The following is a 71409-nucleotide window of genomic DNA, read 5'->3' on the forward strand; positions in this document are numbered from 1 at the left end:
AAAAAAGAAATTGGCTACAATAAATTATAATAGAAGCAAAATAAAAAAGAGATGATGAATTTTATTATTGAAGTAGAGGATGAAGAGATTTTAAACGAAGATATTACAAGAACATTCGCAAAGAAGAACTAAAGATTGGAAGATGTTTTAATATCCAAAAGACTTTGCACATAAAAATTGAAGGATCAACATATGAGAAGAAAGAAATAATTAGTATTGTCACATTGAAAATCAAGACGAAGGAGAAAGAAGAAGTTTTTGTCAAATTTAATTTAAGAGAGTGTTAGAAATTAAACTAAACTTATTAATTGTCAATAACCAAATTGAAAGGATTCAAGTTGAATTAAAATTCTTAGAGATTGCTAGAATGTTCATGAATAACAAAGTTATTTATTCAATTTGATAACCAATGATGAAGAATCGAAATTTTATGAAAGAATGGATAAAAGTTGATCAAATTGCTAGAAGATTTTAAAAGTTTTATCAATTACGTATACACAAAAGATAATCAAAATTTGTTGTTAGAATTTATCACAATTATGTCATCATATGTTGGCATGCTTATCATGTAGTAAAATAAACTGTCAATTTGTTGTGTTAGAATCTTATACAGATATAGTTGTTGTTGTTAGGAATGACTTAGTAATTAAGATAATTAGCATATTCGAGTATATAAATAGGCATCATATATAATGATATCATTCAAGTGAAGTTTATAAATTAATATAGATTTAGATTGAGAGTCTTTATTTTTTATTTATTAGAAGAGTTAATAGAGAGTAGAGATATATATTATTATTATTGTAATTTTATTTATCTTTTTAGTATATTATTATGTTATTGTTGAGAGAAAATTATATATAAAAATTATATTGTATTATTATTAGGATGTTCATGCGAATAAACAATCTTAAATAAATTAAATTATAGATGTTCATACTTTTATAGAAAAAGTAAAGAAGAGAAAGTGAAAGAGAATAAGAAGAAAGAAGAGAAAAGTAGAAAAAGAAAAAAGAAGAAAAAAACAGTGAAAATATTTTTTTTTAGAGAAAAAAAGAAAATGATTGTCAATAATATTATTTATATATTTATTTAAAAGTAGTACTTAGTAGTTAAAAAATTTTTTTGATATAAAACTATTGCACACATTTACTGACTCATGCTGCAAAATAAAAATGAAAATTTTATGGTGTTTTTTTTTTTTTTCAGTTGAGGAGAGAGGAGATGGTTGTCATGAGCTTCTGTTGCTTGATTGAAGTATAAGGTTGGTGGTTGTAATGCTAAAACTGCAAATAAAATAAAGCTCTTGTGGACTTGTGGTGTATTTTTTTCTCCTTTGTAGTGTTTAGTTTTTTTCTTTTTTATGGGTGGTATTGTTATGGTTTGGTTATAAAAAAATACATCAAGAATAATATTTTGTTTATTAAAATATTTTTTGTTAAAAAAAGAATTTATAATTATTTAAAAAAAAGGTATCTCACAATTTTACAGTATATTTCGAATGATTTTAAAAACAAAATAGATAAAGAATTATTTCTATTTGTATATGTTAAGATTCTATGTAATCGAATTTCAGACTCATCTTTTAATTTTAAGTCAACATAAAAATTATTTGATTTTTTTTAGATTTAAATTTAATGTTTTTTTTGTCATCTGTAAGGGTGTATTTGGTTGGTGTCTATGTAAACTAAATATAAGGACATTGTGGTACATGTCTATCATTTATTTGTTAAGACACAATATTTTGATAGAAATGGGAGTATATAGAAGCACATAAAATATATGTATCTAGTATATCTCTTCAAAATTATAACACTAAGACATAACTAATGAGACGCATATTTTTTCAATTTTGTCCCTAATCACTTTAAAAAAAATTCCAGCTTTGTCCCCCATTTAACCCTATTCCTCATAAATCCCCTTTCCACCTCTCCTTCCTTCTAACCCTCCTCTTGTCCTCTTTTCTTCTAGCACATTTTTTCGTCCGCTATTGACACTGCTATTCCTCTTTCCTCCGGCGGAGGTTCCTCTCTCTCTCTCTCTCTCTCTCTCTTCCCTTTTGCTTCTCTTTCGCTTCCATGCCCACCTCTCTTCTTCTTAGCATCGTCTACCGCCGTCGTGGTTCTCATATCTCCACTGCCTTCACCTTGCTGCATGCACGTTGTCTCTCTTCTTTTCCATGTCGCTCACTGTCATTGTGTTTCTTCGACTTTCGCTAGCATAAGTTTTTCTGATATTTGTGTAATATGGTAAAAAGCAATGGTACGGTAGTGATGATAATAGTAATAGTAATGATTGATGAATTAGTAATTATAATGTAGAAGGTAAAATTAACATTTAATTTATACTAATGTGTCTTGTGCATTATTACTAAATACACTCTAATATTTGTGTATTTGTATGTTTATATTTCTTTATGTATTTGTGTCTTATGTCTATGTATCTAAAGAACATTAATTAAACACAATTAAAGAGTATGTTTGGTTTACGTTTTTTTTTTTATTTAATATTTTTTATTTTCTAAATTTTGTGAAAAAAATAAAAAAATAAAATAAAAATATAAAACAAAATTTTATCATTTTTAATATTTTTAGTATTTCTTTCACAAAATTTAGAAAATAAAAAATATTAAAAATAAAAACAGAAAATAAAAACGTAAATTAAATGCTTTTCAAAAAAATAAAATAAAATAAAGGTCTTTCATACAAAAGATAAAAGAGAAAGCAAATCGAGGTGTGGAGGTTTAAAAAATTGGGCCTTGTCTATTTTGTTGAAGTTGCGGCGCTCAAGACTGACTCAGCCCAAGAGCATATGATACTCAACATTCCATATTAATGGGATTTTACTAGTCTCTAACACATTTCTACCAGCAGTGACCAAAAACAATTCTACCAGCTTATTGACCCAAAAAATAAAAATAAAAGGTTATATCCTTAATTAAATGAAATAAAATTATGGAAAAAAATCGTTTCATTACAAATTTGATATATACATATAGTTACATATTTACATATGTTTCTGTGTGAATAAATATCTCCGAGATATAGCTCGTTCTGTTGGTGCTCGAACTTGCTTTTCTTGGAGTGGTAGTGAGGAACGTCGTCTCCTTGTGAGGACGGCGGCGTTGGGCACCTGCAAAGGGATTCCAACGCTCAAATAAGTAGGAGTATGAGTGTATTTAGAGTAGAATTGAATGAATTGCATACCTGTGACTGAGTGAGTCATTAGTATATATTATTTTTTGAAGTGGTTATTCGTATCCTTGTTGCTGGTTTTACGGAGTCTTTTGTTAGTGCTCCGATATTTGAAATTCTAGTGGTTTAGTTGGAGAGATTTTCGAGGGTTATCTCTTTTAATAGTTTTCGATTCCGAGCTTTGCTGGGTTAAGCCGGTTTTGGTGGTAACGGATCATAGCCCCCAAGCTAAACTTGTTTTGAGGAACCAAGCTATAACAGGTTGAGTTTCAGAGGTATAGCTCGGAATCGAAAATAGTCAAAGCCCCCAAGCTCAACTTGGTTATTGCGAATTTTGAAAAATAGGGGGAGGTTGATGGGTTTTTGGCGGTTAATGTGGATACGAAAAGTTTTTCAAGGAGAGAGAAAGTGTTTTGAAAAGAAACTCGTAGTTAATGCGTCTGGGAAAATGGAGCGGTTATCATCAGAGTTTGTTTGATTTGTGACGTGATTTTTTATCAACGGCTGTGTTTTGTTTGAAATTTTGTTAGTGGTTTGCTGAAGGTATGTGAAGTGGGTTAGTGGGTGGGGTTTTGTATTGTTGGTTTATCGTATCCGTGCATGTGTTCTTCGATTATTTCTGAAGATGGACAGGAAAGGTTAGTGGCTTCTTTGATTTTAGTTGTTTTACTATGCTCTGTGTTTCTGTATTTGTCGCGGTGATGGAGAAAGGAAAAGGATTGTCGAAGAAGAGTGTTAGGGGTCGAAATGTTGAAAAGGTAGATAAGGATGGTGACAAGATAGTGGAAGAGGTTTTTGTCTGGGATCCTCATGATCCCTTTTCCTGGGTTGCTGATTCGGTTAAGAAATGGGCATACGTTTTTAATGACGAACGTAGTGTGTCCCAGTTGGGTTCTCCTTCCTCGTGGGTTAGGGTAGGGTCGGGTATTAGTATTAAATTTTTGGTTTGTTCTGCTAATGATCGTGTTTATCATCGTGGGGGATAGCTTTGAGTTCTTTTTCATGTACAATTATGTATTTGTAGAATTGGGCGTTAGGTTTCCGTTTTTAGAATTTCAATGTGGAGTTTTGATGCAATTGAAATGTACTCCTTCGCAGTTGCACCTGAATTCCTGGGCATTTGGTAGGGTGTTTGAGGTGTTGATGGATTGCCTTGAAGTGGAGCCGTCACTTGAGGTGTTTTTTGCCTTGTTTAAATGTAAAGGTGTTAAAAGGGGGTGTTGGTTAAACTTGGTTAGTGTTCCTGGACGTGCTATTTTTAGCCTATATAAGTCTTCTTATAAGGGCTTTAAATCAATGTTTATAAAGATTAATATTGCTGAAAATAATTTTTCTTGGTATGTTGATGAGTGTCTATTAGAGAAGTTTCCACTATTTTGGGTTTCGAGGCCTAGGCAAATTCTAGGAATGGAAACGATGGAGTATGTGAATGAGATGGTTGTTGAGTTTTTAGTGAATCACATATCCTCCTCTGATTTGTTATCTATTGTTGAAATTCTTGATTTGGAATCTGATAAGGACGTGCTGTCAAGGTATATAGGTATTAGTTTGATGTTTACTCTTTTTATTTGTTCTGTTGTTGTAGTATTTGATTCATGGCTTTACTGTTGCAGTCGAGAAAGCTCCCAAGGTAACGTTTAACAGTATGCGAACTTTTTTCGTAGTAAGAATATTGAGAGGTAGGGTTCAAGTAGCCGTACCGTGGCAAAAAAGGGGGGGGGGAGGTTAATCAGCACTCCCCAATGAAAAAGGTTAATTATAAGTGCAAGAGTGGTGAAGGTAAGAAGGAGAAGGTTGTGAATGTTGCCGATGATAAGATTGGTTCGAAAGATATTGATTTGGAGTAAGTGAAGAAATTTATAGAGAACCAAAAGGTGCTGCATGGGTATAAGGGTGATGAGGACTTGACATCATTGTGGAGTGAACATTTTCCATTGACTATGGTGGCTGATGAGTATGGTCAGAGTCCTTCAGATATTAAGCTATTCATGATGTTGGGGATGCTAGCGTGTTCCAGTATTTGCAGGTATTTTACATTTGATGTATTTGACATTTTGTTGATAGTCTTGGCTTTGGTTTGTGTGTTTGATTTGGGTTGTTGTATGACCAGGTGATGGGAGCTCGGTTGATGTGTATTGGCCGAACTCAGGAACTGGTCATCAAACCGCTCTAGTCACTGTTTTACTGGTTTATTGGGCTAACCGGTTTAACTGGTGGTTCAACTGGAAAAATCGTTTTAGAATAAAATAATATATAAATTATAAATAAACATCCTAAAATAACTTCCAAATTTAAAACACTACACAAAAAATTATCAATCAAAAAGGATTTCAGATTAGCCAGATTAACTTTGTGATAAAGTACCAGAAATTTATTGGATTTCAAACTAATAACATATATTTTTTCATCTTTACAGATGATATTAAATTCCGTATACATATACTATATATGGGTTTATTTTTTATTTTTTGGACCGAGTATTAGAAGCATTAATTATCACACATTGCACTCTTTCCCGCTACTGTTTATTGAGCTTAGCCAATAGCACTTTCAAGTTTCAATTCATCTACCAATTAGCAGTGATTTTCTAATAACAAAGTAAGAAACCAATTAGTTGTTTTTGGTCTTTCATCATGTATGTAAGTATGTTAATTAACAGGGACAAAGCAAGGTTCTGAATAACAAAATTGTTAGCACAAAAATTAATAAAGATTAATAAAGATAAACATAAGACTGATTATAATGAACAAGTAATAGTTTCACAATTTTAACATGGCCTGAAGTGATCTTAGTGGATGATCATGAACAAACTCTGCTAAAAAACAGGATGAAAAACCAAAAAGAAAGGAAAACTTGGAAGTTGGAATGCTAGAACACTGTAATTGCTATTTAGAAAATCAATATAGTAACAATGTTATTGAGTTTGCACATATATGTTCAAGACTCATCCCAAGACTCCTTTTTAACAAAACTAATCTCAATTGATATACCAGATATATATTTCCGATAACTAACAGAACTTAATTTTACTAAGTGATTTCACTATCTTGTGTACCCTTTGTCAAGTATAAATTAACTAATTTAGTTAATACACAGCTCCAAATACAGCAAGTAATGCTTCATACACTCCTCAATAACAGTGAACTATGCTTCATAAACAACTCAAATTGTCAAAATCAGATTTCAAGAAATACATAATTTATCAAGCATGGCAAAGCTAAGTTCTCAAACAAAATTTTAATTGAACACAGAATCACAACATAACAGAGCATAAAATACAGCAGAGTATATCACAACAGCATTGAGCAAAGCTAATCAATAATCAATTAAACATTCAATAATTAATCAATAATTCAATAATCAATATAATATCTGAACAAAAAATAAAAACAAAAATAAAAACAAGCATTAGCAGTGAGTAGAGAAGCCATTGCCTTCTTCGATCTGAGCAGTCTGGGCAGAGTATGAAGAAAAGTGGTTGAGCACGATGGACGACGGTGACCAGGTGACAAGCACGATGACGGACGGCGGTAGAAGCGTGGCTGAGCAGAGGTAGACCAGACGCCGGACGCGGAGAATAAGGAAGAAGCTGTGATTGGTGAATGAGGAGAGGAGTTGGAGACTTGGATCACGACGACGACGACCAGACAAGGACAGAAGCTCCTGAGCGCGACGGACGGCGGCGGAAGCTATTGTAAGCTAGGGTTTCTTTTTGGGGGAAGATAGCTTCGTTTAAGAGAGTGAGAGTTGAGAGGAGTTGGAGTGAACAGAGGTTGGAGAGCTCAAGAACGACGATGGCGCGACGAACGGCGGCAGTGTCTCCATCCTTGCAGCAGCGGTGGAGGCTACTGCTAGGGTTTTGTTTTTTGTTTGAGAGTGAGTTTGAGAGGAGGAGAAGACTGAACGCCGAATGCTTTCCTTTGTTGTTTTTATCTGAAACCCAAAACGGCACCGTTTCAACAAAACCGGCCGGGTTCTGGTTCGGTCTGACCGGCTGATTCTCGACTGGTTCAACAGTTTTTAGGCGGTTTTTAAATTAGCGGTTTTATAAGTTAAACCAAATCGTAAGGAGTCCCAGTTTACGGTTCAACCAGTCGAACCGGTCGGTTCAGTTCAGTTTTCAGAACCTTGGCTATGAGTGCTTCATATTCTACTTGGTTATTACTTGCAAGGAAAGTAAATTTTAGGGATTGATCTAAAGCTGTCCCATGTTCATCCTTAAGCAAGATTCCTGCTCTAGATCCCTTACTGTTTAAAGCTCCATCGACGTATAGTGTCCATTTGTTATCTATGGAACTGGATTCTTCTATGGTGAGTTCTGCAATGAAGTCGGCTAGCACTTGAGATTTTATGGCTCCTCGGGATTGGTACTGAATATCATATTCAGATAGCTCGATCGACCATTTAATTAGCCTTCCTATCAGCTCAGGTTTTGTCAGAATTTGCCGTAGGGGCTGTTGACTATGGTATGGCTTTGGAAGTAGTGCCGCAACCATCTGGCCGTTGTTACCAAGCCCAAGGCGAGTTTTTCTAGTTTTAGGTATCTGATTTCAGCATTCTAGAGGGACTTGCTAACAAAGTATACGGGGTGTTGTTGTTTTCTTGTCTCTGTTACCAAGACAGAACTAATAGCATGATTAGTAACAGATAAATAGAGGTATAGTGGTTTACCTACTTCTGGTGTTTGAAGTATTGGTGGTTCTGATAGTATAGTCTTAAGCTCAGCGAAGGCTGCTTCACATTTCTCGGTCCATTCGAATTTTTCTTGTTTTCTTAGAGTCTTGAAGAAATGATGTGATCGGTGAGATATGTAGGGTAAATCTGGCCAATGCTGCTAGCCGACCAGTTAATTGTTGAACCTCTTTGATCGTTTTTGGGCTTCTCATATTTAGAATCGCTTGGCATTTTTTAGGATTGGTTTCAATACCTCGGCAGGTGAGCATGAAACCGAGGAATTTCCCCCCTTGTACTCCAAAGGCGCATTTCTCAGGGTTGAGTTTCATGTTGTACATTCGAAATTGTTGAAATATTTCCTTTAAGTCTTTGATGTGATTTGCTACATGCAGTGTCTTTGCCACCATGTCGTCAACATAGACTTCTATGTTCCGGCCAATTTGGTTTGCAAAAATTTTATCCATTAGTCTTTGATATGTTGCAGCTGCATTTTTAAATCCGAACGGCATAACCTTATAATAGAAATTTTTATTGTCAGTAATAAAAGCAGTCTTATCTTGGTCATCCGAATACATTAGTATTTGGTTGTACCCAGAATAGGCATCCATAAAACTTAAACATTGAAAACCGGAGGAACTGTCAACTAGTTTATCAATGCATGAGAGGGGGTCTGTGTCCTTCGGACAGGCCTTATTAAGGTCTGTGTAGTCCACACACATCCTCCACTTACCGTTATTCTTTCTTACCATTACCACATTGGCTAACCAAGTGGAGTATCTGAGTTCTCTGATGTAGCCAGCATTGATGAGCTTTTGGGTTTCCTCTAGGGAAGCTGCCCTTTTATCTGCGCTGAGATGTCTTTTCTTCTGGGCTATAGGTTGGATCGATGGATTGATTGTCAACTTGTGATAGATGACGTTGGGATCTATCCCTGACATATCTGTTGGAGTCCACGCAAATAGATCAACATTTTGTCTTAATAGCTCGGCCAGTTGTTCTCGTTTTTCATTTTTCAGCGCATTGTCGAGGTACGCATATTTGCCTTCCTTGGTTGCTAGTTGAACTTTCGTGAGGTCGTCTATTGGCATCGGTCATTCTTGATGGTTGGTCCGAGGATCTAAGTCAGCCAACGGAGGTAATTGTTCCGAGTTGTATACTGCTTGAACATACTGTTGCTCGGGCTGTTTTGAGTATTCGTTCTTTAGGCTGGCGTTATAGCATTGCTTGGCTTCTCTCTGGTCTCTATGAATTGTTACGACTTTGTTATCTTACGAGAGAAACTTGACACACAAATGCACAGTAGAAATGATAGCATTGAATTCATTTAAGGAAGGTCTACCAAGAATTATATTGTAAGGACTTCTGCAATCAACAACCAGATGTTGTATGTCTACAGTTTTATAGTCAAGATAGTTTCCAAGTGTTGTTTGTAACCAGATATAACCTCGGATAGGAACTTGCTCACCTGCAAAACCTACCAGTTCCCTGGATGATAGTTGGATGGCTTTGTCACTTAACTTTATTTTCTGAAATGTTGAGTAGAATAGCACGTCTACGCTACTCCCTGGATCCATCAGGACTTTCTTAACCAGTGGCTCTTCGACCTGTGCAGAGATGACTACAGGGTTGTCGAGGTTGCAGTCGGTTGCCTTATAGTCCTTGGGGAGAAACGAGATCTCCGGTTTGTCTGGGTTGATGGGTTGGGGCGAGGCTGATCCCGTCACTGTCATCATAGCTCGGTAGGATCTTTTTCTAGCCGAGTTTGTGCATCCTCCTCCTATAAAACCACCATAAATATAATTTATTACTCGACGGGGAGGATTAACATCTTCGTCTACCTTTTTCCTTTTATCTCAGGGATTATCGGTTGTTTTTTAATGTTGGCCGAGGTCTTCTGGATTCCGCTTTCTTCTTCGAGTATCAATGTATTTGTCTAGTAGGTCTTGTCGAGCCATTTTTTCAAGAAGATCTTTTACTATAACGCAGTCATCCGTCGTATGTCCATATTTCTAATGGAAGGTGCAGTATTTGGACTTGTCTACGTATTGCTGGTCTTGGTATGTGCCCGCTTTCTTCTTCGGCATAGGATTGGATCGTGTTCTTTGTTTATAAACATCATCATAGAACTTTGTGACATGGATGTTTGGATCACCTATTCCTACATAGGGTTTTAGAGTCGTCGGTAGGGTGAAGTTTTTGGGCATCTCAAAGCTCATAATCTCCTTTGTGAAAGGGTTGGTTCTTTTGATGGTTGTTTTCGAGGGATTGGGTATAGTATGCTTTGCCTCTGATGTGTGTTCATCATTGTCGTCTTTGTTTTCAGCATTCTTGTGCTCCCCTCCTTCGCTTTGACTGTTCTGCTTCTGACGTAAGAGTTCGGCCATTTTTAGATTCTCTGCCCTGAGGGCTTCATTGATGGCCAAGAGCTCGACCGAATTAGGATTTGAAGGGGCGTGGCTGTGAGCGTCTGCCATTTGTCGAGACCTGCAAGAAAAAGAAAAGAGGAGAGCACAGAAGGTATAAAGAGTTGTGTGGTTAGAAAATTCCGGCCCCACGGTGGTCGCCAAATGTTCCTGTGTGAATAAATATCTCTGAGGTATAGCTCGTTCTGTTGGTGCTCGAACTTGCTTTCCTTGGAGTGGTAGTGAGGAACGTTGTCTCCTTGTGAGGGCGGCGGCGTTGGACACCTGCAAAGGGACTCCAATACTCAAGTAAGTAAAAGTATGAGTGTATTCAGAATAGAATGGAATGAATTGCGTATCTGTGACTGAGTGAATCATTAGTATATATTATTCTGAAGTGGTTATTCGTATCCTTGTTGTTGGTTTTACAGAATCTTTTGTTAGTGCTCCGAAATTTGAAATTCGAGTGGTTTAGTTGGAAAGATTTTCGGGAGTTATCTCTTTTAATGGTTTTCGATTCCAAATTTTTTTGGATTAGGCCGATTTTGGTGGTAACGGATCAACATATAATTTATTTATGGAAATATTAACTTTTTTTTTTTCTCGATAATGAAAAAAATATGAATTCTTTTATATACTAAATTATCTAAATATATAAATTATATCTATATGTGCATTATTTTTTTTATTTTATTTAGGCTAAGAAAGTTGCCCTTGAGTTTTTATGCGTATATTTTGTTCTTTTTCTTTACACGAAAAAATAATAAATTTTTTTGTTTATTTATGTTTAATAATTTCTCAAATCAGTAAGTATGTAATTCATATAATTGTATTTAACCATATTAGGTGTATTAAAATCAACAGTAAAAATTAGCCATTCAAATAAAATACATATTAGAATATAAAATATATGTTAAAAATTAGTTAAATTATATATATACAAATATATAATAATTAATTTTGATAGTTAATTTTAGTGTGTAAATAATATTTTTATTTTAATTTTATTTACATAATACATTTTTAACCGTGTATAATAATACAGTACTATCTTCAAAAGAAAGAAGTTACTAATTTGATTGTAACTTATACGCGTCTTTAGCCATGTAAAGGACACACCTATATCCGGAAAGCATTTCAATATTTCATTACATAGCTGTTAATGCTTGTCTCTTAGCTTGTCTTCGCAAGTAATATACTCACTTAAACGATTAAGGAAAATCAAGGAAATCGTACGTCTCAAATGGAACAGTCGCCAAATTAAAGCGAAGATATTCATGTTAAGATATGATTTTAGCTAATTTTACAATAAGCGCCGAAGCCCCAACAATGCATTCAGACGTAAACGTATAGCGCGGGATAAAGGTCAAGGCGTTGGAGTTGTATTATCTTGTACTATTTAAAGACAACTAAGTGTTTAATTTATACTTAATATTTAAGAATAAAAAAATTAGTAGCTTAAATATTTTTTTTATAAATAGTTTTTATTTGTTCATCAACAATAATAGGGCATAGCTAGTATGAGAAAAGGTAGTTGTTAAAAACAAATCTTTATAATAAGCATGATTGCTACTGATCAAAATTTTAGAAGAAAAACTTCACTTCAAAAGAAACATTTGTGTGCTCCTAAAATAATATACTCAACATGTACTTTTAAAATGTTTATAATTATTTATTTTTATTTATAGTATTTGAAACATATAAATAAAATAAAATAAGTAATGCTAAATACAATATAAGAACATAGAAGTATTTCAACGCTAAGGAAACTATAGGTCTAACCGACTAACTTATTCGAAACTGCAAAACAATTTTCCCATTTGATAAACTAATATTATTGAAAAAGTATAAGAAGTTAATGGAGTACTTATATAATATGTATAATAAAGATTTTTAGAGATATTTAATTCAGTAGAATATCATATATTTATTATTTTTAGTACTTTGATAATTATTTTAAATAGTATAGATATATTGTGTTTAAAAAATTAGTAATATTTTATTCTAAATATTTATTTTTTAATTTATATTAAACTAAATAAATAATTTATTGTATACATAAATACATTCTACAAATATTCTATTAACTCCGCAAGATTCAATATTATATTTTCATAATCATGAATATCATTAGTAGTTAGTACTATGATAGAGGGCAGATATGTCATTTAACAATTCCGCGTTAACAGAGACAGATTGCATCAGTTGCACAAAAATACACAGGACTATCAAGTGAATAAAGACAGTACGTAACAGCAACAGCACCAGATGCAAAGAATAAATAGCGTAAACGTCACTGAACATGACCAATGACACTCAACACCAACAAGATTCAACGAAGAAACATTCCAACTCCCGAATTACTCTCTCTCTCCATCTCTTTTTATTTCTTTGCCAAGGCACAGTTACACAGAAAGATGGACAATGGCGGCAATGCCAATAAGAGCAGCTACGACGACATAAACGGCAAGATAATGCTGATATCAATCATCATTGTCTCCCTCGTTCTCACCATAATGATATGCTTCCACATCTACGCCCGCTTGTATCTCCGACACTCTCGCCAACTCCGCCGCAATAATCATAGCATCCGCCGGAACGCGCACCACCACCCTCACTTCGTATTCTACGTGAACCCCGCCGTCATGTTGGCCTCCCGCGGCCTCGATGCCTCCGTGATTGCCTCCCTTCCCGTCTTCACCTTCTCCCGCAAGACCCACCCTCACACCGTCGACTGTCCCGTTTGCCTCTCGGAGTTCGAGGAAGGGGAAACGGGTCGGGTCTTGCCCACGTGCAACCACACCTTCCACACTGAATGCATCGATATGTGGTTCCACTCCCACTCCACCTGCCCACTTTGCAGGGCACCCGTGGAGACTCCGAAACGACCCGATTTGGTTATAACTGTGGGCCATTCTGAACCAGGTTCGAGTTTTCAAGGTGATGGACTGAACCAAACCGGACCCGTGGTTTCTCCTAGTTTGGTCCCAAAGGATTCTTCGTCGATTGTGAATGTGAGCGTTGAGGTGCCCGCAAGAAACGAAGATTATGGTTGTCAGTCGCCGTCGTCTTCATCGTCGTTTCGGTCACCGGTGGGTCGCATGAAGAGGATTCTGAGCAGAGAGCAAAAAGCGAGCACAGTTGGGTGCAGCTCCACGGCAGAGGAAGGTGTACGATCGGAGACTCAGTAAGTTGGTGAGGTGACGTGGCGTTATTGGAATCTAGGTGGTAGATTCATATCCAAAACGATAACACGCTAGAATCGTAGATACTAGTATTATACTACCGTACTACCAATGTATTTTTTCATTTCATATATATTCTTTTTATTATTTTTACATTATTTTCTCATTGTATCATAATTCATAAGAGCGAAATTCCTATTTTCTCATTGTATCATAAGAGCAACATTAGGAATTTTGTATTGAGAAAGTTTAGGATCAATATTTTTATTAAAAGTTAGTCAATATTTAATTATAAAAAAATAAATAATTTTATATTATTATTAAATATTATTTTATATTATTAAAAATATTGATAACAATTAATTGATAATTAAATATCACAAATTCTTTTGATGTTTAGTACTCCTCTTTTGTATTTACTGACCGTTTGGTACTCCTCTTTTGTATTTACCGAGTTAGGGATAGAACAGCATATTCATTCTTTAGTTTTCTTCATTAAAAGTACATGATATTCAGCAGTATGTATACTATTTCATTTAATTTTGTTATATTAAAAATTGTCTTTGTTTTAAATTATTACTACTGGTTAGTATATTTTTTTATTTCAATCTGGTACGTGAAGAACTTATCCATTATAAATATGAATTTTATTTAAAAATTTATTGTTAACGAAATTTAAATTTTTAATACTTACTTAAATAGATTAATGAGATTAATCCAAGTATGTTTATTAGTTGATATATTGATAAATCTGTTCAATTAATTAAGCTCTCAAAATACTATGGGCTAATGTGCTACACCATAAGATTTTACATTAAAATATTATTTTATTACCTCTTTAAATAGAGATTAATAATATTATTTTAATTTTTTATAATATTATTTTTTACATATTTTTTATATTATATTTTGTATAAATTTATAAAAAAAATTGTATTATTAAAATAGGAATTGGATTATTATCTTTTCTTTAAATAATTGACCAAAATAAAACAATAAATAATATGCTTTTTATTTTTAATATTGGAATTTTAGTAGTATTTTTTAATAATGTGAAAATTTAGTGTGTTTTTTATTTGTATAGATATCACAAATTTAAGGGTCAGATTTATAGTTTTTAATTTTTGCTTTTTAAAAATACAAAATTAAAGGGTCTGATTTATATCGTAGTATTAAAAATTTTCTTAAACATACTAATCGGACCCTCTGATTTGTTTGAGAACGAAAAAAATTTATCTCATCACAAATCGAACGCTTTGATTATTTGTTCATTATGAAATTTTAGTCCTTCCATTTTTTAAATTCGAGAGTCCGATTTATTATTTAAAATTAAAAAAATTAAATCTATATAAAAAAACAAACCAATTAATCATAACACTGAATCACACATAATTTTTTTATTTTAAAAAAATTAACCTAAATAATACTCTTTATGAAAAGTAATTGTATCACAACAAGAAGTTACTTGGTTCAATAAGAGAAATATTAAAAGATTAATATTGTTCATTAATATTAGTTAATATTTTAAATTAATACTTTAATTTTATATTACTAAAAATTTAAAATTTAAAATTTAATATTTAGAATATAAATTAAATATTAATAAAAAATAATAAATTTTTTTAATCGTATAGTATTGCTCTTTCAATAATGATTATTAATGTATAAAATATTGAAAATTGGTTAAGGTCCCTAATCATATTGGATATACTTAGTTCTCACCAATAATATTTGGCTCATAATTTGAAAATCATAAATTTTTTTAGCTTTATTAATGTATTAGTTTTTATTTTGTATTTTTAATTATTACTAAAATAAATAAATAAATAATTTTTTATATAATAAAAAGGTAATTATAAATATTACATATGTAAAATTATGAATATTAAACTAAATAAAATAATTTTATGTTATTATTTTCATAAGAATACTCAGAAGTCCTAATTTGTAGATAAATTCTTTTGTCTCTGATTCGGCTCTCTATTTTTTCCATTACTGCCACTATTCTTATTTTCTTTTACTAGAAAATTAATCGTAACTAAAAGGTTTATCAATTCAATTTTCAAATCCTTAACAAAAAATCAGTTAATTGATAATTAAAGAAACAAAGTGAAATGTTATTAAATGAATCTATATAGTGCAGTTTTTTAAAACATTAATTTTAAAAGGGAAAGTACGAGGAGTCAATGGAATATTTACACAATATGTACAATGGAAGTTTAGAGAGTATTAGAGATATAATCATAGTGTTACCTTTTCTCATTAGCTGAAGCTTTTGGGATGAGTGGTATCATGCATGGTATTAAAGCGCTAGATTCGAAAAGTTAAGAGTTTGAGTCTTGGTGAACTCTAAAATCAATTTAAGTTTTTGGGAAGATGTTTATTATCGCTAGCTAGTACTCGGATGATTATTCTAGATAGTATGAGAGATGTTTATTTTGTAACTCAATAGCTCATTGTACACATTATACAAATAATCCATTGTCTCTCTAGCGAAATTCATTTCAAAAAGTTGAACCGAAAGTTTATGCTCTAATGAATGTTATTACGACTTCAATTAGATTTGACCTTTTCTCTGATTTGCTTGGCTAGGTCAAGAAAATATATAAAAACTTTGACAATCATCTTTGTCGATCTGTCTCATACTCACATGCATGCACTTGTTTCCAGAAAAATATCCAATCATCATTTTGTGCTTTATACACGGTTTCTACTATTTTAAACTTTACAACTTGCAATAGCACACAAGACATAATATCTTTAGAACTTCATGAATCATTCCACTACCAATTTAACGTAACAATAGGATAGGTCTGGACTTATGACTGTGACCCGATGGCTAGGAGTAAGAAAATGGTGGGTGATTTAATTTAATAAAATTGGACACACAGCGCATGAGGTATCTATCACGCCAATAAACCAAGAAGCACGCAGTATGTGTTATGTATAATATATACATATATCAACGTGTATATTAAAATTAGGTATTAAAATTAATTATTAAATATAAAATATATGTTAGAATATAAATATATATTAAAAATAAATTAAAATATATATATATATATATATATATATATATATAAAGTATTGGAGATCAAGAAATCATCAGCTAAGTTATAATAATTTTAATTAATAATTATTAATTTTAAAATTTTAAATTAAAATTTAAATATTTAACCGCATTAAACATATTTCAATTTAAACAATAAAGATTAGGCAAATAAGGCAACAAAAACTTCTCCTAAACGTCTCTATCTCTCTCTGATTACGAGATCTCCACATCGCAGTTTTCGAAGTGCCCCAACTCCCGTTGCACAAACCGCCCACATCGCCGCCTCTACAGTGCGCCATACTCGCACCTATGCCGCTTGCATGTGGCATCCTCGCCACTTGTATTCCCAGGCCAAGCCCGCGTTTGCGCCGCCGCAACCTCCACTCCGACGATCTTTTGGGGAGTGCCAGTGTCTTCCACAATGAATTTCTGTCACGGTAATGCGTGCTTTGTATACGCAGTTTTCTCCTCCACAAGATCACCGAAGTGCGCTCTTTCTATCTCGTTTTCACTTTTTCAATATGATCAAAGACACCTCCATTAAAAAATATATGTATAAGAAAACATATGTAGGAGACACATTCACAAAGATATTTTCATTAGACACAATCATAAAAAATACACGGGCCAATTAAAAAAACACTTCTATTAAAAGTCCGGTGCAACGTGTGTGAAGGCCAAACAGCGGCGACGGTGACCTCTGTGTGGGGCGGCAATGGTGGCGTTGAACACGACTAGGGGTGTTCGCAGTGCGGTTTGGTTCGGTTTTTTAAGGAAAAGCCATTCGATCCGATTGTTTAATTAAGCTGCGGTTCGGTTTGGTTCGGTTTTTTTTTCAAGGTCATCCGAACCAAACCAAACCAATTAAAATCGGTTTGGTTTGGTTCGGTTTGTTCGGTTTTTTCAATCAAATAAAAAAAATTTCTACCATACTATTATGCAATGTCATAAGATTGAAATCAACAAGCCAAAATATACAATAGCTAACAAAGTCTTGATCTAATGAAATATAACGACAATAGAATTCAAATACGACAATTAAAGAAGTTTAATAGCTCAACAGTCAACACAACTGAAAATAAAAATAAATTGTCATTAAACTGATAGCAATTAGCAAAGTTATGGTGTCTTCTCCAACAAAATAGCTAAAACTTCATAATGCAAACCAACCTGAAATAATAATAAAAAAAAGAATTACATAATAAGAACAACAAGAACAACAACAATAATAATTATAATAATAATAATAATAATAATATAAGGAGAACAATTCATACCATAAAACTTGACAAGATGTACTTTAATCAGACTTAACACCAGAATCTTCTTCATTGGGATCACGAGTGGGTGCAACTTCTACAAAATATATAAAACAAGAAACAATCATAACAAATAATATATATTAATAAAAACTAGATTAAAATAAAGAAAATTATAAGTAGAAACTTAACCATACCTAATTCTAACTTCTCCAATTCCTCGATGAGTTCCTCAAGGACAAGTTTTGGAGAGTTTCGGAGCCAATTTTGGGTACAAATTAATGCTTCAGCTGTCATCGGAGTTAGAGAACTCCTATAATTATTCAACACCCTTCCTCCAGTACTAAATGCCGATTCTGAAGCAACTGTGAAAACTGGCATGGCTAAGACGTCTCTTGCAATCCCCCCAAGAATTGAAAATTTAGTGGAATTCACTTTCCACCAATTTAGAATGTCAAATTGCACGCCATTCTTCTCTAATGCCTCCATAAGATATAACTCCACCTCATTCTTGTTAACACTCTCATTGAATTGCATTTCCTTCTCAAATTCCATAGCAAAAGAAGTTTCATGTGCCTCAAGCTCTTGTGTGCTAATTTCAGGAGGATCTTGCCGAGTAGACCTTTGATAGTTACCACCAAACAGCCTGTAGCTATCAAACACCTTGAAAAGCGTCTCCTTCACCTTTGAAGTTAAAAATTCAGCATCTTCTTTGTCATACAACTTTTCAAAACTCCACTTAATCAATTGAAACTTATACCTAGGATCAAGAACAACTGCAATGAAAATCATCATGTTTGTATTCTTTATATTTCTCCAATACTTATCATACTTGGACTTCATTTTCTCAGCCATGCTTGAAAGTACCGTATCTAAGCTTCCCATCCAATGCTTAAGTGTAGACAATATTTTACAAAAGTCATTAAAGTGTTGAGAAGATGTCACAAACGTTGAACCAGAAACTTTGTTAGTAACCTCATAAAATATTTTTAAAAACTTGACAAAATGCCTTGCATTCTCCCAATCCTCAGACCTAGGAATCCCACCAGCCATCATAGCAAACTCAAAATCTCTCTCCCCCAAACGTTTAAATGCCTTTTGAAACTTCAAAGCACTTTCAAGCATTAAAAAGGTAGAGTTCCACCTGGTAGGAACATCTAAATGGACAATGCCTTTTTTCAGAATTCTAGCTTCCTTAATCATAGTTTTAAACCTCTCAGTACGACCAGGTGATGCACGCACATGCCGAACCGCATTTCTAATCTTTAAAATTGACTCATGCATTTCTCTCAACCCATCATTCACAACAAGATTTAAAATATGAGCACAACATCTAACATGTAAAAACTCTCCCCTTAATGGATGTGAGTTCCAATCCTCCATTCTATTTTTCAAGTAAGAAAGTGCAACATCATTTGAACTAGCATTATCAACAGTGATAGAAAAAACCCAGGATATCCCCCAGCTCAACAAACATCTCTCAATCTTCCTACCAATTGTTTCTCCCTTGTGATTCTTGATAGCACAAAAATTCAAGATTCTTTTTTGCAACTTCCAATTAGCATCAATGTAATGAGCAGTAAGGCAAAGATAGTTTAAGTTTTGCACAGATGACCAACAATCAGTTGTCAAACAAACATTTTGATTTGGTTGAGAGAAAACAGACTTCAACTTAATTTTTTCATTCAAATAAAGCTTCCAACAATCCCTAGCAATTGTGAGCCTTCCAGGAATTGGAAACTTGGGTTGCAAACAACTCGTATAATAACGAAAACCCTCCCCCTCAACATGCGAAAAAGGCAATTCATCCACAATAATCATTCTAGCAAGTGCTTGTCTACAACGATCAACATCAAATGACACGGCAGAAAGTGAACTACCTATCCCTTTCCTATCATCTTTTACCACATCTTGAAAACAAAGAATCTTTTGGGTAGGATCTAATGCCTCCTTCGGAAATTTTTTGCATTGCGACAACAAGTGATTTTTCATGTTACTAGTGCCATTTTTATGTGTATCACATGCATAACTAGCCCCACACCAATTACATTTAGCTCTAGGATACTGTGGATTACTAGTTTCATCTTTAGTAAAGTGATTCCATGTCCAAGACCTAGGTCTAGAAGGTTTTCTCTTACCTTCGTCGGTCTCAGTTTCAGCAGAGTCATCAACGGGAGCTTCTTCAACAGCCCGCCTTTTCCCTCGGCCTCTACTAGTAAGCTTCCTTGTGTTTCGTTGAGGAGCTGGCACAGGAGGCAAAGCAGTCGAAGATCTGATGCTTGTTGATTCATTCGGAATAGGAACTGGAGGCAATCCAGTGTCGCCCATATTCTCACTTGAACTGACGTCAAACTACATAAACAAGCAATAACCATTAACCAACAATGAACAAGCAATAAACCATTATACCAACAAATTGAACTTGGCAATAAACAGCAATAAACCACACAATAAACAAGCAATGAACCAGCCCTAAACCAGCAATAAACCAAACAGAATTGACACTTGATAATGTGAACAAGCAATGAACAAATTAAACCAGCAAGGCAGCAATAAACACTAAACAGAATTTACAAATTGAACTTGGCAATGAACATATTGAACTTGATAAATTAAACACTAAACAGAACAAAACTTGATAATCTCAAATTAAACCAGCAATGAACCAAACAAGCAATGAACAAGCAATAAACCATTATACCACCAAATTGAACTTGGCAATAAACAGCAATAAATCAAACAATAAACAAGCAATGAACCAGCCCTAAACCAGCTATAAACCAAACAGAATTGGCACTTGATAATGTGAACAAGCAATGAACAAATTAAACCAGCAAGGCAGCAATAAACACTAAACAGAATTTGCAAATTGAACTTGGTAAATTAAACACTAAACAGAACAAAACTTGATAATCTCAAATTAAACCAGCAATGAACCAAACAAGCAATGAACAAGCAATAAACCTTTATACCAACAAATTGAACTTGGCAATAAACAGCTATAAACCAACCAATAAACAAGCAATGAAGCAGCCCTAAACCAGCTATAAACCAAACAGAATTGGCACTTGATAATGTGAACAAGCAATGAACAAATTAAACCAGCAAGGCAGCAATAAACACTAAACAGAATTTGCAAATTGAACTTGGCAATGAACAGATTGAACTTGGCAAATTAAACACTAAACAGAACAAAACTTGATAATCTCAAATTAAACCAGCAATGAACCAAACAAGCAATGAACAAGCAATAAACCTTTATACCAACAAATTGAACTTGGCAATAAACAGCAATAAACCAAACAATAAACAAGCAAGGAACCAGAAACTGAAAGCCTCTATTTTAGAAGCCAAATTCAAAACTTTGATCCTATAAATGGTAAACATTACTTATAAACTATTTTTCAGGTTAAATTATGTTAATGATTAATTGATTATATTAAAATTGAACTAGATCCCTAACAAGCACCAAGCAGCAATACCAAGCAGCAATACTTATAAACTATTTTTCAGGTTAAAATTAAAACTGAACATTGAACAATAACCATTAACCAGCAAGCACCAAGCAGCAATACCAACAACAAGGCAAGAATGCATCAGTAAAGTTTACCTGAATAGATGGCTCGGGCTCCATATGCACTTGAATCGGTGGCTGGGTGGGAGGCTTTCTGGGTGGAGGCGGCGAGGTCGGAGGTGGTGAGGTGACCCTGCAGAACCCAGAAACGCTGCTGGGTGGAGGCTTTTTGGGTGGAGGCGGTGACGTCGGAGGTGGTGAGGTCGGAGGTCCTGTGGGTGGGTGGGTGACTGGGTCTTCGTCTTCGTGTTCGCGGTGGGTGGGTGACTGCTACCTTCGACTTCGAGTATCAAGGACAAGGAGTGAAGAAGGTGGGTGACTGCTGGCCGTTTGGGTGCGTGGGTGCGTGGGTGGTGGCTCCGATCTGGGGTTTGGGCGGCGGGGTTAGGTTTCCATGGGGGGAGCCGGGGAGGGGAGGGACTCGCGCAGCTGTAAGTGTAACGCGTTTGAGGGTGGGTGGGGGTATGGGGGTGGGGTTGGGGTAGTTTTAATTTTAGGGTTTTTTGAAGAACCGGTTCGGTTAGGGTTTTGGTGGCAAGAATCGAAAACCGAATCGAAAACCGAACCGTAGAAAAATCGCAAAACATCACTTTTTTCGATTTTCTCGGTTTTCGGTTATTTCGGTTTTCGATTTTTTCGGTTCGGTCCATCGGTTTAGTTCGGTCCGGATCGGTTTTGAACACCCCTAAGCACGACGGTGGTTAAAAAAAGTAGAAAAAGTGGTACAATATAATTTTAAATTATGATGAATTTGAGTAATTGAGATGTGTTTTTTGTTGTTTGATAGGCTTTAAAATTCAGTCTTTTTTTGTTGTTTGATGGGCTTTAAAATTCAGTCCAACAAGAATTGACAGGAATTGACAGAATCTTTTTTGGTTACTTAGCAGAATTGTTATGTATAAATATATTAATAGTTAATTTTAATATAGTTAAGTTTAATGTACAAACAATATTTATATATATTTTTTTCTCTTATGGTAGATTCACTACAAGAAAAATACCCATTCAGCCACACTTTTTTTAAGCTACATTTGAAAAGCGTAGCCTATTCTATGAATAGGCTACGCTTTTCTCCATGTTGCCTTTTTATAAGAGAAAAGGATACACAACTGTGGCATCATTTAAAAAGTGTAGCCTTAGGTATTTTAGAAATCACTTATAAAGCGTAGCCATAGGTTGATATCTATAGGTTCACTTTTCGTATCAAAGAGGACGCTTTTAAAGGGTAGCCTATTTATTAAGTTTTGGGTGCATTTTAAAAGTGATGCCTAATGTATCTAGAGCCAAAAATTTGCCACTGAGTGAATTTTTTCCCTCTTAATTTTTTCCTGGCGTAAGGACGCACACTCAGCTCACACTTGGTGAAAATTTTCCTTCCAAGAGAAGAAAACTCTTTCACCTTTCACCTTTCACCTTTCAAAGAAGAAAACCAAGAGTGACCGGTGTTTTCACTACTTCTTCTGTTTGCAGTGGTCTCGAATGAAGGGTTATTTTCTTCTTCCTTACGTTTGCTTTCCTCAGTGAAGGGTTCAGAGAAGAAAACCCTCAGCTCAAACTCAGCTCACACTCAGAGAAGAAAACCATCAGCTCACACTCAGCTCGTCATCACCCTTTCACCTTTCAGAGAAGAAAACCCTCCAAGAGTCACCATTCACCGCGCGAAGAAAACCCTTTCAGAAAACCCTTCTGCATCCCGCGAATCGAAAACCCTCACCATCGCGAAGATCGAACCCCAGTCACCACTCACCGCCACACACCACTCACCACTAACCACTAACCGTCGCTCCTCTTCGCCCTCCTGCACTGATCGTTGCGCGCCGCCCACACCGTCGTCGATCTCTGCGCTTCTCGTCGTCCTCTCTGTGCTCACGTCGTCGATTAGGTATGTATTAATTTTCATTTGATTCTGAAATTTAGGGGGTTTAGGGTTCCGATTTTAGTAACCGGTTTCTGCTCTGTAATCACAAACACAACAACTATGGTCTTGTTTATTTCTTGTATTTCAATTAGAATGTTAAAATTTGAGAGTAACGCATGAGCCAGATACGCCATTTTTGAGCTGAAATCATATTTGGTTTGGGTGACATTTTAAGATGTTTATTTATTTTTCAGGTGACATTTGTACTGAACTGTATTTAGTTAATTAGATTCGAGTAATTTGTTTGGTGTTTTGTTCACGGCATCTGAGGCCAAGACATTCTTTTTTACCATTTGATCACGAAAATCTTCTAAACACTCGAATAGTTTTGATTCCATCCAATACCCAATTCTGTGTTTAGGGTAATCAACGGTGCTGGAGGATTGCTTCTAAACTTATGAATTTAATTAATTTGTTACAAAATTAAATGGTTTGTTGAAGAAAAAGTTTATTTGTCCCATCATGGTTTGGATTTGTGGTTGCAATTCTAGCTGCAGTAAAATTTGCAGTTGATGCTGCTGTAATTGTTGTAAAGGGCTATAAAATTGTAACATCAGTGCCCGTAATCTTGGTTGCAGAGTTTGAAAAAAAGGTTCTGTTTGCTTTACGTTCTTAATTCTTATGGCCAATTTTGACCTTTCAAGAAAGCCGGAGATGTTTGCCGGACTGCAGTTCACCAGCTCTCCGGTCACCAGGTCTCTCTCTCTATCTCTCTTGCTATTTATGTTCTCGCGTCCTGTTTGACTTCAAAAATCTGTGATTGGGGTTTCTATTTGAATTTGATTTGGGATTCAACTCTTATGATTAGAATTTATTGCTGATGATTAAGGTTCTAGTTTTAATTGATTGCCTATTCAGCTGCTGTGTTTAGGAAAGGCGAAGGGATGAGTTTACAAGAATGAGATTGCAGCTTAGAATTCCTGCAATTGAAAGGGTTTTTTTTACATGTGAAGATTCTGTACAGTATTTTGAAAATGGATTTCATATTCTTAAAGGTGAGTAGTATCTAAACATTTTCTTCTAAATTTAATGAACCTACTTTACATTTACTCCATCTTTCTCTTTATGCTGCTCATTTTTACTTAGATTTGGCAAATTAAATGTGCTGCAGTTCTTTCCAACTGCTGAGGAGTCAATGGATTACTATAATGAAAAATGATGTGTTGATGGAAAAGGACTTGTTCTGCCCAGTCAGATTGTAAGGTCAGCTTTGCTATGTGCTAGTTCGGCCGAAAATTGGGGATTCTGGAGTATTACACTCTTGCTTCTTCTTGTTTTATGTCTTACCTCTTACTTTATCTTTTGTTTAGAGGTATGTCAAATATTATATATGGAGGGACCAAATCCAGTTTCAAGTGCACAAGGAAGCACGTCAGAAAATTCAGGTTTGTTCTTATCTTCAGTTGCTGGCTCAGTTCATTAGGAATCTTTTGCATCCCAACAGAGATTAGCAGGCCATAATTTTTTTCTTGATTAATTTTTTCCTTTGATTTTTCATTCATTTTTTTCTTCTCTTCTTAATTTCCATTTCTACTGATGTTCTTATGCGTTACAACAATTTTTTGCTATTTCAATTTATTGCAATTTCTGTCCAAAAATTAAAAGAACTTTTGTTATTTGTTCTTATCATAAGTTGATCCCTTTATTGTATAATAGGACATGGTTTGCCTGTTCTAAATAAAGAAGGTAATCTGGCATCTCTAGATACTGATGAAGGAGGTTGGGTCTTCGATTCTTCATCTTCTGAGGTACAAATGTTACATCGAGTTATCCTATATTCCTTGTATCTACTGGTTTTGTGGAGTATTTAGTGGAATTGATTTTAGAAAATGATATTGAATTGGTAAATAATTCTGGTATGACAGTGTTACAATACGCTGCTTATAGTTGGGATGAGAATATTAACATCAAGATTGCAAAATGTTGTGTTTGTAATTGAGAGGGAGTGAACTTTTCAATTATGATTTCTTTTGTATATAATAGGTTCAATATCCTGGAGTTCAGCATATCATAATGATAGATATCCATAACTTGCAAGCATTTGCTTTGTACATGCAAAAGACAGATATCAAATTTGATCTATGTTCAATAACAACATAAATGGAAACATAGGTGAACTTTCTTTTCTGATTATATTGACACTTTGTTGGTTCACACCTCATATATATTCCACACTTCCACAAAATCCTACATTTTATCTTAGAATATTATAAAATTTCATTCGAGAGGTTGATTTAACTGGAAATTATCTATGGCAAGTTTATCTTTAACTTGGATACTCCTTGGTCATTCAGATTTCTTCAAGGACTTGAAACAGATTCAGCAATTGTGAAAAAAATCAGACAAGCGATTGACAACCAAACTGAAGTTACTGTACAACTCATTAATTATACAAAGACCGGTAAGCAAGTCTAATGTTTCTGCACAGAAAACTAATTTAATAGGCAAAGTTAATATAAAATGATAGGAAATGTTAGCAATTTTTTCCCTTATTAGCACTATTTAGTTCATTAAAAGGAAACAAAATACTATGAAGCTCGGTAGTGCTGCAGTTATTATTCCTATTATCTTTAACCTACAAAAAGATGTTGCTTTGTTATCACAACATTTTGTATTGTCCTGAATGGAGGAGGAGGAGCTATTTCAGTAGCTCTTGTCTTGAATCAAAATGCTGCCAAGGTAGCTGCGGCTTCGGAAACTGCTGCATTCTCCCAAAATCCTGCACTTGTTCTTGCTCCAGTTATCCCAAGGTATGCCTTTGTTGCTGTTGTACAAAGTCCTTTTGGAGAAGTATTTTCTGATGTTTCTGATGTTAGTATTTCAAATGCCATCTAAATAATACAGTGTCCAAGGCAATGAAAAGAGCTAACTTCTTTTTCATGTGATTGGTTATTTGGATATTATGGGCTTGATTGTGTAAATGTGTAACTATGATGACAGGGTGAAGTGGATGCTGTTTTTGTTCATGCTATACTAGCAGTGTGAAACTTGCAGTGTGTTTAGTGATTCTTTGATAGTGCTAGTTCAGTTGGATTTTTCATTTCTTCTTGCACTGGGATTTCCCTATAAGCCACATGGTTTACTGTTGCATTTGTCAGTTTGTTTTACACTTTGTCTACTTACTTTATATATTCTTTCCCATTTACTGGAATTTTGGTTTGTTTGATTTTCTGGATAGATGTACCGATAATTCACCCTGTTTGCATATTTGTGTTTTGCAGAGTCAACTGAAGGCTAAGTGGGAAGAGTAGAAGAAATTGCTTGAGAAGGCAAGAAATGACGCTGAGAAGAAATATGATGAAATAAATGAGCAGGTTTTCTTTTCACCCGTTTAGTTTGACTGATGCCTTATTCAGTTATCCTTCAGTGTTCTTGTTGAATTATTGTGTCCTAACTTGCTCTTATTGTCTAGTATTAAACTGTTGTCTACCCAACACATTAAAAAATTGTGGTCCATTGATGTGTATATGAGGAATTCATTATTTACAGGACTGTTAATTTATTTGGTATCTTTGGTGAGTGTTGGTTGCAGTTTGCAACCTAAGATCAATTACAGTTAGCAAGTCTAGTTAATCACTGTCAATGTGCAGTCTGTGCCACTGTCGGTGATTGAATGACCTCTTCCTCCTAACTCTGTATTTTCTCTTTATCTTCAACTCAAAATATAAAAGAAATAATGGGTCACATTGTAATGCAATTTAAACAGCATGTCCATAAACTGTATTTGATAGTAGGCAGTAACACTGTTTCTTCCTTATGGCAAGCCCACATAGTGTGAACTGTTTTTATTATTTATATTTTATTGCATTGGTTTCTTTCAAATTACTTGTGTGATTGATGTCATCAACCTCCTTCAGAATAAAATACTTCATAGCCATCTTGAAGCTTTGCATATTCGGAAAGCAAAGAAGGAGCACAATGCTGCTGGTATATCATTTGGAAGTAGTAGTGCAGATACATTTGGTGATGCTGGTCTTCAAACTGTGATGACTTGTCTCCGGAATTCAAAAGAAATTGTAAATACTTTTCATGTTCTGCAAATTTGTTTCGCTTGTATATTTGTATATTCATTTTAAGTTCTCTACTTTCACAGTCAGAAACAGAAGTGTCAGCTTTGATATTAGTAGTAGTAAATTTTAAGTGATATTATGGTTATTTTGATATTATTTAAAGAAATTATTTAGTATAATTATGTATTTATTTTTATTTTATAATATTCAACTCATTTAAATAAAAATGCAGAATTATTATACATGTAATCATATTAACTATTATGTTACATTGATAATTATTAGATAATTATATATATATATATATAGAAAAAAAAATAAGACCTAAGGCTACACTTATATACAGTAGCTATATTATACAAAAAAAAAAATCGAGACCTAAGGCTACACTTATATACAGTAGCTATAGTATATATATATAAAAAAAGAGGGACCTAAGGCTACGCTTATAAAAAGTAGCCATGGTATACAATGTGGCTATGTTTTACAAGTGATGCAGTAGCGTTAAAAAGCGTAGCCTATTCTGGAAGAATGAAAGCTGAAAAGCGTAGCCTTTGGTCCTGGACAGCATCACTTGAAAAGCGTAGCCTATTCCTAAACGCCAAAAGCGTAGCCCTTGGTGCAGAAAAGCGTAGCCTTTGAGAATAGGCAACGGCCGAATAGGAATCACCCCAAAAAGCGTAGCCATAGCCCAAAAAGCGTAGCCGTAGCCTAAGGCATCATTTTTTTTCACTTTTGGCTACACTTTTCAAGTGTACCTGAATGGGTGTTTTTCTTGTAGTGATTTTTTATATTCAATTCAATACTGTGGATGAGAGAGTTGTTCCAATAGGAGTTGGAACTTGTTTATCAATTTCATGATAGGTTAAGGCCATTGAAGCTATCAACTGGTAGAGAGGATAATCTTGTTTGAAAATTTGATAATAAAGGTTTTTTTACTAATTCTTTTGTGCAGGTGTTGCAATCGGAGACTCTTTCGAAAGAGATTACGAGCTATAGTTTCACAAGTTCGATTTGAAAAGAGTTGATCCTCCGAGAATTGAGCTTTTTAGATGGTTTGTTCTAGTCAGTAAGTTGAATATTAAAAAGAGGTTGAGTAGATTAAGCGTTATTCACCAAAGTGATAATATATGTATCCTGTGTAAAAAAGAGATGAAATTTGCTCATCATTTATTTCTGTTATGTGCGTTTACGTGGCAGGTGTGGTGCGCTTTTGGTTGAGGTATTTTTATAGAGCTTGGATTGTCCTAGGAACCATTAAAGACCTATTTGAGAGTTGGACTGGCATGCCTAATAGAAAAGAGGAGCAAAAGATGTGGTTGACTATTTTGTAGTGATTTAGAATATATGGTTGGAACACAATAATAAAGTTTTTAACAATAAAAAAAATAAGTGTTGAAATCATATAAAGAAGGATGATTTTGAGTTACAAAGAGTGGACTAATATTAATCCTATATATTGATTGTTGATGATAATGTTGGGGATGACAAAAAATTAATAACTGTTGTGTTTGAATTTATTTTTTTGTGTGTGTTTATTTGTTGCTCTATTTTAGTGTGTTGAACTTTTTTTATTTAAAAAAAAACATATATACATGTTGAAACTATATTAGATATCTAAAAATATTATAAAGATCAGATAGACAGACATAGCAAATATAAATTCTAATTGGTGTGACCAATGAGATTATTATACATTTTTTTTGAGATTATTATAGAATATGATAATGTTATCTACACTTTAGGGATGATTTCATTACCATTTTTACTATTATCATTTTCTACACGTAAGACCTGGCCTGTGTTCTTTTTTTCTTGTGGCCATTAATTTAAAAAAAAAAACAGAATGAAATTAATATTTTTTTTAACCAGTTATTTTGTTTCTCTATTTCCCTCTCTTGTTAATTAAAAAGTTAGAGTCGCTAATTATTGGAGATAAAATTAATGATAGTGATAAACAAATAGTACCACTCATAACAAGTTTAATTAATCTCCTGAAATAGTGATATAGAGGCTTAAAACGGTGGAGAGAATACGGTTGGTGGCGCCATATGCATGGAGCAAGAAAGAATATTATTGGTGATGCATACAGAGTATACGATTTATTTAATTAAACCAACTTAGGGAAAGTTATGGATGGGAGTGAGAATGATAAGGATGGGAGTTTGAAGGGGCTGTTTGGGCCGAGATTGTAAGGGACCCCAGAATCAACGATCCAAGCATCACGCTCAGTATGGTTAGAGATCTCATAGAACCTTCCAGGGTAGTATAGATCAGCCTCGAGAGAGGTGAGGACCCTAACACCAGGCCATGTGACTCTACCTTTTGTAACAGCACCAGGTCCCCTGTTGTTGTATTCAAGATACGTGCATGTGTCCCTGAACGCTGTTCCCATCCACGGCATGTACCCTTCTGGACTGAAGATATCATCAATATCAGAGTCCATTATCACAACCTTGGAGAACACTCTCCATGGCCTTCCAAGGTACGACACCTTGCGGGGCAAGCTCTTCAACTCTGGTGTGCCCGTGAAGCGGCAGTCCTGGAACACCAGGGCGGTTGGGCTATCAATCTTGGTCCTTCCACCAGCAGTGACCATGCATTGTTGGGTTTCCAGGGGCTTCCTCACAATGAAGGTGCAGTTTTGGAACACTCCCGCTGCGTCACCAAACACGAAGTCAACGGTGCCCGTCACCGTGCAGTCGCGGTAGTACTGCCTCTGTGATTGCACGTATAGCGTGTCTTGGTATCCATCCATGTGGCAGTTGTAGAACACTGCTTGATCTGCTGTCACGCGGAGTGCCACCGCTTGGTGCTTCTCCGCTCCTGCTGTGTTCTCAAACCCAACATTTACCGCCATGAAGTTAGCGGCATTTACACCTGCAAATACAAACATGAATGAATGAATGGTTATATCTCTGACATGAATAAATGATTATATCTCTAATTAATAAGTAAAAGACTCACTGAAAGTTGAGGTGTAGTAAGTCTGGAGACCATCAACATAATTCTTGCTGCCGGAGAATCTAGTCTTTGTGGGGCCATCTCCGATAATGGTGACGTGGGACATGGACTTCTGCAAGTTAACATACTCCTTATAGATGCCTGCCTTGACGTAGATGACGAAACGCTTCCTGTTGTTCTTAGGAACAGTCTGGAGGGCCTCCGTGAGAGTCTTGAAGTTTCCGCTGCCGTCCTGAGCCACAACACAATCGGGTTTCAGATGAGTGGGGTCTTCGAGTAGACTCCTTCGGCCTTGCTCGATCCACGAAGGCAAACCCTCATCCACGTCAGACAGAAGCCTCCTGCCCGCGGGGACTGGGGATGGGGCGGCGGCACTATCCCCGAAGAAGGCATCCAAGTTGAAGCTCTTGTAGATCTTGCTGGCGCCATTGATGATATCCAAGGCGTTGCTGCTTAGCTGGAGAGAGGTGTTCAAAACCTTAGCCATCTCCTTGCCAGCTTCGGTTGGAACGTTCTCGAAGGCTTCCAAGCAAGTTTGCTGGTGAGCGAGTGTACCGGCGATCCAAATCTTGAGGTCGTAAGCGTACTGACCGATCCTTCTCAGCTCGAACTTCTCCATCATGTGAACAGATCTGTGGATATCGTCAATGGCGTAACCAAGAACCTCCTTACAAATATCCAACGCCTGCTTGCTCCTGTCGTCGGTCACCAACTTTTGGACGAGGCTTGAGTCGTTGATCTGATTCTCAATTTCCTCCGCGGTGGCGTTGAAGGCAGCAATGATGAGTTGTTTCGTGTCGGTGGTGCCGTTGGCGGTGGCCTTCTCGAGGCTCTTCTCGCACGTGTCTTTGTACTCCGCTGATTCGCAAATCACATGCACGTTCTTCTGGTTCTTTACAATTGTGTTGGTGCTACTGCTGGTTTCTTCTTCTTCCATAGCGCTCTTGTCAATTCCCACTGCAACGCAAGCAACCATGGCCACGAGAAGAATGGAAGAGACGCTAATCAAGGCGATCCTCTTCTTCCTCTTCTTATCGTCCATGGTGTTGAAATGATCACCCGCCATCCTGAGTGATATATATTGAATTGAAGCTAAGGTTGTGATGCCTACACCTAGCTACGACCTAGGGATGGATATCTACGATGACGAAGATGATATAGAAGAGTAAAACTTGTTGGCCCTTTGGGCTATGGCTTTTCTTTCACAGCCCGAGGGGCTATATTCCTTTCAGGCCATGTGTGCCTTCAATTTATACATACACCATACACCTTCAAATTCGGGATGAAGTTGAATCCGTTGCTAAACTTGGCAAATCACAAACATATATAGCCATTCACTATTTTTCATCCCTCTAATTCTTTAGTAAATTTAACAGTGGTAATGTATAGGACCTCCTTCAATCGTGGACTTACACCAACATTCAAGCTGTCCATATTGCAAATTATGGATAGGTCATGGTTATATATTCGGTTACATGTAACTACTTTCTGATACCAGACTATAGCTAACTGTTAATAATTATGGCTTTTTTAATTGTATATATATAGTAACTTCTCTGTATCATAACAACTTAATCAGTAATATAATATTTAGTTGGAACTTGGAAGTTTCGATCTCAGCTTCTTCTTGTGTATACTGGCCGTTAAATAATTAATTTTTTAGGGGTGTAATTAGGAGAAAATAATTTGCGGTAGTTTGATGTACATGGAATTTAGTATATATATACTTGCTCAAACTTATACTGATGATGAAGCTCTATATCATTATCATTTATCCCATCTCATAAGATATCCTATATGAGTATGAATTTAATTAATTGAAAGTTATTTGAAATTGGAAATTATCATGTTAAGAATCTTATCTACTACACCACTTTGTAGTATATATTGATTATTTTCTTTTAAAAGTAATCATATAGTTGACACAAAATCGTTATAATTCGAAAAGAAGAATAGATCAATCTAATATATATTGTGTGTATCAGCTATTGTTTAAAGGAAAACGAAACAACACTTTATTCAAAAGCAGAAAGAAAAATTTCAGAAAAGTATATATATGTATATATACAGAATAAAATGTCATAATTATTTTTGGATCTATACTATTTCTAGTTAGCTTTTTAGTCCAATATTCTTTATTATCATCATTTTTTAAATAAACCTAGAAATCTAGCATTTAAGTATTGTTTAATTTTAAGTTATTTTATATAGTTTAGTCCTATAGAAGCTTTTTGCTAAATGAAAAATAAACAATAATAAGAAGGTATATATTCACCGTCCCTCTAATCATTAATTAGCATCTTCAATTTATCTTATTCTCAAATTTGATCAAGAGAACCTTCATCGATCTTATACGTATACGTATTAGTATTACGTAACACAAATACCCCCAAACAATTTAAGTGATAAATACGAATAGAGTTCCGTTAGGGAGACAATGGCTTATTTGTATAATGTGTACAATGGACTATATGAGTTATAAAATGAACATCATTTATATTATCTAGATTCGAGTACTAGGGATAATAAACATCTTCCTAAAAGCTTAAATTGATTTTCAGGTTCATCAAAGATCAAACTCTTGACCTTTCGAATCTAGAGCTCTAATACCATGTCATGATACCACTCATCCCAAAAATTTCAGCTGATAGAAAAATATAACACTAATGATTATATTTCTAATACTCCTTAAACCTCCATTGTACATATTATACAAATATTCCATTGGCTCCTTATACTTTTCCTGTTTTCCATACGAATATATTCTATCTAATACTATATATCCGTCAAGTCTACTGATAAACATACCATAATGAAAAACTCAACTTAATTAAGTTCGCTATAATCATTTCTAAAATTAATATTAAAAAGATAATAATTTAATATATAATATTTATAATTATATACTTATTACATCTAATATTATGCATACTACAAATAATAATAAAAAAAAAAAAAAGCAAACTATGACTACTTTTGTCCCTCGAAACTTTGGCCCCCTAAACATTTTCGTTTTATAATATGGAGAATGATAAGAGTTAACGTAATATTTGTAATGTAAGAAACAGAAAAGTCGACTAATATTAGTTTAGACATATATATATATATAAAATAAATCCCATAAATAAATTGAATGAGTTTTAATTTTATATAAATATTTTAAATTTAATAAGTTTATATACATATCTTGTTTGTATATATTTATAAAAATCGAATTAATTGAATTCGAATTAACATGAAATATAATAAATTGAATTGATTATATTCGAATTAGTAATAAAACTCATTGATGTCAAGTGTTTATATACTAAATCGAAACAATGAGATTCGATTTAGAGTCCATACTAAATTGAAATAATTAAATTTGATTTACAGCCCATAATATATCGAATCAATTGAGTTCGGTTTATAGCAAAATGAGCCTATGGTAAATCAAATGTAATAGATTCGATTTAGTTTTGGTGTACCTGTATATACAATTTGAATTCACTTGCTTCGAATTATAATTCAAAATTTTGTCCCCCTCTCAAACCCATAAAAGAAGAAAAAATTAGGCTACAACACCACAATATTCTTAACTGCGGATATGAAAAAAGACTCGAATCATATATTTATCAGTTAGACGGAATTGTTCATGTTGCTAGTAGTATCAATGAAGAGGTTGATGAGTAATATTAATTTTGTTCTAGATAGATTAAAAATGTTGGCAATGTTAATTCGCTTAGAGTATTTGATTATAAGCGTTAGTTACAAATGTTAGTTAGAGTAGGTTTTAGTAGTTTGTTAGAGTTTTAAAACTACAAATGTTACTTAGACTAGTGATTATAAATGTATGTTAGAGTAACAATTAGATGTTTTGTTAGAGTAAGTTATAATAAGTGTTAGATTGATTAGTGAGTAGAAGTTTAGGTAGATATTATTTTAAGTTAGAAGTGTCCATGATAATAGGGACGATATTAGAATTTTCATTTTGAGCAATCGCAACCAGCAATATTTTTTCATATTTTTCGTACAAGTGGGTCTCATCAATACTAATTAGTGGTTTACAATACCTGAATGCCTACGGTGAGAACGACCAAAAAAGTCGATAAAAATATGCTGATGATTCGTCAATTTGGCTTTCAAGTCCTACAAGACTCCTCTCGACGTCTTCAGTACTACAAATACTATTTGGCATCGTTATCTGCACACCTAGTATCCATCTTGACAATTTATTGTAGATCTCTTTTCAATTCCTATAAATCTTCGTAATGGCCTTCTGCTTAGCCAATCAAACTGTAACATCTCGAGTTTTTAAAAATTAAATAATGAATTATTTGTAAATTATTATACTTAATTATGATTTTATTTTTAAAAAATTATTTTACCAAAAGAAATTAAATCAATGTTACGAAACTTTGAGTTTAAAATTAATTAGAACTCATATAATTTTCATAATGATTGGACATTTTTTATTTAGAATTTAAAATTTAATAATTGAAAAATAATGAGAATTTTATATGATTTTAAATATTGAGATTTTGAATTTTATTTTTATGAATAAAAAAATTAATTTAATTAATTTTAATTTTTAATTAAAATATTTATCTAAAAATAATTGGTAAGTTGATAATTAAATAGTATTCTTAAATATAATTTTATTGGGTTAAATTTGGTTTTCAATTACTATTCTACCTAAACCCAAATCTTAACCCAAACCCTAATCCTAAATTAAAAAAACACACACGCACCCTCACATTTCACTCCCAGCCGCCACCCTCTAACCCTAGCACACCCCTCCCCAACGGTACAGAGAAGAGAGAAAAGAAACAAAAGTTGCAGAAAGAGAGATCAGCGAGGAAGAAAAAGAAGAGAAGAGAGGAGGGGGCTGTCCTGTCGTCACCTCCGCGGCCCTGGAGCCTATCGAAGTCGCAGTGATCAGGGGTCGTCGCCGAGGAACTGTGAGAGAGAGAGAGAGAGAGCGACATTGAGAGAGACGCCAGCCTAGGACCCTGACGAGCTAGAGGAGCTGCGTCTTGTTGCCGTCGTGTTTGTCGCCGCGGGCTTCAAAGAGAGAGAGAAACGTGTGGCCAGGAAGAGGAAGAGGGGTACCTCGTTCTGCCATTCTTCCCGCTGTTGCGCTGGTTGCTGCTGGAGCTCCATGCCGCCATTCTAGCCGTTGGAAACTACCACTGGAGCCCCTGTCGTCTTGGTAAGCTCTATCCATGTTTCGGATTTCCTCCTTTGTCTGTCGATATTATTATTACCGTGAGGGTTATTACTGAGGTTGTCAGCGAAAAATGGTTACCGTGAGTTACTCTGCCGTTGTTGCCGTCAGTAAAGGTCACCAGAGCTGCTACCACTCCATCCCCGTCTCTTTTTAATCATCGTAAGTATTCTTGTTCTGGAATCCTCGCCGTTATTGTTTCATTATAAGTTTGTTAAAGATTTTGAGGTATTGATAACGTAGGGCCGAGTTTTGGAAATTGCATGTTTGTAATTAAAGTTGTTGCTATGGTTGTAGAAATAATGGAGTTATAGTTACGACTGCCGCTATTGCGGGTCAATAGAAAAAGGAATTTTTGACGCGTTTAATTTGAAAGGTTTCGACTATTCGAGGTAGAGGGTTTTGTTTTAAAATTAAAAGTTTTGATTTAATAATGCCTATAAAACTTATTAAATAGTTGCAAATATGTTATAATAGTTTAGAATAATTAATTGATGAGTTTGATTTGAATTTATGACTGAAATTGTGATTGATTCTAGTGTAGTTTTGTATGGTAGTTGATTGGATGATAATTGTGATAATTTGGTTGAGAATTCTTATTTTAATTGAATTATTATAAGTTAATTATTGAGAATCCTATTATTTTGATAATTGTTGAGAATCTTGAGAATTGTTGAGATAGAGAAATTCGTAAAGGTGATTAAGTCTACTTTTAGGGGAGGTTATATCTGAATTTTTATAAAAATATACAAATTTAATTAAATTAATTGTGTAAGTAGTGCCTGATTAATGAAATTGATAGTTGAAAACGGATATTTAAATACTAAATTGATGCTGGTTATTAGTTGTTACAAGTTTGTAAAGTGAGTATTTTTTAGGGTGTTAAAGTTAAATTTTTAAAGTATTTGAGAATGGACCGAAAGAATGCTTAAGAAAGTTAAGGAAAAGTTTAAAAAAACATACTAGAGTAAAGGTTAAATTGGGTTTGAGTGATAAAAAGATAATTATGTAAAAGCTTAAGATAAGAAAGTAATTACATAAAAGTTAAGGATTAAAGTGCGCTATATATATATATATAAGAGTATAAGTAAAGAAAAGATAAAATTAAGGAAAAGGTTAAAGAAAAAAGTTGAAAAAAAAGTTAAAAAAAGGGGTAAAAATAAGGTCAAGAAAGGTTTGAAGATTTAAGGTTTAAAGAAATGAAGTTGAGGTTTGAGGAATAAAAATTGAGAAAAATATTGAATGATTTGAAAAAAAAAGACATGATATTGAGCACAATCTCGTGAGGAAGGTGATACGTAACGCTCACTGAGATATTTTGCATGAGGCTTAATGGGGACGGCGATACGTAACACCCACTTGAGACCGGAAGGAAGGTTCCCCATGAGGACAATGATACGTAACGCTCATGAAAGGGACGTTGGCTGAGGTAACAATGGCGATACGTAACGCCTATCTTAGGATCACTGTCGGGTATCGGGTAATGAACCGACACGTGAGCTTACGGCCTGTATAGGAATAAACATTCATCATATGCATCTATATGAATTGCTTGGGTGTGTCTTCTATTGTTGTGTTATGTTATCTATAAAATTTTCTGCTATTTGACTTGCGTGAATTGTTTGTATGTTTGTGTTGTGTACTTTTGTTTGTGCTTGTTGGTTTATAAATGTGACTGCGAACTGAATTGATTGAGGATGATTAAATTAATTGAAAATTATTTTAAAGTAATGTAATTTGAAAGAAACTGCTAAATCGTGTAAAATAAGACTCCGAATTTCAAAGGTTTAAAAAAAATAATTATTCTTGAAAGATAAGTGAGCTACGTGCACTTATTCCTTACTTTTATGCCATTCTCATCCTCTATTGAGAACTTGTGGTTTAGTTCTCATCCCAAAATTTTCACCCTTTTTAGTGACACAGGCTTAAAGACACAGTATAAGGCTATAGACGAATAGTGAAATTTGTTTATGAATCAAGTTGCTTTCATCAAGTCCCCTCGTTCTTGTTGCTTAAGATTTTATTTTATACAGAGAGATAGGTATTGTATCTGAGTTTTATTTACTATTATTAATATTTATGTGATTATTATTGTTTGGAGATCTTTGATGAACGATTTTATTTGAACAAAATAAAAACTATTGGCATTTTCTTATAATCGAAAATAAGTTAGCGATATAAAGACTCAGTATTAAATAGTTAATATTAGTAAAGTTCACGTAATATTCTTGATGAGTTTGGAAAACTCTAAATTAAAAATGTGATGATCAAACATTATTAATATTATTAATTTGATTAATTACAAAAATATTAATATGTTGATTAAATTAATTTTTGCAATGCAGGTTTTATTTGGGCCGAAACATAAAAGAAATATTGTAAGCCCAAATCAAAACCAACATTCAGCCTAGGTGTATGTTTCCTATAATATGTGGTTGAAGCAATTTGTGATTACTTGGGACAGAACTCAAACATTGCCATAAGCCCAATCAGTTTGGATGAATCAAAATTTTATTGGGCCAGATTAAATGTTGTTGCTACTAAGCCCAATTTTAATTTTGATGAATGTTCCTCATGCTTGATCCGAAATCAAGTGAAGAAGAAAGAAAAAATTGCTTCCAACGGATCCAAGCATTTTACCATGTGATGAATTCCAAATTTCATTAAATTGTCATTTATTGCATAGAAAATATGAGAGAGAAATTTGCTGTTGAGTTGATTGATTGTCATAGTGCTGCACACTACCAATAGCAAAGAAAGGGAAGTAAATTAATTCACTTTAGTTTATTTATTCAAAAACACTTGATTGCTTCTTTTTCTACATTTTCTATTCTCTCATCTCTCTCCTCTTTTCGGACAATACCCAGAAAACAATGGAAGCAAAACTTAGCTACCGAATTGAAGGAAGAGCACGCTACAAGACCATCTCAATGATGGCAAGAAAATATAAAAAATGTAGTGGCTGAGATTCTTATCACTTGTAGTAAGATTTTGTGATGAGATCTTAGCTTCTCCATACCAAAAATGGAGAAGGAGATTCGGCCAGCAAGGAAGAAGATCTTGGAGGAGATGGCTTGTCACTACTTTTGAGTTCACTCATCACAGAAGGTAGCTATGGTGGCAACGTGAGGAAGGAAGCAAAAGTGGAGCAGAAGAAGTCATCATCATCATGAAGCATCAAGGGCCAGAAATCCATCTTGGAGAGCAAGCCAAGGATGGAGCGCTCGGATTGATGAAGAGTGATGACCAAGGAAGGACTAGAGGTAATTGCATGTTGCATTTTACATGGATTATCTCTTCTCTCTCTCTGGCCGAACCGGTTCTGTTTCTTGGAGAAGAAGAAGTTGGCTTGGTTTCTGGCTTCAAAAGTGGAGGCTTCCCTCTTCTATAAAAAGAGAGAACAGCCACTGTTTGGAGCAAGGAGAAAGTTTGAGAGTGCAAGGCACAGTGTTCTCAGAGTTACCTGAGCTAACAGTTTTTTCTTCTCCTTCAATGTATTTTGTTTTGTATTTTTCTGTTTAATTTTGTCATGTCTTGAGTCTCATGGAAAAGGAAAACAGTGAGGTTTGTATAAAAAAGCCATAGAGCGGAAAAAGGCAGAGAGTGCAAAATTAAAAAGAAAAAGCCATAGATGTCCTTAGAGTTCCTTTGTTCATCTATGTTGTATTTCATGATTCTGTGGGAATCCCCTTGTAAGTTGGGTTAGCACTTTACAGATTGTAATCAGGAAGATTATAGTGAAATTCCATCATGTTTGTGATGGAGACTAGATGTAGGTTGCACTGCACTTAGCAGCTGAACCAGGATATATCTGGGTGTAATTTTTTCTCTTCTCTACTCCATTTCTGTATCTACTGCACAGGAGCAAAAACAAAAAATATCTCGTGTTAAGTGACGAGACAAAAAGAAAAGTCTCATGGCTAAGGACGAGACAAAAGAAAAAGTCTCGGGGCTAGTGACGAGATAAAAAGACAAGAAATTTTCAAAAGTGGTTTCAAAGGTCAGGAAATATTATCAAGCAAAAAGGGGGCTAAGATTCAACCCCCCTTCTCTTAGCCACTGATAACTATCAATTGGTATCAGAGCTTGGTCTCAAAGAGATCAAGCTTTGCAGCTTGGAGTAAAGATCCTCATGACAGAAAACAGTGGCTCAAATGTGGTGTCCTATAATCTTACCGAAGGACAATCAAGCAACAGACCTCCTCTTTTCAATGGAAAAAATTATACCTATTGGAAGGAGAGGATGAAGATATTTGTACAAGCAGTGGATTACAGACTTTGGAAGATCATTCTGGAAGGCCCTCAATATCCAACTTTTACAAGTGCCAAAGGAGTTGTCTCTCCTAAACCTGAAGCAAATTGGACAGATGAAGATAGAAAAAAAGTGGAGCTCAACGCCAAGGCCATCAATCTGCTCAACTGTGCTATCAGCTTTGAGGAGTACCGACGGGTATCACGTTGCACAACAGCAAAAGAAATCTGGGATAAACTCCTAGTTACTCATGAAGGAACAACCATTGTGAAAAAGACCAGGATTGATATGTTAAACAGAGAGTACGAAATATTTGCAATGAAGGAAGGAGAATCTATTGATGAGATGTTTGAACGCTTCAACACCATTATTGTTGGCTTGGATGCTATGGGAATCAAGTATCCTGAATCTGTGCTAGTGAGAAGAGTGTTGAGATGTCTCACAAAAGAGTGGGAAACAAAAGCTTTAATTATCTCTGAGAGTAGTGGACTCTATGACTTATGATGATTTGAGAGGAAATTTACTTGCTTTTAAAAACACCTACTTGAAAAAAGATTCAAAAAAGAAAGGAATAGTATTTTCTTCTGTCACTAACCCTTTGGATGATGAATCCAGTGATAACTCATCTGAAAATAAATTTGTGTTATTTGCAAAAAAATTCAGGAAAATGATAAAGCTCAAAGGCAAAGGCAGTAGCTCAAGGAAAATGAAGAAATACCTTAGCAAAGTAACTTGTTATAGCTGCAAGAAAATGGGGCATTTCAAATCTGATTGTCCCAAGTTAAAGAAGGAAGAGAAGCCAAAAAGAGGAAAGAAGAAGGGACTGATGGCTTCATGGGAAGATTTGGAAAATGACTCGGATGATGATGATGAAGAATTCGAGACCAAGTCACAACCTTGTCTCATGGCAGATCACATAGATTAGGTAGTCTTTCATAACTCTAACACTGAAGATCTTCATCTTATGATAGACCACCTTTCTGAAAAAATAAGATGCTTTCTGCTGGAAAATCAAGAACTTGAACAACAAATCACCATTCTTAAAGCTGAAAACAGTTTTCTTAAAGAAAAAGTGAGGGAGGCCGAAACTGCTTGTGATCTTGTTGAAGAAAATAAGTAGTTAAAAGCCCAAATTAAGAGCTGTGAAAGTGATCATTCCGTTCTTGCATATGTAGACTGTTTTAAAAGAAATGAAGAGTTGCTTAAAGAGGTTAAGAGGCTTAAGGATGACTTAGCCAAGTTCACCCAAAGTTCTGAAAATCTGAATCAAATCTTGGCTAGTCAAAAACCTCTTTATGATAAAGCTGGGTTGGGGTTTTATAAATCTGCTGAAAAATCTCATTTTGAAAACTTTGCTTCATCCTCTAATGATACAAGATTTCAAGATCCCACCTACTTTAACAAAACAGCAACTCCAAGATTTTGTAGACTATGCAATCGAAATGGACACTTTCCTATTCAATATTTTTTTGGTGAAAGAATGATTGGTGATAAAGTTTGTAAAGTTGTTTTTGATTACAATGGCTTAGGACATAAGAGATGGTTTAACGTGAAAGGATCCAAGAAAATTTGGATACCTAAGGTCACTTAAGCTTGTTTTGTAGGTGTGCATAGCATCCAAACGGAAAGAAAATATGTGGTATATGGATAGCGGATGCTCTAGACATATGACCGGAAAGACAACCTTCTTCATAAAGCTTGATGAATATGATGGAGGACTTGTCACTTTCGGTGATGATGCAAAAGGAAAAATAGTGGCTGTTGGGAAAGTTGGTAAAAATCTTTCATCTTGTATAAATGATGTTCTTCTTGTACATGGTTTGAAACATAATTTACTTAGTGTTATTCAATTGTGTGATTTAGGTTTTGAGGTTATTTTTAGGAAGTTTGTTTGTTTATTTGTTTGTGAGAAAACTGGGGATATTTTATTTGAAGCTAAAAGATGCAATAATGTGTATGGATTGACTCTTGATGACCTAAAAGAACAAAATGTGACATGCTTTACATCTCTTGAATCTGAAAAATGGCTATGGCATAGAAAGTTGGGTCATGCAAGCATGTACCAAATTTCTAAGCTTGTTAAGAAAAATCTTGTTAGAGGAATTCCAAACATCAAATTTGATAAGGATCTTACTTGTGATGCTTGCCAATTGGGCAAACAAGTAAAATCCTCCTTTAAACCTAAAGATAGAATCTCAACCAAAAGGCCATTAGAGATGTTACATATTGATCTTTTTGGACTAACAAGAACTTAAAGTTTAGGAGGTAAACACTATGGTCTTGTGGTGGTAGATGATTACTCTAGATTTGGTTGGGTACTTTTTCTTGCTCATAAAAATGATGCTTTTCATGCCTTCTCCACTCTTTGCAAGAAAATTCAAAATGAAAAGGATTTAAAAATTGCCTATTTAAGAAGTGATCACGGAAGAGAATTTGAAAACCAAGACTTTGAAAAATTCTGTGATGACTTAGGAATTTCTCATAACTTTTCATGCCCTAGAACCCCCCAACAAAATGGGGTGGTTGAAAGAAGGAATAGGAGCCTTCAAGAGATGACTAGGGCTATGCTTTGTGAGAATGAGATTCCTAAATTTTTATGGGCTGAAGCTGTGAATACAGCTTGTTACATTTTGAATAGGACAATCATTAAAAAAGGGTTGAAAAAAACCCCTTATGAGCTATGGAAAGCAACCCCTCCAAATCTTAAGTACTTTCATGTTTTTGGATGCAAATACTTTGTACTTAATAATAGAGAAAACCTTGGAAAATTTGATCCAAAATCTTATGAAGGAATGTTTGTTGGATATTCCACCACAAGCAAGGCCTATAGAGTTTATCTCAAGGAACATAGAACTATAGAGGAATCCATACATGTTACTTTTTGTGATTCTAACTTAATTCCCAGTGCTGTGATAGATAATGATTCAAATAGTGAAGAGGCTAAAACAAGTAAAGAAAATCCCAAATATTCTCAAAACGAAGAATCTGCCAGTCCAGTTTTGTCTCGTCAGATTGGAGGAGATATTTTCATTTTATCTCCTAAGCAGACACGAGAAACTGAAACAATGAGACCACCAGAAACTCATCAAAGCTCAACACCACTTCGGAAGCCTAGAGAATGGAAGTCTATGAGGGGTTATCCTCATGACTTCATAATTGGTGATCCCTCTCAAGGAGTAACAACAAGATCCTCTACCAAAAGGTAATCCGAACCAAGCAATTTTTTCCTCTTGTCTCAAATGGAGCCCGACAATGTCAAACAAGCTCTTGAAGATCCATCTTGGGTCAAAGCAATGCAAGAAGAGCTTGCTCAATTCGACAAGAATGAGGTTTGGACACTAGTACCTCATCCGGATGGTAAGAAAGTTACGGGTACTAAGTGGGTGTTTAAAAATAAACTTGGTGAGGATGGACAAGTTGTTCGTAACAAGGCTAGATTAGTGGCCCAAGGTTACGATCAAGAAGAGGGTATAGATTTTGATGAGTCTTTTGCTCCGGTAGCTAGAATGCAAGCAGTTAGGTTGCTCCTTGCCTATACTGCCCATAAAGGTTTCAAAATATTTCAAATGGATGTTAAATGTGCTTTCCTTAATGGTTTTATTGATAGAGAAGTGTATGTGGCTCAACCCCCCGGTTTTGAACATAAAGAGTTTCCAAATCATGTTTTCAAACTAACTAAGGCTCTTTATGGTCTTAGACAAGCTCCAAGAGCTTGGTATGAAAGGCTTAGTGCCTTCTTGTTGGAAAATCATTTTCAAAGGGGTACCACCGACACTACTTTATTTATTAAAGCATCTAATGATGATATACTCCTTGTTCAAGTTTATGTTGATGACATTGTATTTGGATCGGCCAATGTATCCTTGTGTGAAGAGTTTGGAAAACTTATGACTAGTGAGTTTGAAATGAGTTTAATGGGAGAGCTAACTTTCTTTCTTGGCCTCCAAATCAAACAAACTCCTAGTGGTACTTTTATTCACCAAGGAAAGTATGCAAAAGAACTTATCAAAAAGTTTGGCCTAGAAAATTCCAAACCAATGGGTACACCAATGCATCCTAACACAAAACTTGAAAAGGATGATGATGGCCAAGATGTGGATGAAACAAGGTATAGAGGAATGATAGGTTCACTAATGTACCTTACCTCCTCTAGACCAGATATTGTCCAAAGTGTGGGTGTATGCTCAAGGTTTCAATCTCACCCAAAAGAATCTCATCTTACGGCTGTTAAACGCATCATTAGATACATTAAGGGGACTTGTAATTTTGGATTATGGTATCCTAAATCTGATGACTTTTGTGCAGTAGGGTTTTGTGATGCAGATTATGCGGGAGATAGAGTGGATAGACGGAGCACATCCGGCATGTGTTGCTTCTTTGGAAGCTCACTCAATATGTGGTCAAGCAAGAAGCAAGCCACAGTGGCTTTATCCACGGCTGAAGCAGAATACATTTTCGCATCTGCATGTTGCTCTCAACTAATTTGGTTAAAAACACAATTGGAAGATTATAAATTAAAAATCAATAGTATACCCTTATTTTGTGATAATATGAGTGCTATAAACATTTCAAAAAATCATGTTCTGCACTCAAGAACCAAGCACATTGAGATAAAATATCATTTTATTAGAGAACATGTGTAAAACGGCACTATTGATATTCAATTTGTAAAATCTGAAGACCAAATTGCTGATATTTTTACAAAACCCCTCTGTGAAGACAGATTCTGCACCTTGAAAAAAAGTTTGGGAATGTTTGATTTAAGTTCTATTGATAACTTGTGAATATTTGACTCTGTTCACTTTTGTCTCGTAGGTTTGGACGAGATAAAAATGAGGGCATGATAGAAGAAGCTATAATCAAGGGGGAGGGAACGTATAATTCAATTTTAATGGGCCCTACCAAATATCTTTGACCCCACCATGGCAGTTTTGTTAGTTCCTCATTTTTTTAAAAAATAAAATCACAAAATCTCTTGGTTGTCTTATCAAATCTTGTTAGAAGAAGCATGTTGTCAAATCAAATCTTTTCTTCCAACTAATCCCTTGATTCAAGGAAACTTCTTTTCAGTTTTTTGAAACTTCCCTGGTTAATAACCGCGCCCTTAATGGTTAATAACTCCCTCCACTATCTCTCTCCAATCAGCATTTAATGTACCTCTAACCTCCCTCCACTCACCTCACCATTCGGCCACCTCTCTCTCTCCAAATTCCATCACCATTCATCTTCCTCATAATGAAAAAGAAAACAGCACCAAGGAAGAGTGAAAGAATTCGTCTCTCTCAAAAGCCTTCCACTCCTCAAACACATACACACATACACATTCACTCTACTTCTTCATCTTCTCCTTCACCTCCCACCAAGAGAATCGAATCCATGAGGCGCAAGGTTATAGCCCAGAAATCCTCTGAAAGGAGAAAAAGTGACAAGAACAAGGAACCAAGCATGGAGGAAGAGGAAGAGGAATCTCATACATCACCTCCTCCATCACCACCGAAGAAGTCCACCCCTCATGCGTCTGGGAAAAGCTCTCAGAAAACCAAAGGTTTCGTGCTTCATGAGACCCGGGAACCCGCAAACCTTGGCTCAATGGATTTCAAGAACAAATTTCATAAGCCACATTCTCACTTTGATCCTTCAAGGTTTTCTACATGTGCATTCTATGAATTTCACAAAGAGGTTTTGGAAAAGAGGCATCTGTGTCCCTCATACTTGGTGAATCTTGATTCTCTGGCTTCCAAAGGGATTGATTTACATCCTCTGTTTGACAATCTCAAATGGTCTCCATTGCTCCTCATTCACAAAATGGTTTACCCAGGGTTGGTAAGACAGTTTTATGCGAATCTGAGATTGATTGATGGTAGTCTTCACTCCTACGTGAAGCGTGTGCATATTACTCTGAATGCTGAGACCATTGGCTCTGCCCTTGGTTACACTGATGAAGGGCCGAGGGTTTATATGTCTGACAAATGGGATGCGCATGTTGGGGTCGCATACAAGCAAGTTCTTCATCAAATTTGTGAGAATCTGTCTGGACTAGATGGCACTGTTCTGACTCACAAGGCTCTTGGACCAACCAACTCCCTGCTGCACCGCATCATAACTCACATTCTCACCCCACAGAGTGGCTCTCATAACAGGGTAACCGTATCTGATTGTCTCATAATATTTGCTCTCGTTACTTCATCTTCCATTTCATTTAGTTATCTCATGATTAGACATATGTGGGAGTCTGTAAAGAGTACAAAAAAGGCTAATTTACCTTATGGAATGTTTCTCATGTGCATCTTTGAGTACTTTAAGGTAGATTTAACAAATGAGGATGTAGAGAACAAAGTCTCTATGATCAAAAGAAGCGGGACTGTTAAAAAGGAAAAGAAATCTATGGCTTCTGATGATGACTTTGAGAGCCGGCCAGAATCCTCAAAGGCAACCGATTCCCTAAGAGACATTCTCACAGAATTCTCAAACATGTCCGATCTCATGGTTCAATTTCACAAGTCTGCTCGCAAACTTGCATATGAAAATGAGTTGGCCTGGAAGAAATGCTAAGAAAGGGTCGGTCTAATGCTGGAAAGCCTTGATGATAAAGTTGGTAGTGAAGCAGGGGTTGAGGGATCTGACTTTAATCTTTCTGATGATTAACCTTATGTTTACTGTTTGATATTGGCACACTTAGGCTCAATTTGGTACTTTGTTTTGGCTTGTTTCTGTTGGAACAATAACTCTGTGATACTTTGTAGATACTTTTGGGTTATATTTTGCATATTATGCTTCCATGTTATATCTTCTTGCAAGTGCCCCTTTGATGACAAAAGGGGGAGAAAGTGCTGAAAAATTGAAATGAAAAACAGGGATGAACAAAGAAAACAGGGGATAAAATTTTTGTTTGAAAATTCATGATCACCCTTGTTAAAAGGATACATCTGATAAAGCATGTTGATATTTTTGATATTGCATTTTGATATTTTTGATATTGCATTTATTTCACTGTGATTACTGCTGCTTGAAATGCATTTGGCATTTAGTTTGTGAGGTTTGGCAATACATTTGTTTTGATTATATAAATGCTTGGTTGTTAATGAATATGCATACTCTGATTCATCTCGGTTAACATGCTTGATATCTTTTTGGCAGTTCCTTTAAATTGTGTAAAATATAACAGCTGCCAGGTTTGATGTGATCATGTGTGTTTCAAAAATATTTTCCTTACCACAATAATATTGCTCTAATATCTTGACTGAAAAATATTTAAAAATCTTTTGAACAACATTTTTTTGTACTCAATAGATATGTGTAATATTTGAGCAGAAAATCAGTTTATGATATCAAATGAGTTTTGAATATCATCCAAATCTGCTCATAAATCAAGCATTTAGCATCATGTAATGAATATGCTAAATAACATTGTTACTTGAAGCTTGATTAAAATGTTACAGGTTAGTGCTTCCCTTGGTAAAAATGGCATATATTAAGGGGGAGCCTTGTGACAATTTGAAAGGGGGAGAAATTCAAATATTCAAAGGGAGTACTCTATACTCAAATTTTTTAATTTCTTTCTATTTCAATTTTAATAATGTTTGTCATCAAGGGGGAGATTGATGAGTTTGGAAAACTCTAAATTAAAAATGTGATGACCAAACATTATTAATATTATTAATTTGATTAATTGCAAAAATATTAATATGTTGATTAAATTAATTTTTGCAATGCAGGTTTTATTTGGGCCGAAACATAAAAGAAATATTGCAAGCCCAAATCAAAACCAACATTCAACCTAGGTGTATGTTTCCTATAATATGTGGCTGAAGCAATTTGTGATTAATTGGGCCAGAACTCAAACATTGCCATAAGCCCAATCAGTTTGGATGAATCAAAATTTTATTGGGCCAGATTAAATGTTGTTGCTACTAAGCCCAATTTTAATTTTGATGAATGTTCCTCATGCTTGATCCAAAATCAAGTGAAGAAGAAAGCAAAAATTATTTCCAACGGATCCAAGCATTTTACCATGTGATGGATTCCAAATTTCATTAAATTGTCATTTATTGCATGGGAAATATGAGAGAGAAATTTGCAGTTGAGTTGATTGATTGTCATAGTGCTGCACGCTACCAATAGCAAAGAAAGGGAAGTAAATTAATTCACTTTAGTTTATTTGTTCAAAAACACTTGATTGCTTCTCTTTCTACATTTTCTATTCTCTCATCTCTCTCCTCTTTTTGGACAATACCCAGGAAACAATGGAAGCAAAACTTAGCTACCGAATTGAAGGAAGAGCACGCTACAAGACCATCTTAATGATGGCAAGAAAACATAAAAAATATAGTGACTGAGATTCTTATCACTTGTAGTAAGATTTTGTGATGAGATCTTAGCTTCTCCATACCAAAAATGGAGAAGGAGATTCAGCCAGCAAGGAAGAAGATCTTGGAGGAGATGGCTTGTCACTACTTTTGAGTTCACTCATCACAGAAGGTAGCTAGGGTGGCTACGTGAGGAAGGAAGCAAAAGTGGAGCAGAAGAAGTCATCATCATCATGAAGCATCAAGGGCCAGAAATCTATCTTGGAGAGCAAGCCAAGGATGGAGCGCTCGGATTGATGAAGAGTGATGACCAAGGAAGGACTAGAGGTAATTGCATGTTGGGTTTTACATGGATTATCTCTTCTCTCTCTCTCTCTGGCCGAACCGGTTCTGTTTCTTAGAGAAGAAGAAGTTGGCTTGGTTTCTGGCTTCAAAAGTGGAGGCTTCCCTCTTCTACAAAAAGAGAGAACAGCCACTGTTTGGAGCAAGGAAAAAGTTTGAGAGTGCAAGGCACAGTGTTCTCAGAGCTACCTGAGCTAACAGTTTTCTCTTCTCCTTCAATGTATTATGTTTTGTATTTTTCTGTTAATTTTGTCATGTCTTGAGTCTCATGGAAAAGGCAAACAGTGAGGTTTGTATGAAAAAGTCATAGAGCGGAAAAAGACAAAGAGTGCAAAATTAAAAAGAAAAAGCCATAGATGTCCTTAGAGTTCCTTTGTTCATCTATGTTGTGTTTCATGATTCTGTGGGAATCCCCTTGTAAGTTGGGTTAGCACTTTACAGATTGTAATCAGGAAGATTATAGTGAAATTCCATCATGTTTGTGATGGAGACTGGATGTAGGCTGCACTGCACTTAGCAGCTGAACCAGGATATATCTGGGTGTAATTTTCTCTATTCTCTACTCCATTTCTGTATCTACTGCACAGGAGCAAAAACCAAAAATATCTGTGTTAAGTGACGAGACAAAAAGAAAAGTCTCGTGGCTAGGGACGAGACAAAAGAAAAAGTCTCGTGGCTAGTGACGAGATAAAAAGACAAGAAGTTTTCAAAAGTGGTTTCAAAGGTCAGGAAATATTATCAAGCAAAAATGGGGCTAAGATTCAACCCCCCTTCTCTTATTCACTGATAACCATCAGTTCTTTCTAGTAGAAATATCATTACTTAAGCAATGTATTTTGCTGGAAGGGACGTTACACAAATCCTCCTGTAAGTCGGTCTGAATCCAAAATGTGCCTTCGTCGCATTCTGTAATATCTTGATGGACACAGCCGCATCAGCTCTGATCATAGGAAGGATGAAAGCAGATATCACATCATAATCAAGCTTCCTGTGATTACTGGAGATCGACATGGCTAGGCATGTATAAGGTCTATTATACTGTATGTGTTACCTCCCAAATACTCTTCTGCTGGCGAAGAGTGATCCGAATCAACCATCTGCAACTGTTTCCAAACTCCTTACACTTTCTATAATACTTTGCATGATCCGATTCCAACACTTTGTACTCAACCCCACGGCGAATGCTATAAATCTTCGCACATAAGACGACTTCTCTTTATTTTGAAACTGATGACCGACTTGGAACTTAGCTAGACCTGTTTATCATGTGAATCTCTAGCCCCAAATTCGAATTCTACATCGGGAACCCATGCTGTTTTATGGCCACCAAGTCTAAAGTCAAAAAGTACGGAGGTACTACTGCTGAGTTCCTGAGCTCAATACTCCGCTAGCCCTAACAGGAATATTCCTTCCTATATCATCATCGCTATCCTCATCAATCATGGCGGGCTCCACATCATCGTCATCCCGTAGTACATCTTCTACGACATCTGGTTCTCCAACCTCCCCAGAAATCGGAATCATAACAGGAGTATATGCCATCGCAATAGCAAGCTGGCAGAAAGATCAATTATCACCTATTTTTTCATTGTCGTCGCAGTTTGGATCAACTACGAAAGACGGAGATGCCACCGAAACTGCCGCAGACACCATTACAGGCACAAATGAAGATGCAACAATACGGGTTGAATTAGAGGCTGCTGCCATTGCCACTGATTGATGATTCTGATTTGATCTTTCTGGACTAGAGACCATGTCTCCAAGCTTTGCCAATAGTTCATGGATTCTCACCTTGGGAAACTAACGACGACAATGAAATAAAACTTGCAAATCATCGTCACTGTCTATTACAAAGGAGTCGTACTTTACCCCATCACGAACAACAAAAATCGAAATTCTATAAAATAATTTCTCTATCCGTTTCGTTCCATGCAATTCCAATTTCTGGAGTATAGTATTTTAAAACTCAACAAAATTTGTAGAAGGATTGATAAAGAGACTCAACGGATCTTTATTAGTAAATTTTATTCTGTCTTGTATTTTTTTTAATCGTCCTTCTGTATGCACTAAGACTAAAAAACTATGTTCACTAGCTATTGTGAATTCTACTCTAATGAATTTTTCACGTTCTGATCCTACACATACTCCTTAGTGAATCGGATTAAATGAATTCGATTTAATCAACTGCATGCTTGTATTAGTAAATCAAATCAACTAGATTGATTTATTATGGTTTATTAAACAATGTTTTGATTTAAATAACATAATGCTCCTTCTTAGTAAATCAAATCTAATGAATTCGATTTACATTGATTTATTGTTATAGTAACTAATTTAAATCATATAAATTCAATTTACATGAAACCATTGTAAATCAAATTAAATTACTTTGGTGTACATAATTTTATTGTAAAAATGAGACATGCATATAAGTTTATAAAATTTAGGATATTCGTATAAAATTAGAATCTATTCGATTTGTTTATTTGATTTACCCTAAAAAATAAATAAATAAATAAGTGTTGCTTATTTAGAATTTCTTATATATTAGTTTATTGTTGTAATATATTATTTACTTATACAGATAATTAAGTTTTGTTTACTCTGAAGTAGAAAATAAAGAATGAATCAATAATATAATGTTTATTTAATTTGAATGCATATATACTTTTCATTTGTTTTATTTTCATTTCTATTTTATTTTTAGAAAGAGAGCTTGAAGTAAGAGTTGAGTTGTATACATTAAGATATTTGTGTATAGGATTTTTTCTTTTACCTAATCAGAATAAGACAATAGGATGCAAATTATATGTAATCAAACTCACGTTATTTCACTTACTTAACAATTTTTTTTTCAAAAACAATATATACGATGAGTGTACGTATGCATGCGTGTGTGTTTTAGTGTAGATATAATACAAAAGAAAATATGAAGAAACAATCACTTGAATGAATAATGTGAACAAAATCTAATAAGATTTGAGTTTAATTTTAATATATTTATAGTATAAAATATTTTATATAATCTTATAATTATATTTATTTTTTTATGATGTCAATGTATCAAAATTAAATTCATAAAAATTTTGTATCATTGTTTTAAAAAAATATTATTGATCAATAATTTTAATTTAAAAAAGGATAAAATATTATTTTAGTTTTTATTGTATGGCCTTTAATTTGGTCTTTTAACATTTTAAAAGTTTTATTTTTGTCTCAAAAAATTTTAAACAGGTTCAATATTATTTTACTATTAAATTTTTTTGAGATGAAATATGATTTTTAGAAATTTTTTAGATTAAAATAAAATATTTAAAATATTAAAAACTAAATTAATATTTCATCCAAATATTAAAAACTAAAATAATATTTATCAGTACTAATTGATTTTCTATTCTTTTCAAAAAAATGTTTTTTTTTTAAATAATATTATTTTTCATAATGAATAAAGGAAGAAGCATAATTTTTTCCCATGGTTTTCTATATAAGCGGGAGACAGGGCTCCTATGATGTAGCCTTAAAAACAGAGGAGAAGGGTTTTGTGTGATTGAAAAGCTGTACGGCACTGCAACTACGACTGCACCCAACAGAAAGAGGGTATAACTGCTGTAACAGAACAACAGAAAAAGAAAAGGAGTGAGTGAGTGACAGCTAGCTAGTTAAAATTACTGAATTAGCCTATTTGCAACGGATAATTAAAAAAGAGTGATGTATAGTATAATTCATTATAGTAAAATATGATTCTCAATTCTTCTTTTATGATCAATAACAAATCACAAAACTTAATTCTTTTTATCAGTAGTTTCTTGCTTTTTATTTTTCTGATTCAAGATAATTCCATTTAACTTTCTTGCAAAACCTAATAAGCAGCTCCATGATATATATATAAATTTTATTTACTTAAGTTGATTAATTGTAATAAAATAATAATTAAATAGATATATAAAAAGTTGGTACCATATATGTAAATTGTAGTATCAAAAAATATGGATGACTTAATAAAGTAAAGTATAAATGAATATAAAGAGTTTTACACATATTCTTTATTCTTACGAATTTATTTAAAATAAGTATTTTATATATAAAAACACTCAAATTTTATTGTCATTTGTGTTAGAAAACTGGAGAAGTAAATTAAATGAAATTTTTTAATAATTAAGAAACAGCTAAGAAATTACAAGTTTTTATTTTAATCGAAATATGTGCAGTAGAACGTGAATAGTTTCTTTTGAGAGGATTTTTTTTAGTTTGGGATGTGGAGTAAAGAGATATAAGTTGTAAAACGGATTGTTGAGAGGCTTTTATTTTTGTTAACAATTCTCATGATAATGTCAGGTGTGTAGATTCTTTACTGTTTAAAGTCAGAGATATTATGACTTGAAGTGGCATGTTGATTTTCGCTTGATTCTGTGAGATGCAAATATAGTGGCGAACACAATGACAGAGACCATGTTGAGATTGTATTTGTAGCATGTAGAGCTTTCAGTGCTTTAAAGGAGTTTGAAATGAGTATTCAGAGGGATCATCTTGCACCTTTTTAGTCTTTTAAAATTTTTTTTTGCTTAGTTATTTTAAATTTTTAGTCACTAAAAAGATAAATAACATCTTAAAAATATATATATAATTGGATAATTAAATAGAGATCAATTTCTATAAAATTCTCAAATTAAAGTACTTAATAATTAATATGGTTGTTGTAAGTTATTGAAATTAAAATAAAATAAAAACTGAGATAGAGTAATGGTTAGGCAGAACCACCTATCTAATCATCCCCGGTCCACACATCACTATAGTTGATTAGGAATATGATATAGAGCTGATAAGGCACAAAGTTCTATTTATAAGGTACTGATTCCTTCACGAAATTGAATAAGAACTGAATCACCATCTCATTATTGCCTCTTCATTATCATTTCATTCTCTTTCGGCTCATACATTAATATATAATCAATATAAAATACATGTCCATATCATTGATACATTACTAGAATAATAGTTAAGTAACAATAAAGATGAAGAGAGTAGAAGTTTGTCCAATGAGATTGAAATCCTGAAAATATTGATACATCTCTCTTTATTTTCAACTATTTGGTTATTTTTCTTTTTCTTATTCGATATTATGGTAGTTTATTTTAAAATGATACCCAGGCCAGCATCTGGTCGCCGACCAATGGATTGGAAAGAATAATTTGACATTGAGGATCCAATCATGGAGAGATCTCAATACAAACTTATTTCACAAGCTTAATTAATTGGTAACACTTGTTGACACTATCCGATGCTGTTTTTCTAGATAAATCTTCTATTACTGTTACATAATGTCATCATTCAAATTGGTCAACCAAAACAACTAACCCTCACTCCCTCTCTCTATCTTATACTTATTTGTTTACTTTAAAAAAAAATGACGTATTAAAATTATGTTTATGCAAGAATAATTTAATAAGTGGTACTCCCTTAGATAGACCTTGACCCATAGAGCGAGGATCATATCTGAAACGTGGATAAGGGGGAGATCGGAATATAATTCCATACTCAATAACACATGAGGCATTGATTCATCAACTAAAAATGTGGTTGTGTTCATCATGTAAACCTTAAATTTAGCACAGAATATATTGCATTTTAATTCCATAATCACGTTGATCTTGACAAATAAAAATGGTAACAATAATCACAAAAGCTCACGATCCCTCACAATTAACCGACCTCAAAGATTTGACCAACCTTTTTATTATGATTCATTCTCCACTAATTTAACTAATCCAATAAAATCTGTTCTCACTCACAAGTTGGGAATGAAGCTGCAGTGCCCAATGTGTGGCCCTATAATAATACATAGCCTTTCCCTTAGAGTTTGTACACACAAAGAACAATTAAGAGAAAAAAAAAATGATGAAGACTATTCAGAGTCTTATTACCAAGACTAGTACGAGACAAGAAGAGTTGCATGTCTCTCAAATGAGTTCTGCTGGGAGCACTTCAGAGTGTAAAAATCTCTGCCAATACAAATTCTATCCAACTTATTTGGCTGCTAAGGTTATCCAGATAAAAGTAGAAGATATACATCAAGTGCAATAAAGCTGCTTCAATATTTATAGCAGCAAATAATGGAACAGAGCTCCGCCAGAGTGGCTTGTTTGGGTAAACATTATTATCATAAAAGGAGTAATCATTAATCAGCAGTTTAGCACTCTTTTTTTTTTCTTTTTCTTTTTTTAGAATTGAGTAATATTAGCTCCTCTTTTGTACCAATCCTGTGGAAGACCAAAACAAATTAAGGTCTCCTGCAGCTTTAAGTGTTGACTATATAAAACTGAAAACTCATCTAGGCTTTCTTTGACTCCAGCTAGTTATATATGTAAATACATAAATTATTACTATAAACCATGCAACTTTAATTTGCTTTCATAACAATCTTATGGCGCCTCTCTATTACTATAAACCAATAATTCAGTTCAGTGTATTGTAACTTATAAGCACCATACTATATAGTCTGTATACTAATCTATTGGTTATTTAAATTTGGAGACACATATTTTTAGAAGAGCGGCGGTTGTTAATTTGTTATAATGTACGGTCTTAATGGACATAAAGAATCTATACTTAAATTGGCTAAACCAATTAAAAAAAAAAAACCAACAATCCAACACAAAAATCTGCGTTGATTTAGATGAACCATTTTTTGTTTAGAGGGAAAAGGCATAGTAGGTAGTAAATTAAATAGAAGAAGCAGAGGAGGGATAATTTCACCCTCCCCCCTACCTTACTAGTTAGCTGCCTCCCAATAGGGAGGGTTGAAGTTAAAAGATTTGGATTTGGGAAAGTGGAATTGAGTTAGGGCCCTGGGGAGGAATATATAAATTTGAGTGAGGGCACAATGGGCATTGCAAAGCAAAATACTCTTTTTATTACTATTATTTGCTTTGCATTGGCCTCTTATGCGGTTGCTAGGCCAAGAGCACGGCCATATAGTGGTCCAGACGTCTACAGGGGCAGGAATGTAGCACGAGATATCCTTTTTCCCGGCGAGAAGGTTAACAATGTGCTCGATTTCGGAGCCCAGCCCGACGGCGAATTCGACTCTACCCAGGTAGAAAACCAAAAACTAGGCTGATTTAGTGACTGATTTTTTATGTGTACGTAACATTGTTACTGTATGATGATGTATGTGAAAGGCATTCATGGAAGCATGGCAAGCAACATGCAACTCAACAGTGCAAAGTAGGGTATATGTTCCAGAGGGTAGATTCTTGGTTTCCCCAGTGTTCTTCTCAGGGCCATGCATGACTCCACATCCCGTAACAGTTAAAGTTGATGGAACTATTATTGCCCCTACCGATCTTTCTGTGTTTGACAACGATGAGTGGATTATTTTCCAGAACCTTAACGGCTTAAGACTCATTGGTCAAGGTACCTTTGATGGGCAGGGTACGGATTCATGGCAAATCACCGAGAAATGTGAATCTAAAAGAGACGGTTTTCGATGCGTCAGAAATCCTAGCGTAAGCAACCAACTTGTTCAAATTAAACTCATTGATTAATTGAGCTTAATTGTTGTATGAATGCATGCATGCAGAGTCTTTTCTTCAGCCGAGTGAACGATGCGATTATACAGGGGATTAGGTCTGTGAACCCAAAAGGGTTTCACATATTTGTGACTAACTGTGGAAACATAAGGTTGCGGAAGCTTAAGCTGACAGCACCTGAATTTAGCCCCAACACTGATGGCATTCATGTTAGCCACTCCAACAATGTCATCATGTCTAGAAACACCATTGCAACTGGTGATGACTGTGTCTCTATAATCCAAGGTTCTGTCAATATTACCATGAACAGACTCACGTGTGGCCCTGGACATGGTGTTAGGTATGCATGTATTCTCTTCTCTTATATATATTCTTCTTCTTCTTAATTATTTATTCAATCTCTATCTATATAAACACATACATGAACATGAACAGCATCGGTAGCCTTGGAAAGTATGCAGACGAGTTAGAGGTGAAAGGTATTCGCCTCATAAACGCCACATTGATTGGAACAACCAATGGTCTCAGAATCAAAACTTGGCCAGATAGATTCCCAGGTTCAGCCTCCAATATATTTTTCACAAACATCAACATGGTAAACGTTAAAAACCCCATCATCATTGACCAAGAGTATGAATGCTTTCCAAACTGCCAAAAGAAGGTAATAATTATATTCTTGAATTGCTTAATTATTACATGAAAATTCAATTAATTAATTCACATTTGTGCACTCAGCCATCCCTTGTGAAGCTTAACAATATTCAATTCAACAATATAACGGGAACCACGATTAGTCCAGTTGCAGTGGACTTACGGTGCAGCAAATTGTTCCCATGCAACGGTGTCGTACTTCGCAACATTGATCTCAAGCTTGGATTCCTTCCAACCCTGTCAAGATGCTTTAACATTAATCCAATTTATTTCGGCGGTTTGCAAATCCCACCAGCTTGCGTTTAGGGGCACAAATTAACATCATCACAATTCTTTTAGCTTCAGCAAATTCTTTTTGTGGAGGAGTCCTAGGGCCAGCAAATTTTGTGATTTGTAATCATCATTAATTTTGTGGGATTACTCATTTTTGTTACTGGTTAAGTGCCGACCAGATTTTAATAAAAGTACTGGCTCCTAGATTTTTTTATTTTGTAATTTGGATTGGCGGGGAAAATGGTTAGTTATGTTCTTGAATGTGTTTTCAAGAGTAGTAGTGGTTCCAATCCCAGATCTCTAATTAATCCAATTTTGAACCCTCTTCATTGAAATGCTTTGGTTCATACTATTATTAGCTAGGCCAATTCTATCCTTTCCTTACTTCATCGCTACCAATATAATTTTCCCTCATATTCTTATTATTGTCCTTCTAATTTGATTTGTGTGCGTAACAGAAATAACTTGGCACAACTTAATATCATGGTTTATAAAATCAATAAACAGTGAAGACAAATTAGAAATAGTGAAATAATGTAATATTTAGGCCAGGACTTAAATTTCAATGACATTCCTTGTATCTATTCGCCGTTCACAATATATTTATGGATTTAATTTAATTTGTGCAGATTAAACTATAATATTGATGACTTGAAGTACTTTCTGTGATATATATATCACATTAATTTAAGAAAAGTTAGCTTCTATTAGTCATTATTTATCCTAAAATATACTATTTTGTCTAATTTTACAATAATAATGGTTGATTAATTTTTCTCATGAAGTTGAGCGAAAATGCAAAATAATATTGTTTGAGTAATGAGAATGTGTCATGTGAAGAGATTTTAATTTAATTTTCAGAAAAAGTTAATTTTTTATTCTATTCGTTGAACCGAAAATAAGCAAATTAAATATGACCAAATAGTAAAACTTGAAATTTACTTTCATAACAATCTTATGGCGCCTCTCTAATGCTTCTTATTAATTTGTCTCTAATGACATTGGATTTATTACATTCAATTAAATTAGCCAATTTTTTACTTTTTATCATATTTTGAAAAAAAAAAAAAAAAAAAAACAGGTTGTGGAGCTAAAGTTTCACTATTTAAAAAAAAAAAAAAACATTACAAGAAACTGGATCCAATAATTCAGTTCAGTGTATTGTAACTTATAAGTTATAACCACCAAACTATATAGTCTGTATACTAATCTATTGGTTATTTAAATTTGGAAACACATATTTTTAGAAGAGCGGTTGTTAATTTGTTATAGTGTAAGGTCTCAATGGACATAAAGAATCTATCCTTAAATTGGCTAAACCAATTAAAAAAAAAACCAACAATCCAACACAAAAATCTGCGTTGATTTAGATGAACCATTTGTTTTTTAGAGGGAAAAAACATAGTAGGTAGTAAATTAATTAATTAAATAGAAGAAGCAGAGAAGGAGGGATAATTTCCACCCTCCCCCCTACCTTACTAGTTAGCTATAGCCTCCCAATAAGGAGGCTTGAAGTTGAAAGATTTGGATTTGGGAAAGTTGAATTGAGTTAGGGCCCTGGGGAGGAATATATAAATTTGAGTGAGGGCACAATGGGCATTGCAAAGCAAAATACTCTTTTTATTACTATTATTTGCTTTGCATTGGCCTCTTCTGCGGTTGCTAAGCCAAGAGCACGGCCACATAGTGGCCCAGATATCTACAAGGGCAGGAATGTAGCAAAAGATACCCTTCTTCCCGGCGAGAAGGTTAACAATGTGCTCGATTTCGGAGCCCAACCCGACGGCGAATTCGACTCTACCCAGGTACGAAACCAAAAATGATGCTGATTTAGTGACTGATTTTTTGTGTGTACTTAACATTATTATTACTGTATGATGATGCATGTAAAAGGCATTCATGGATGCATGGCAAGCAACATGCAAATCAACAGTGCAAAGTAGGGTATATGTTCCAGAGGGTAGATTCTTGGTTTCCTCAATGTTCTTTTCAGGGCCATGCATGACCCCACATCCCGTAACAGTTCAAGTTGATGGAACTATTTTGGCCCCAACCGATATTTCCGAGTTTGAAAACGATGAGTGGCTCCTTTTCCAGAACCTTAACGGCTTAAGACTCATTGGTCAAGGTACCTTTGATGGGCAGGGTAAGGATTCATGGAAATACACCGAGAATTGTGAATCTAAGAGAGACGGTTCTGCATGCGTCAGAAATCCTAGCGTAAGATATTAACCAACTTGTTCAAATTAAACTCATTGATTAATCGAGCTTAATTAATTAATTAATTGTTGTATGCATGCATGTATGTAGAGTCTTTTCTTCAGCCGAGTGAACGATGCGATTATACAGGGGATTAGGTCTGTGAATCCAAAGGGGTTTCACATATTTGTGACTAACTGTGGAAACATAAGGTTGCGAAGGCTTAAGCTGACAGCACCAGAAACTAGCCCCAACACTGATGGCATTCATGTTAGCCACTCCATCAATGTCATCATGTCTAGAAACACCATTGCAACTGGTGATGACTGTGTCTCTATAATCCAAGGTTCTGTCAATGTTACCATGAACAGACTCAGGTGTGGCCCAGGACATGGTGTTAGGTATGCATGTATTCTCTTATATATATTATTATTCTTAATTATTCAATCTCTATCTATATAAACACACACATGAACATGTACATGAACAGCATCGGTAGCCTTGGAAAGTATGCAGATGAGTTAGAGGTGAAAGGTATTCGCCTCATAAACGCCACATTGCTTGGAACAACCAATGGTGTCAGAATCAAAACTTGGCCAGACAGATTCCCAGGTTCAGCCTCGGATATATTTTTCACAAACATCGACATGGTAAATGTTAAAAACCCCATCATCATTGACCAAGAGTATGAATGCTTTCCAAACTGCAAAAAGAAGGTAATAATTATATTATATTCTTGCATTGTTTAATTATTACATGAAAACTCAAATAATTAATTCACATTTTTGCACGCAGCCATCACTTGTGAAGCTTAACAATATTCAATTCAATAATATAAGGGGAACCACGATTAGTCCAGTTGCAGTGGACTTAAGGTGCAGCAAATTGTTCCCATGCAAAGGTGTCATACTTCGCAACATTGATCTCAAGCTTGGATTGCTTCCAACCATGTCTAGATGTGTTAACATTAATCCACTGTATTTCGGCGGTTTGCAAGTCCCACCAGCTTGCGTTTAGGGGCACAAATTAATATCATCACAATCATTTTCTTATTTCTCTAGACTTTTTGATTTTATAATTTGGATTGGTGGGGAAAATGGTTAGTTACGTTCTTGAATGTGTTTTCAAGAGTAGTGGTTCCAATCCCAATTCTCTAATTAATCCAATTTGAACCCTCTTCATTAAAATGCTTTGGTTCATACCATTATTAGCTAGGCCAATTCTATCTTCTCCTTACTTCATCGCTACCAATATAATTATTGGCAATGTGATGTATTATTTGTTTTTTCTTTTTTAGATATCAATTAAATACGAGGTAGCTTTAATTTTTCCTCATATTCTTATTATTATCCTTCTAATGTGATTTGTGTGCGTAGCAGAAATAACTTGGCACAACTCAATATCATGGTTTATAAAATCAATAAACAGTGAAGACAAATTAAAAATTGTGAAATAATGTAATATTTAGGCCAGGACTTAAATTTCAACGACTTCCTTGTATCTATTCACCGTTCACAATATATTTATGGATTTAATTTAATTTGTGCATATTAAACTATATTATTGATGACTAAAATATATATACACACACAACAATTTAAGAAAAGATAGTTTAATTTCTATTAGTCATTATTTATCCTAAAATATACTATTTTGTCTAATTTTACAATAATAATGGTTGAGTTATTTTTCTCATGAAGTTGAGCAAAAATGCAAAATAATATTGTTGAGTAATGAGAATGTGTGATGTGAAGAGATTTTAATTTAATTTTCAGAAAAAAAGTTAATTTTTTATTCTATTCGTTGAACCGAAAATAAGCAAATAAATTAAATATGACCAAATAGTAAAACTTGAAATTTAATGTTTGGTGAAACTTGATTATATCTGCCGAACAAAAGAATAAGAACAAAGATCCACCAAATAATAAAACCATATCAAATGTTAGATACTCATTGTTCGATATACTAATTCTGAGTGTATTATATTATTACATGACCAATATTTTTTTAATATTTAGTAAGACTAAATCTATTATACATCTCTAATTTTACAACCAAAATATGCTACATGTCACTTTTTCATTGTAATTAGAATCAAATCTTTCCCTCTAAAATTAAGAAATTTCCTTCTTCTCTTTACTAATTTTACAACCAAAATATGTCACTTCACTCCCTCGTTGTAATTGAAATCAAATCTTTTCCTCCAAAATTAAAGAGTTCTCCCCTCCTCCCTTCTTCTTTTCTCTATTTCTCCTTCAACCACTCTATCTATTTTATATATCATTATTAATGACTGATTACTAATTGAGAAGTGCTACACATACAAGTCATTTGGTTTACAAGTCATACAAGTTGGGAGAAACTTAACAAAAAGCACGCTGACCCATATACGATTTCCATGGCGTGCTTCGCGTTCCTCCTCCTCCTCCTCCTCTTCTTTCTTCTCCTACTCTTCTTCTTCTTCCTCCATGAAAACAAGTTTCTTGCCAAATTTGATCTCCTTTGTGCGTTCTCTCTTTGCCTTTTCATTCGTTGTTTTATCTGCGTTTATCACTGGTATTCTTGCTTCGTTTTTTTTTTCGATTTTCATGGTTTCTGAAATCAAGCTTTGAAATCATTTTGAAGATAATGGAACTTCAGAAATACACCCAAACGATTACAGAAATACACCCAACCGATTACAGAAATACACCCAAATGGTTACAGGAATTCACCCAAAGGATTACAGAAATACACCCAAAAGATTACAAAAATACACCCAAAGGATTTAAAAAATACACCCAAAATTTGTTGAAGTACACCTTATGCATAATTCAGAAGTCTTCCTCTTTCTCCTCCTCATCTTCTGCTGCTTCTTCTTCTTCATTTTCTTATTTCATATTCTCATAATTCTTTTTGGGTCAAACAAAGAAGAAAAAAATACATAATGTTGCAAAATCAAAAGAAGAATGAGGAGAAACACGACGATGAAGATGAAACACTTCAAAAACAGAAGAAGAAATAAATGACTTGTATGACTTATATGGGAAAAAGCTTGTATGTGGAGAATTTCTCTTACTAATTTGACAATCAAAATGTACAACATGACATTCTTTAATTGCATTAAAATTAAAATTGAAATATTAAAATTGAAATTGAAATATACCTATATTATGTATCATATATTACTATCTAATTTAATAATCAAATGTGTCACATGACACTCTGTTATTAAAATTGAGAAAAAATATTTTTTTCCAAAGTTAATTAATAAACTCCTTTTCTAAATTCTCTCATCTACCTCTCTTCATTTTTCTATTTCTCTCTACTATTTTTACTCTATATATAATTTATATTTTATATTAGTAATTTTACAAATCAAAATATGTCATTCGATATTATTTTACAATTAAAATAAAATTTTTTCTTCCAAAATTAACAAACTCTCACTCTCACTCTCATTCTTCATCTTTATCTTTCTCTCTCTTTTCTCTCATTCTTTATTTTTTCTATCTTTCTCTTCTACAAAAAATAAAATTAACAAAATAATATCATTTAAATAAAAACTATTATTATTGTTATTATATACATAGGTTTTTTAGTTTTTTATTTAGTTTTAAATTTTCACCGCTTATTTTTCTAATTTATATTTTCATTTCTCTTCTTTCAAATATTTATTATATATAATTTGGAGAGAATACTAATGTTATAATTAAAAGTTAGAATTAAGATTCAATTCTTTTAAAAAAAATTTTGAGTTAATTTTATAACTATCAATATAATTTTTTTATCCTAATATCTAATTATATTTTTATATACACAGGGAGAAAAATATTATTTTTAAATAGCAAGTATAAAAATTAATTGTTTGTATTTATATAACAGACTTAACAGTTAATACCTAATTAAATGTAAAAGTATACACGTTAAATTGTTTTAAATTTTAGACAACAAATGTTAAAATTATTTATTAATAAAAAAATTATACTTTTTCTGTAAGACCCAAAACCTTTGAAAAAGGGCTATCATTAGCTAATTTCAAATTCAGTGTTTCTATAGCTTTAATTTCATAAATTTCTTTATTAAAGAAAATTAAAGCAAGTTTTGATTTATTGAATTTGAGATAAGTTATGATTATTATCCTTTGATAATTATTGGATTATTTTCTATAAATATATTATAAAGTTGGTAGTTGTGAAATAATAAATATTTTTATATGATTTGAATTAAATACTTAATATTTTAAATATTAATACTGTTACTTTGGAAAATAAAGGGTTTAATTATATTATTTTCAATTATTTTGATTTGGGCATTTTACGAAAAATAATTTGTAAAATTGATGAGCAAATAGTATTTTCTATATACAATTAGTGTTAGATTTAATTTGGGTTTCAATTACTATATTATTACTCCCAATTTCATCTGAAATTACTAAAATGCCCCTAGCCCTAATTTTCTTAAAAACCCTAACCCATGACCCGGTTCCTTCTCACTCAACCTAGCAGCAGCAGCACATGATTTTCCTTTTTCCCTTTTCATGAAAGAAAGTAACGAAAGCATAAAGAGAGAGAGAGAGGCTGAGTTGCTGCAGAGGAGAGTAAGGGAGCCGCCGCTCAGCTGGTCACCGCCGCTCATCCTCACTGCCGCCAGCTGGGTGTCCCCACCAAGCCGCCGAACCTGCCATGCATCGCCGCCGCCAATCTCGCGCCGCCGCGGTCCCGTCGAGCTTCCGCCAACACCACACGAAACAAAGAGAGAAACCGATGGAGAAGAGGGCCGCGGAGGGGGGGAAGGGCCGTCGATTGCAGTTGCCGTTGGGTCCTTGTTCCTCGCCGTTGAAGGAGCTGCTCCCAACCACGGTTGTTGCCGATGTTCGCGCCGTTGCTGTCGGAGAACCCGAGGAGAGAGAAATGACACGACGGGAGAGAGAGGGAGTCGCCGTGGAGCCACGAGCTGAGCCGGTCGCCGCCGCGTCGCGTCAGAGAGGAAGGCTGAGACTGAGCGCCGCTGGGAGAGAGGAAGACACGGGCTGGAGGAGCTGCATCCAGTCGCCGCTGTCACCGGAGTTTTGAGGCCACCAGGACCACCGCCGGAGTTTCTGGTTACTTCTGCCGTCGCCGGAAAAGTTTACCGGTAAGGGTTTTATTTGAGGTTTCTGCCCTTTTTGAATTCCGAGGTTACTATGGTCACTGCCTATTGGTTTCAGTCATCGTGATTAAAATTTGTCGCCGCTGCCGCTTGAGGTGGCTGCCGGGCTGCCGCCGAGCCGGTTCAGAGACCGTCGCTGTGTCGGTTCAGCCGTTCCTCTTTCGGTTCGGTAAGCGTTTTCGATTTGAAAGCCCTTTAGTTACTGTTCTGTTATCATACGCTGAGGTTTGTGGCGTTAATTGCTATACGATTGAGTTTCGGTTGTTGTATGTTGCGATTAGAGTTGTTGAGACTGTTGCGAAAGTGGCTTGGAACCGAGGTTTTGGTTGCCGGGATTTTGCTTGTTGATTTCAGGCCGAGGCGGAAAGGACTCTGTGACGCGTTTGGGCTATGATTTTATGTTTTGAGGTAGGGGCGCTTTTCAAAAACTATATTTTATATATTGGAATTATTACATATGAATACTGATGTGAGTGAATGTGTATTTGGTGATTGTATCGGCCTTATGTATGGCTTGATTTGCCTTGGTTGGTTATGAACGTCTATTGGTTGAATTGTTGTGTGGTTTTGTGAAACGAAATGCTTTTCAAGTTGATTCTTTTAAAGCTTTGAGATCGAGTTTAACCCGTTGAGAATTGATTTGAGTTAATTTTATTAAGAATGTGAAAAATAGAATCCACTCTTGAATTCAGCCTGGCTTGCTTTAAATAATCTGGTTTTTGATAAATGATTGTTACTGAACCGTTTCTTTAAAGCTTTGGAAATGAGTTTATTCGGCTGATAATGATTTGATTATGAAACGATTTTCTTGAAATATGGAATTGAGATGATTGTTGGATTTTGGCTTGCCTTGGACTGATTTTGAAATTTGGACTGTTGAAAAGAATTGTGAGACGGTTTAGTTTGGACCCGAACCGGGTGGCAAAGTCCAAGTTTTAAGGGAGGTGCTGCCGAAATTTCTATAAAATCCGAGTCTTTATTGAGATGTTGTTTGGAAAAATAATGAGTTAAAGACTTCTACTATTTTATTTGAATTATCAAAAAAAGGATGATTCATTCTTTTGAAATGAATTATTAAAGAGGAAATTGTGATTTAGTCTTGCTTCTTAAGAAATGCATTGTATCTCTTTCAGGAAAAAGTTATTCAGATGAAACTTATGTTTTAAAGCTGTTTTAAATGTGACAAGGGCAATGCCTTTGAATTTGACTTGAGGGTTTCAATTGGAGGACTTTCAATGACTTTGAAAGAACCCAAATGTCTATTGACAAGTTTCATTTTGGAATGTTTTGAGAAATGTTTTAAGTACTCTTTGAATTCTGAATTTTTGCAAGACTAAAACAATTTTGAACAGTTGAAACGCTTTAGAATTTATCATGGGGGTTAAAGCTGGTTTTGCCTAAGTAAAGGAAACGGCTTTGAAAGAAGTAAAGGATTACGTGACTCAGTTTGGCTTAGACCCTATTTTATTACTCAAATCGGAAAGCCAAGGTTTTAATGATTTTAAATGAATTTGGCGAAATGAGTTATGCTATCCTCCCCTAGAGACTTGGGACTCTGCCAAGGAACTTTTGTTATAAAATTCCATTGTTGAATGGATGATTTTGAATGTTTCAAAATGAATTTTTAACTTTCCATGGTTATAGAAGTTTTGAAAAGAGGATGCCGAGAGTGGCATGGTTTTAAAAGGGGAATTTACCTTGAGTAAAAGTGGCTTATGAGCCTGAGATGATTTGAGAAATGAGATCTTTAAAGCCAAGGCTGAAAAAAGTTGAAACTTGATTTCAAAGTGAAATGAATTGAGAAAAGTGATTTATGGCTTGAATGCCGATTTATGAATTTGATGATGTTGAATGGTGGAGGTGCCATTTTGTTATGAGCCGGAATGGCTGTGTATGATATTGATTCTGAACTGAATGAATGTATGATTTGAGATCTTGGGCAGTAGCAAGGGTTGTGGTTCGTCCCGCTTGCTCCAGATTAATGTTTGAGATTTGATAACAATGATGATTGATTTTAAATTGAATGAATATATGTGTTGAGATACCTGGGTAGTAGCAAGGGTTGTGGTTCGTCCCACTTGCTCCAGGTCAGAGACTGTGACGCCTGGGTAGTAGCGGTAGTAGTGGTGATTCCACTCGCTCCAGGTTGAGCTTTTAAACACCCGCCTGAGTAGTAGCCGCAGTAGTGGTTATTCCACTGGCTCTGGGTTGAGCGGGTAGTAGCAATGGGGTTGTAGCTCAAACCTACTTGCTCCGCGATGGGTGTTTCTGTCCATGGTTAGCTACCAGGACGTGTCGGGTTGGCTATATAACCGACAGATGATATCATCAGCCACTAGGGACAGGCATGCATTATACGCATCTATGTGACATTGTTTGGGTGTGCATATTATACTTGGTTTGCCTATGTGATTAATTGCTAATTGTTCTACTTGCAATAACTGTTTGTTTGTGCTTGCATCTTACTATTTGTGTTTGCTAACTGGGACTCTGTTGGACTGTGGTGATTGGTTGATGGTTGGATTGTTTGGGCCTAGGGCCGTGGTTGGAATGAGATGAACCGATGGTTGATTTCGATTTTGTATTTCTGGTTTGGAATAAAATATGAAAGGTTATTTTGTTTCAGCATAGATAAACTGTTTTGAAAGGCTTTTGAGTTTTTGAGAATTGAACTGTTCTTCTTTCAGAAAAGATTTCTGATTCCTCTTTTATTGTAACTCGTTGTTTTTGAAAAGAGGCATAAGACGGTTATTAATCACTTGTACGGTTTATCTTCACGTATCCTATTACAGTAATTCCTAAAAACCTTCTACTGAGAACCCTTTCGAGGATGATGTTCTCACCCCCCTACATTTTTTCCCTTTCAGGATATGGGCGCAGAAGTTGCGAAGAGTTTATTTGTTGTTGTTGAGATGCTCTGTATTGTTCTAGTTATGGTTTATTGTACCCTTGCCTTTATCTTGATATATTCTGTAAGAGGGATAGGGATTGTATTGGTTAATGCTTGTGATAATATTTATATACATGTATGTATATATATAGATGTACTCTTTATGAGTTTCTGTAAGTTGTATGGTATGTATGGATGTACGTTGTATAGCAAAAGTATTTTTGGGAGCGGTTTAAAGTTTAAAGTTTTAAACAGGCTCATATTTTAGTATTAGATAGTATAAAAGTCGTCGTAATGTCCGAACTATTAGAGTCGCGTAGCCGGAAGCGTTAACTTTGGTAGTTAGGGTGTTACAGCCCAGATCACCCGCTAGCACGATATTGTCCGCTTTGGCACACAAGGCCTCACGGTTTTGCCTTTGACGATAGGGATGATAGCTAAAGCCCCCACACTCACTCGTCAAAACGCGTCATGCTAGGGAGAGGTATCCACACCCTTATAAGGCATGCTTCGTTCCCCTCCCCAACCGATGTGGGCCTTACAATCCACCCCCCTAAGGGAGTCCAGCGCCCTCGCTGGCACATCGATCCGGGTTCTGGCTCTGATACCATCTGTAATAGCCCAGATCACCCGCTAGCACGATATTGTCCGCTTTGGCACACAAGGCCTCACGGTTTTGCCTTTGACGATAGGGATGATAGCCAAAGCCCCCCACACTCACTCGTCAAAACGCGTCATGCTAGGGAGAGATATACACACCCTTATAAGGCATGCTTCGTTCCCCTCCCCAACCGATGTGGGCCTTACAATCCTGGTTTATCTTCATGTATCCTATTACAGTAATTCCTAAAAATCTTCTACTGAGAACCCTTTCGAGGATGATGTTCTCACCCCCCTACATTTTTTTCCTTTCAGGATATGGGTGCAGAAGTTGCGAAGAGTTTATTTGTTGTTGTTAAGATGCTCTATATTGTTCTAGTTATGGTTTATTGTACCCTCGCCTTTATCTTGATATATTCTGTAAGAGGGATAGGGATTGTATTGGTTAATGCTTGTGATAATATTTATATACATGTATGTATATATATGGATGTACTCTTATGAGTTTCTGTAAGTTGTATGGTAGGGGTGCACAGACCCGGCCCGGCCCGAAGGCCCGGCTCGGTCCCGAACACTTTAGGGACTAAATTGGTGTGATTTCATCGGGTTTAGGGTCGGGTACGGGTCTCAAAAATAGACCCGGTCATTATTTCGGGTCGGGTCCGGGCCATAGCTCGGGTCACCCGAAGTCGGCCCGGTGGCCCGGTCATCATACACAATTAATATTTTGTGTTATTAGTGATGGATCATGACTATTCTTATGTGGAATTTAAGTATTGTAAACCTTAATATTTTGTGTTATTAGTCATTATAAGACTATAAGTTAATGTTTTATGTTTAGAATGCATAAGACTTTAGACTAATACATAAGATTGTGTTATTTGTATTGGTTTAAATATTTGGTATTATTAGACAATATTAGTATTGATTGTGGTCATGCTTTAATATTGATTGTGATTATGCTTTAATTTTGAAGAAGGGTTGGTTCTTGTTATATTTTTTTAAGTGAATTTTACTATGTTAACTAATGGTTGGAGTCTTAAAAATTTGGATATTTTTACATGCTAGCTTACAAGAAGGTATCAACATAATGTAATGTTAATGACCCGGTTTTCACCCGGTTTTTACCCGGTTTTCACCCGGTATAATTGTGGCCCGAAAGTGTATTGGTTTCATCGGGTCTAGGGCCGGGTTCGGGTCTAATAAATAGACCCTGTGTATATTTCGGGTCGGGTCTGGGTCACATCAAACCCGGCTTCACCCGGCCCATGTGCACCCCTATTGTATGGTATGTATGGATGTACGTTGTATAGCAAAAGTATTTTTGGGAGCGGTTTTGCGGTTTAAAGTTTTAAACAGGCTCATATTTTAGTATTAGATAGTATAAAAGTCGTTGTAATGTCCGAACTATCAGAGTCGCGCAGCCGGAAGCGTTAACTTTGGTAGTTAGGGTGCTACATTATGGTATCAGAGCCAGAACCCGGATCGATGTGCCAGCGAGGGCGCTGGACTCCCTTAGGGAGTGGATTGTAAGGCCCACATCGGTTGGGGAGGGGAACAAAGCATGCCTTATAAGGGTGTGGATACCTCTCCCTAGCATGATGCGTTTTGACGAGTGAGTGTGGGGGGCTTCGGCTATCATCCCTATCGTCAAAGGCAAAACCGTGAGGCCTTGTGTGCCAAAGCGAACAATATCATGCTAGCGGGTGATCTGGGCTGTTATATTTTCATATAAAAATAATAACTAAAAATTTTATTATTTGATTTTTTATCTACAGATACCTTGGTCTTCTTAGTCAGAGACTTTTGTCAATCTACGACTTTTTTTTTTTGTAAAAGTAGTTTAATTTTATAAATTTTTTGTACAATGCATAATTTAATCTATACTGTCAGAATAAAGTGGACCATAATTTTAAAAAAATTATATTTTCGTAATATTATTACGAGTAAAAATACTAGTTAAATAAATTTATGAGTATTTATCTAAATTAATTTTTGAGATTTTTAAATTTGGACACTTAGTTCTTTAGATTTTAAAAAATACAAAATAATTTAAAATATTTATTTCTATTAAATAATATAATTTTTCTTTAATTTGAGTCACTATTATTAACTTGCATATATGACCATTAAGTATCTACCTATGTAGATTAGATAATTCAATTTCAGGATGAAATATGAAATAATTTTTAAAAAGTTAAAACAATTTTAAAATTTTAAAATAACCCCTTTGATGGACAATCACTTAAATTTTGGGACTGAGTTGGATAATAAATTGAATTTTGACTTGAATTTTGAATTATAATTTAAATTGAGTTAAATTCATGGAGTTTAAGCCAATTGTTTCCAATAATAATACAGTCAAATGTTTCAATAATAATACCTTGATTATCTCATATATATATATATATATATATATATAATTTTATATATATATGATCGAAACAGAGAAATTTAAGTTTATGGTTATAATAGATTCAGGAGCAGATGTAAATTGTATCCAAAAAGAATTAATACCTGATGAGTTTGGAAAATTCTAAATTAACATTTGTGATGACTAAACATTATTAATTTAATTAATTACAAAGATATTAATTCATATATAGTGATTAAATTAATTTTTGCTTTGCAAATTTAACATTGGACCGAAAATATAAGAAATTTGTTGCAAGCCCATATCAAAATGACATTCATCATTGATACAAAATTTTCTTGATCCATATGGCTGAATTGATTGTTATGTTCACTTGGGCCAGTCCGAATCTCTATTGCAAGCCCAATATATTTATAAACATTCAGCCTTATTTATAAATATTCAGCCTTGTTGAAAGTTTTCTATATCAAATGGCTGAGGTAATTTGTGATTATTTAGGCCAAAATTCAAATATTACCTTAAGTCCAAATAGTCTCACATGCATGATCCGAAACCAATTCGGAAGGAAAACAAGTGTTTTTATTGCTTTATGCCTCCAACGGATCTCATGCTTCACCATGTAATGAAATTCAAATTTCATTTAAGTGAAGTTAATAAATACATGGAAAATATGAGAGATTATATAATTGATTTGATGGCTCCTTTACTGCTACACGCCACCGAGAAATAAAGGGAAGTGAACATTTAATTTACTTTGTCAAAATTCATTAGTTAATGTTCAAATTTCTCTTTCCTCTCTCTTTCTCTCTCAGCTTTCTTCATCTCTTTCGGTCATTACACAGCCAACCATGAAAGCTATAGCAAGCTACCGTAAAGAAGAAGAAGCACGCCTAAAGACCATCACAATGATGGCAAGAAAAAGCAAACTAAAAGTATGTAGTGGCTGAAATTCTCAGCAAGAATGGTAAGATTTGGTGAGGTAATCTCGAGCTCCTCATACCCAAAAAGAAAGAAGAAGATCTCGGCCAGCAAGGAGAAGATCCTTGGAGAAGATGACTTGTCTCTGATTCTGCTCAACCACCACAGGAGGTAGCTATAGTGGCTACGTGATGGAAGATGCAGAGATTGGAGCAAATGAAGCTATTATCATCATGAAGCATCAAGGGCCAGAAGTTCATCTTGGAGAGCAAGTCAAGGATGAAGGGCTCGGATTGATGAAGAGTGGTGACCAAGGAAGGACTAGAGGTAATTGCATGTTGGGTTTTGCATGCGTTACTTCTTTTCTCTCTCTGGCCGAACCAGTTCTGTTTGAAGAAGAAGAAGATTGGCTTGGTTTGTTTGTGGTTTCAACCTTGGAGGGTTCTTCCTATAAGTAAGGGTGAACAGATTAGGGTTGATTCAAGAAAAGAAAAAGAGTGAGCA

The 71409-nt window shown here is 34.7% G+C and overlaps 5 protein-coding genes and 1 long non-coding RNA gene across 11 annotated transcripts; 4 read left to right on the forward strand and 2 right to left on the reverse strand.

Annotated features, from left to right (window-relative positions):
- Nucleotides 1-9136: 9136 nt before the first annotated feature.
- On the reverse strand, nt 9137-9598 carry LOC148578759 (uncharacterized). Its single transcript, XM_088503184.1, has one exon. The coding sequence runs from the start codon at nt 9596-9598 to the stop codon at nt 9137-9139; it is 462 nt and encodes a 153-aa protein (XP_088359310.1).
- A 2981-nt stretch (nt 9599-12579) lies between these two features.
- LOC107638764 (RING-H2 finger protein ATL2-like) lies at nt 12580-13681 on the forward strand. The gene has a single exon (XM_016342153.3). It carries the CDS (start codon nt 12580-12582, stop codon nt 13459-13461), a length of 882 nt encoding a protein of 293 aa, XP_016197639.2. The 3' UTR covers nt 13462-13681.
- Nucleotides 13682-22711: 9030 nt separating this feature from the next.
- LOC110266719 (uncharacterized) lies at nt 22712-27467 on the forward strand. 6 transcript variants are annotated; one of them, XR_015899935.1, is made up of 11 exons: nt 22712-23225; nt 23840-23956; nt 24120-24256; nt 24373-24464; nt 24572-24646; nt 24918-25009; nt 25245-25373; nt 25556-25662; nt 25891-26011; nt 26483-26575; nt 27119-27467. It is a non-coding gene; the product is annotated as an uncharacterized LOC110266719 (long non-coding RNA). The 6 variants fall into 6 exon arrangements; XR_015899937.1 differs by having other exon boundaries at nt 25909-26011; XR_015899931.1 differs by lacking the exon at nt 25245-25373.
- A 1577-nt stretch (nt 27468-29044) lies between these two features.
- On the reverse strand, nt 29045-31439 carry LOC107614468 (pectinesterase/pectinesterase inhibitor-like). Its single transcript, XM_021105069.2, has 2 exons — nt 30239-31439; nt 29045-30151 (listed from the first exon to the last, which is right to left on the reverse strand). The coding sequence occupies exons 1-2, from the start codon at nt 31299-31301 to the stop codon at nt 29382-29384; spliced, it is 1833 nt and encodes a 610-aa protein (XP_020960728.1). The 5' UTR covers nt 31302-31439; the 3' UTR covers nt 29045-29381.
- A 23667-nt stretch (nt 31440-55106) lies between these two features.
- On the forward strand, nt 55107-57159 carry LOC107614478 (exopolygalacturonase-like). The gene is made up of 5 exons (XM_021105074.2): nt 55107-55434; nt 55520-55846; nt 55921-56210; nt 56306-56531; nt 56606-57159. Exons 1-5 carry the CDS (start codon nt 55222-55224, stop codon nt 56825-56827), a joined length of 1278 nt encoding a protein of 425 aa, XP_020960733.1. The 5' UTR covers nt 55107-55221; the 3' UTR covers nt 56828-57159.
- Nucleotides 57160-58254: 1095 nt separating this feature from the next.
- Nucleotides 58255-60337, forward strand: LOC107614488 (exopolygalacturonase-like). The gene is made up of 5 exons (XM_021105081.2): nt 58255-58599; nt 58688-59014; nt 59105-59394; nt 59484-59709; nt 59789-60337. Exons 1-5 carry the CDS (start codon nt 58387-58389, stop codon nt 60008-60010), a joined length of 1278 nt encoding a protein of 425 aa, XP_020960740.1. The 5' UTR covers nt 58255-58386; the 3' UTR covers nt 60011-60337.
- The last annotated feature ends 11072 nt before the right edge of the window (nt 60338-71409 follow it).

Source organism: Arachis ipaensis, chromosome B1 (assembly GCF_059453495.1).
Source record: "Arachis ipaensis isolate K30076 ecotype BB chromosome B1, ASM5945349v1, whole genome shotgun sequence".
Lineage (NCBI taxonomy): Eukaryota > Viridiplantae > Streptophyta > Magnoliopsida > Fabales > Fabaceae > Arachis > Arachis ipaensis.

Bases quoted from the DNA above. Each gene is read 5' to 3' on its own strand.
- LOC148578759 (XM_088503184.1), bottom strand. From the start codon at position 9,598: ATGACAGTGACGGGATCAGCCTCGCCCCAACCCATCAACCCAGACAAA.
- LOC107638764 (XM_016342153.3), top strand. From the start codon at position 12,580: ATGACACTCAACACCAACAAGATTCAACGAAGAAACATTCCAACTCCC.
- LOC107614468 (XM_021105069.2), bottom strand. From the start codon at position 31,301: ATGGCGGGTGATCATTTCAACACCATGGACGATAAGAAGAGGAAGAAG. The intron at 30,152-30,238 runs GTGAGTCTTTTA...TTGTATTTGCAG, and splicing joins TTACTACACCTCAACTTTCA to GTGTAAATGCCGCTAACTTC.
- LOC107614478 (XM_021105074.2), top strand. From the start codon at position 55,222: ATGGGCATTGCAAAGCAAAATACTCTTTTTATTACTATTATTTGCTTT. The intron at 56,211-56,305 runs GTATGCATGTAT...GAACATGAACAG, and splicing joins GGCCCTGGACATGGTGTTAG to CATCGGTAGCCTTGGAAAGT. The intron at 56,532-56,605 runs GTAATAATTATA...TTGTGCACTCAG, and splicing joins TTCCAAACTGCCAAAAGAAG to CCATCCCTTGTGAAGCTTAA.
- LOC107614488 (XM_021105081.2), top strand. From the start codon at position 58,387: ATGGGCATTGCAAAGCAAAATACTCTTTTTATTACTATTATTTGCTTT. The intron at 58,600-58,687 runs GTACGAAACCAA...TGCATGTAAAAG, and splicing joins GCGAATTCGACTCTACCCAG to GCATTCATGGATGCATGGCA. The intron at 59,015-59,104 runs GTAAGATATTAA...GCATGTATGTAG, and splicing joins CATGCGTCAGAAATCCTAGC to AGTCTTTTCTTCAGCCGAGT.